Consider the following 72,089-nt stretch of genomic DNA (forward strand, 5'->3'; position numbering starts at 1 on the left):
CACGTCCAATCACGCTCACATTGGTTATGCAGAGTCGAGATGACCTATGGTCAAACTGAGACCACAATTTCGAGATTCTGCGATGATTAGTTGTCATTAGACTAGCAATATTACACTACTGGGGATGAAAGTCGGTCGGCGATGGCGCTCGTCGTATCCAATCACACTCACATTGGTTATGCAGAGTCGAGATGACCTATGGTCAAACTGAGACCGCAATTTTGAGATTCTGCGATGATTAGTTCTCATTAGACTAGCAATATTACACTACTGGCGATGAAAGTCGGTCGGCGATGGCGCTCGTCGCGTCCAATCACGCTCATTTTGGTTATAGATAGTCAAGATGACCTATGGTCAAACCGAGACCACAATTTTGAGATTCTGCGATGATTAGTTGTCATTAGACTAGCAATATTACACTACTGGCGATGAAAGTCGGTCGGCGATGGCGCTCGTCGCGTCCAATCACGCTCATTTTGGTTATGGATAGTCGAGATGACCTATGGTCAAACCGAGACCACAATTTTGAGATTCTGTGATGATTACTTGTCATTAGACTGGCAATATTACACTACTGGCGACGAAAGTCGGTCGGCGATCGCGCTCGTTGCGTCCAATCACACTCATTTTGGTTATACAGAGTCGAGATGACCGATTTGACAAACTGAGACCGCAATTTCGAGATTCTGCGATGATTACTTGTCATTAGACTAGCAATATTACACTACTGGCGATGAAAGTCGGTCGGCGATGGCGCTCGTCGCGACCAATCACGCTCACATTGGTTATGCAGAGTCGAGATGACCTATGGTCAAACTGAGACCGCAATTTCGAGATTCTGCGATGATGAGTTGTCATTAGACTAGCAATATTACACTACTGGCGATGAAAGTCGGTCGGCGATGGCGCTCGTCGTGTCCAATCACACTCACATTGGTTATGCAGAGTCGAGATGACCTATGGTCAAACCGAGACCAAAATTTTGAGATTCTGCGATGATTAGTTGTCATTAGACTAGCAATATTACACTAGTGGCGACGAAAGTCGGTCGGCGATCGCGCTCGTTGCGTCCAATCACACTCCTTTTGGTTATACAGAGTCGAGATGACCGATTTGACAAACTGGGACCGCAATATCGAGATTCTGCGATGATTACTTGTCATTAGACTAGCAAAATTACACTACTGGCGATGAAAGTCGGTCGGCGATGGCGTTCGTCGCGTCCAATCACGCTCACATTGGTTATGCAGAGTCGAAGTGACCTATGGTCAAACTGAGACCGCAATTTTGAGATTCTGCGATGATTAGTTGTCATTAGACTAGCAATATTAGACTACTGGCGATGAAAGTCGGTCGGCGATGGCGCTCGTCGCGTCCAATCACGCTCACATTGGTTATGCAGAGTCGTGATGACCTATGATCAAACTGAGACCACAATTTCGAGATTCTGCGATGATTACTTGTCATTAGACTAGCAATATTACACTACTGGCTATGAAAGTCGGTCGGCGATGGCGCTCGTCGCGTCCAATCACGCTCACATTGGTTATGCAGAGTCGAGATGACCTATGATCAAACTGGGACCACAATTTCGAGATTCTGCGATGATTACTTGTCATTAGACTAGCAATATTACACTACTGGCGACGAAAGTCGGTCGGCGTTCGCGCTCGTTGCGTCCAATCACACTCATTTTGGTTATACAGAGTCGAGATGACCGATTTGACAATCTGAGACCGCAATTTCGAGATTCTGCGATGATTACTTGTCATTAGACTAGCAATATTACACTACTGGCGATGAAAGTCGGTCGGCGATGGCGCTCATCACGTCCAATCACACTCACATTGGTTATGCAGAGTCGAGATGACCTATGGTCAAACTGAGACCACAATTTCGAGATTCTGCGATGATTAGTTGTCATTAGACTAGCAATATTACACTACTGGCGATGAAAGTCGGTCGGCGATGGCGCTCGTCGTGTCCAATCACACTCACATTGGTTATGCAGAGTCGAGATGACCTATGGTCAAACCGAGACCACAATTTTGAGATTCTGCGATGATTAGTTGTCATTAGACTAGCAATATTACACTACTGGCGATGAAAGTCGGTCGGCGATGGCGCTCGTCGCGTCCAATCACGCTCATTTTGGTTATAGATAGTCAAGATGACCTATGGTCAAACCGAGGCCACAATTTTGAGATTCTGCGATGATTAGTTGTCATTAGACTAGCAATATTACACTACTGGCGATGAAAGTCGGTCGGCGATGGCGCTCGTCGCGTCCAATCACGCTCATTTTGGTTATAGATAGTCGAGATGACCTATGGTCAAACCGAGACCACAATTTTGAGATTCTACGATGATTACTTGTCATTAGACTGGCAATATTACACTACTGGCGACGAAAGTCGGTCGGCGATCGCGCTCGTTGCGTCCAATCACACTCATTTTGGTTATACAGAGTCGAGATGACCGATTTGACAAACTGGGACCACAATATCGAGATTCTGCGATGATTACTTGTCATTAGACTAGCAATATTACACTACTGGCGATGAAAGTCGGTCGGCGATGGCGTTCGTCGCGTCCAATCACGCTCACATTGGTTATGCAGAGTCGAAATGACCTATGGTCAAACTGAGACCGCCATTTTGAGATTCTGCGATGATTAGTTGTCATTAGACTAGCAATATTACACTACTGGCGATGAAAGTCGGTCGGCGATGGCGCTCGTCGCGTCCAATCACGCTCACATTGGTTATGCAGAGTCGTGATGACCTATGATCAAACTGAGACCACAATTTCGAGATTCTGCGATGATTACTTGTCATTAGACTAGCAATATTACACTACTGGCTATGAAAGTCGGTCGGCGATGGCGCTCGTCGCGTCCAATCACGCTCACATTGGTTATGCAGAGTCGAGATGACCTATGATCAAACTGGGACCACAATTTCGAGATTCTGCGATGATTACTTGTCATTAGACTAGCAATATTACACTACTGGCGACGAAAGTCGGTCGGCGTTCGCGCTCGTTGCGTCCAATCACACTCATTTTGGTTATACAGAGTCGAGATGACAGATTTGACAAACTGAGACCGCAATTTCGAGATTCTGCGATGATTACTTGTCATTAGACTAGCAATATTACACTACTGGCGATGAAAGTCGGTCGGCGATGGCGCTCATCACGTCCAATCACGCTCACATTGGTTATGCAGAGTCGAGATGACCTATGGTCAAACTGAGACCACAATTTCGAGATTCTGCGATGATTAGTTGTCATTAGACTAGCAATATTACACTACTGCCGATGAAAGTCGGTCGGCGATGGCGCTCGTCGTATCCAATCACACTCACATTGGTTATGCAGAGTCGAGATGACCTATGGTCAAACCGAGACCACAATTTTGAGATTCTGCGATGATTAGTTGTCATTAGACTAGCAATATTACACTACTGGCGATGAAAGTCGGTCGGCGATGGCGCTCGTCGCGTCCAATCACGCTCATTTTGGTTATAGATAGTCAAGATGACCTATGGTCAAACCGAGACCACAATTTTGAGATTCTGCGATGATTAGTTGTCATTAGACTAGCAATATTACACTACTGGCGATGAAAGTCGGTCGGCGATGGCGCTCGTCGCGTCCAATCACGCTCATTTTGGTTATAGATAGTCGAGATGACCTATGGTCAAACCGAGACCACAATTTTGAGATTCTGTGATGATTACTTGTCATTAGACTGGCAATATTACACTACTGGCGACGAAAGTCGGTCGGCGATCGCGCTCGTTGCGTCCAATCACACTCATTTTGGTTATACAGAGTCGAGATGACCGATTTGACAAACTGAGACCGCAATTTCGAGATTCTGCGATGATTACTTGTCATTAGACTAGCAATATTACACTACTGGCGATGAAAGTCGGTCGGCGATGGCGCTCGTCACGTCCAATCACGCTCACATTGGTTATGCAGAGTCGAGATGACCTATGGTCAAACTGAGACCACAATTTCGAGATTCTGCGATGATTAGTTGTCATTAGACTAGCAATATTACACTACTGGCGATGAAAGTCGGTCGGCGATGGCGCTCGTCGTGTCCAATCACACTCACATTGGTTATGCAGAGTCGAGATGACCTATGGTCAAACCGAGACCAAAATTTTGAGATTCTGCGATGATTAGTTGTCATTAGACTAGCAATATTACACTAGTGGCGACGAAAGTCGGTCGGCGATCGCGCTCGTTGCGTCCAATCACACTCCTTTTGGTTATACAGAGTCGAGATGACCGATTTGACAAACTGGGACCGCAATATCGAGATTCTGCGATGATTACTTGTCATTAGACTAGCAAAATTACACTACTGGCGATGAAAGTCGGTCGGCGATGGCGCTCGTCGCGTCCAATCACGCTCACATTGGTTATGCAGAGTCGAAGTGACCTATGGTCAAACTGAGACCGCAATTTTGAGATTCTGCGATGATTAGTTGTCATTAGACTAGCAATATTACACTACTGGCGATGAAAGTCGGTCGGCGATGGCGCTCGTCGCGTCCAATCACGCTCACATTGGTTATGCAGAGTCGTGATGACCTATGATCAAACTGAGACCACAATTTCGAGATTCTGCGATGATTACTTGTCATTAGACTAGCAATATTACACTACTGGCTATGAAAGTCGGTCGGCGATGGCGCTCGTCGCGTCCAATCACGCTCACATTGGTTATGCAGAGTCGAGATGACCTATGATCAAACTGGGACCACAATTTCGAGATTCTGCGATGATTACTTGTCATTAGACTAGCAATATTACACTACTGGCGACGAAAGTCGGTCGGCGTTCGCGCTCGTTGCGTCCAATCACACTCATTTTGGTTATACAGAGTCGAGATGACCGATTTGACAAACTGAGACCGCAATTTCGAGATTCTGCGATGATTACTTGTCATTAGACTAGCAATATTACACTACTGGCGATGAAAGTCGGTCGGCGATGGCGCTCATCACGTCCAATCACACTCACATTGGTTATGCAGAGTCGAGATGACCTATGGTCAAACTGAGACCACAATTTCGAGATTCTGCGATGATTAGTTGTCATTAGACTAGCAATATTACACTACTGGCGATGAAAGTCGGTCGGCGATGGCGCTCGTCGTGTCCAATCACACTCACATTGGTTATGCAGAGTCGAGATGACCTATGGTCAAACCGAGACCACAATTTTGAGATTCTGCGATGATTAGTTGTCATTAGACTAGCAATATTACACTACTGGCGATGAAAGTCGGTCGGCGATGGCGCTCGTCGCGTCCAATCACGCTCATTTTGGTTATAGATAGTCAAGATGACCTATGGTCAAACCGAGGCCACAATTTTGAGATTCTGCGATGATTAGTTGTCATTAGACTAGCAATATTACACTACTGGCGATGAAAGTCGGTCGGCGATGGCGCTCGTCGCGTCCAATCACGCTCATTTTGGTTATAGATCAAGGAGGATACCGCGGTGACGTCACGGCTTTTCCAAGATGGCGCTGCATATTGTAAACAAACTCGATCCACGGCCAAGGGAAAATCAAGTCATCAAAAAAGTTAGATTTTTCGCATCAAATCAGAGTTATTAGTACTTTTCTGCTATGAAATAAATCTTCAGACAATAAGCTATCATTTGAATAATGAAAAGTGCTGTTTTGATGGGGAAAAATAGGGTTTTTTAAACCAAATAGCCGGCACCGATCTTCCAAAATTAGCGATGGTTTCAAAACAGTCTCCCAGATATGGGGCAATCTCTTCATTATCATCATGGGATTTGGAGGCATGTTTACAGATTTTACAAGTTCGAGACCTGTAATACCTAAAACTCGCATAGATCCCCATAGATCCCCTCTATTTGTCGAGTTAGCGCCCCTGTAAGATCATGCATTTTCGGACACTAGAACGAAATCTTCCTGCGGATATCGCGGTTTCGGTGATGATTTAAGGAGAAATTGACTGTTCTTAGAGTTGTATGGGACAGAAATGAGTTCATACTTCATGAATACATGAATATATTATGATATGGGCGGGCTTCTAAGTCAAAACAATAACAAACTCAACTGCATCTCTACCGTGTATCGCGTAGTGCATTGCCTAGTGTATTTCGTAGTGTATTTTAGCGGAGACATTATTTCCCATTATTTCCGCACTTTGGCCACGCCAAACGTCTTTTTATTCGTGGAAGTTAATCTGCTCTGTAAATTTTATTCTACACAGGAAGAATCCATACTAGGTATTGCAATATTTCATGTCTATTGGTGTTTTTGTGTACAGGAGCGCACCAGACAGTGAGACGTGGAGATGTGTTCAGTGCTGGTGCTGTCAGTAGACTGAATCTGATTGGCCATAGCGATCACTAATATGGGTCGGGATCACGTGATATGACGTCACCGCGGTATCCTCCTTGGTTATAGATAGTCGAGATGACCTATGGTCAAACCGAGACCACAATTTTGAGATTCTACGATGATTACTTGTCATTAGACTGGCAATATTACACTACTGGCGACGAAAGTCGGTCGGCGATCGCGCTCGTTGCGTCCAATCACACTCATTTTGGTTATACAGAGTCGAGATGACCGATTTGACAAACTGGGACCACAATATCGAGATTCTGCGATGATTACTTGTCATTAGACTAGCAATATTACACTACTGGCGATGAAAGTCGGTCGGCGATGGCGTTCGTCGCGTCCAATCACGCTCACATTGGTTATGCAGAGTCGAAATGACCTATGGTCAAACTGAGACCGCCATTTTGAGATTCTGCGATGATTAGTTGTCATTAGACTAGCAATATTACACTACTGGCGATGAAAGTCGGTCGGCGATGGCGTTCGTCGCGTCCAATCACGCTCACATTGGTTATGCAGAGTCGTGATGACCTATGATCAAACTGAGACCACAATTTCGAGATTCTGCGATGATTACTTGTCATTAGACTAGCAATATTACACTACTGGCTATGAAAGTCGGTCGGCGATGGCGCTCGTCGCGTCCAATCACGCTCACATTGGTTATGCAGAGTCGAGATGACCTATGATCAAACTGGGACCACAATTTCGAGATTCTGCGATGATTACTTGTCATTAGACTAGCAATATTACACTACTGGCGACGAAAGTCGGTCGGCGTTCGCGCTCGTTGCGTCCAATCACACTCATTTTGGTTATACAGAGTCGAGATGACAGATTTGACAAACTGAGACCGCAATTTCGAGATTCTGCGATGATTACTTGTCATTAGACTAGCAATATTACACTACTGGCGATGAAAGTCGGTCGGCGATGGCGCTCATCGCGTCCAATCACGCTCACATTGGTTATGCAGAGTCGAGATGACCTATGGTCAAACTGAGACCACAATTTCGAGATTCTGCGATGATTAGTTGTCATTAGACTAGCAATATTACACTACTGGCGATGAAAGTCGGTCGGCGATGGCGCTCGTCGTGTCCAATCACACTCACATTGGTTATGCAGAGTCGAGATGACCTATGGTCAAACCGAGACCACAATTTTGAGATTCTGCGATGATTAGTTGTCATTAGACTAGCAATATTACACTACTGGCGATGAAAGTCGGTCGGCGATGGCGCTCGTCGCGTCCAATCACGCTCATTTTGGTTATAGATAGTCGAGATGACCTATGGTCAAACCGAGACCACAATTTTGAGATTCTGCGATGATTAGTTGTCATTAGACTAGCAATATTACACTACTGGCGATGAAAGTCGGTCGGCGATGGCGCTCGTCGCGTCCAATCACGCTCATTTTGGTTATAGATAGTCGAGATGACCTATGGTCAAACCGAGACCACAATTTTGAGATTCTGCGATGATTACTTGTCATTAGACTGGCAATATTACACTACTGGCGACGAAAGTCGGTCGGCGATCGCGCTCGTTGCGTCCAATCACACTCATTTTGGTTATACAGAGTCGAGATGACCGATTTGACAAACTGAGACCGCAATTTCGAGATTCTGCGATGATTACTTGTCATTAGACTAGCAATATTACACTACTGGCGATGAAAGTCGGTCGGCGATGGCGTTCGTCACGTCCAATCACGCTCACATTGGTTATGCAGAGTCGAGATGACCTTGGTCAAACTGAGACCACAATTTCGAGATTCTGCGATGATTAGTTGTCATTAGACTAGCAATATTACACTACTGGCGATGAAAGTCGGTCGGCGATGGCGCTCGTCGTGTCCAATCACACTCACATTGGTTATGCAGAGTCGAGATGACCTATGGTCAAACCGAGACCAAAATTTTGAGATTCTGCGATGATTAGTTGTCATTAGACTAGCAATATTACACTAGTGGCGACGAAAGTCGGTCGGCGATCGCGCTCGTTGCGTCCAATCACACTCCTTTTGGTTATACAGAGTCGAGATGACCGATTTGACAAACTTGGACCGCAATATCGAGATTCTGCGATGATTACTTGTCATTAGACTAGCAATATTACACTACTGGCGATGAAAGTCGGTCGACGATGGCGTTCGTCGCGTCCAATCACGCTCACATTGGTTATGCAGAGTCGAAATGACCTATGGTCAAACTGAGACCGCAATTTTGAGATTCTGCGATGATTAGTTGTCATTAGACTAGCAATATTACACTACTGGCGATGAAAGTCGGTCGGCGATGGCGTTTGTCGCGTCCAATCACGCTCACATTGGTTATGCAGAGTCGTGATGACCTATGATCAAACTGAGACTACAATTTCGAGATTCTGCGATGATTACTTGTTATTAGACTAGCAATATTACACTACTGGCGATGAAAGTCGGTCGGCGATGGCGCTCGTCGCGTCCAATCACGCTCACATTGGTTATGCAGAGTCGAGATGACCTATGATCAAACTGAGACCACAATTTCGAGATTCTGCGATGATTAGTTGTCATTAGACTAGCAATATTACACTACTGGCGATGAAAGTCGGTCGGCGATGGCGCTCGTCGCGTCCAATCACGCTCACATTGGTTATGCAGAGTCGAGATGACCTATGATCAAACTGAGACCACAATTTCGAGATTCTGCGATGATTAGTTGTCATTAGACTAGCAATATTACATACACTACTGGCGATGAAAGTCGGTCGGCGATGGCGCTCGTCGAGTCCAATCACGCTCATTTTGGTTATACAGAGTCGAGATGACCTATGGTCAAACTGAGACCACAATTTCGAGATTCTGCGATGATTACTTGTCATTAGACTAGCAATATTACACTACTGGCGATGAAAGTCGGTCGGCGATGGCGCTCGTCGCGTCCAATCACACTCATTTTGGTTATACAGAGTCGAGATGACCGATTTGACAAACTGAGACCGCAATTTCGAGATTCTGCGATGATTACTTGTCATTAGACTAGGAATATTACACTATTGGCGATGAAAGTCGGTCGGCGATGGCGCTCGTCACGTCCAATCACGCTCACATTGGTTATGCAGAGTCGAGATGACCTATGGTCAAACTGAGACCACAATTTCGAGATTCTGCGATGATTAGTTGTCATTAGAATAGCAATATTACACTACTGGCGATGAAAGTCGGTCGGCGATGGCGCTCGTCGCGTCCAATCACGCTCATTTTGGTTATACAGAGTCGAGATGACCTATGGTCAAACTGAGACCGCAAATTCGAGATTCTGCGATGATTACTTGTCATTAAGACTAGCAATATTACACTACTGGCGACGAAAGTCGGTCGGCGATCGCGCTCGTCGCGTCCAATCACGCTCATTTTGGTTATAGATAGTCGAGATGCTCGATTGGACAAACTGAGACCGCAATTTTGAGATTTTGCGATGATTAGTTGTCATTAGACTAGCAATATTACACTAGTGGCGACGAAAGTCGGTCGGCGATCGCGCTCGTTGCGTCCAATCACACTCATTTTGGTTATACAGAGTCGAGATGACCGATTTGACAAACTGTGACCGCAATTTTGAGATTCTGCGATGATTACTTGTCATTAGACTAGCAATATTACACTACTGGCGATGAAAGTCGGTCGGCGATGGCGTTCGTCACGTCCAATCACGCTCACATTGGTTATGCAGAGTCGTGATGACCTATGATCAAACTGAGACCACAATTTCGAGATTCTGCGATGATTACTTGTCATTAGACTAGCAATATTACACTACTGGCGATGAAAGTCGGTCGGCAATGGCGCTCGTCGCGTCCAATCACGCTCACATTGGTTATGCAGAGTCGAGATGACCTATGGTCAAACTGAGACCACAATTTCGAGATTCTGCGATGATTAGTTGTCATTAGACTAGCAATATTACACTACTGGCGATGAAAGTCGGTCGGCGATGGCGCTCGTCGTGTCCAATCACACTCACATTGGTTATGCAGAGTCGAGATGACCTATGGTCAAACCGAGACCAAAATTTTGAGATTCTGCGATGATTAGTTGTCATTAGACTAGCAATATTACACTAGTGGCGACGAAAGTCGGTCGGCGATCGCGCTCGTTGCGTCCAATCACACTCATTTTGGTTATACAGAGTCGAGATGACCGATTTGACAAACTGAGACCGCAATTTCGAGATTCTGCGATGATTACTTGTCATTAGACTAGCAATATTACACTACTGGCGATGAAAGTCGGTCGGCGATGGCGCTCGTCACGTCCAATCACGCTCACATTGGTTATGCAGAGTTGAGATGACCTATGGTCAAACTGAGACCACAATTTCGAGATTCTGCGATGATTAGTTGTCATTAGACTAGCAATATTACACTACTGGCGACGAAAGTCGGTCGGCGATGGCGCTCGTCGTGTCCAATCACACTCACATTGGTTATGCAGAGTCGAGATGACCTATGGTCAAACCGAGACCACAATTTTGAGATTCTGCGATGATTAGTTGTCATTAGACTAGCAATATTACACTACTGGCGATGAAAGTCGGTCGGCGATGGCGCTCGTCGTGTCCAATCACACTCACATTGGTTATGCAGAGTCGAGATGACCTATGGTCAAACCGAGACCACAATTTTGAGATTCTGCGATGATTAGTTGTCATTAGACTAGCAATATTACACTACTGGCGATGAAAGTCGGTCGGCGATGGCGCTCGTCGCGTCCAATCACGCTCATTTTGGTTATACAGAGTCAAGATGACCTATGGTCAAACTGAGACCGCAATTTCGAGATTCTGCGATGATTACTTGTCATTAAGACTAGCAATATTACACTACTGGCGACGAAAGTCGGTCGGCGATCGCGCTCGTCGCGTCCAATCACGCTCATTTTGGTTATAGATAGTCGAGATGCTCGATTGGACAAACTGAGACCGCAATTTTGAGATTTTGCAATGATTAGTTGTCATTAGACTAGCAATATTACACTAGTGGCGACGAAATTCGGTCAGCGATCGCGCTCGTTGCGTCCAATCACACTCATTTTGGTTATACAGAGTCGAGATGACCGATTTGACAAACTGGGACCGCAATTTCGAGATTCTGTGATGATTACTTGTCATTAGACTAGCAATATTACACTACTGGCGATGAAAGTCGGTCGGCGATGGCGTTCGTCGCGTCCAATCACGCTCACATTGGTTATGCAGAGTCGTGATGACCTATGATCAAACTGAGACCACAATTTCGAGATTCTGCGATGATTACTTGTCATTAGACTAGCAATATTACACTACTGGCGATGAAAGTCGGTCAGCGATGGCGCTCGTCGCGACCGATCACGCCCACTTTGGTTATGCAGAGTCGAAATGACCTATGGTCAAACTGAGACCGCAATTTTGAGATTCTGCGATGATTAGTTGTCATTAGACTAGCAATATTACACTACTGGCGATGAAAGTCGGTCGGCGATGGCGTTCGTCGCGTCCAATCACGCTCACATTGGTTATGCAGAGTCGAGATGACCTATGGTCAAACTGAGACCACAATTTCGAGATTCTGCGATGATTAGTTGTCATTAGACTAGCACTATTACACTACTGGCGATGAAAGTCGGTCGGCGATGGCGCTCGTCGTGTCCAATCACACTCACATTGGTTATGCAGAGTCGAGATGACCTATGGTCAAACCGAGACCACAATTTTGAGATTCTGCGATGATTAGTTGTCATTAGACTAGCAATATTACACTACTGGCGATGAAAGTCGGTCGGCGATGGCGCTCGTCGCGTCCAATCACGCTCATTTTGGTTATACAGAGTCGAGATGACCTATGATCAAACTGAGACCACAAATTCGAGATTCTGCGATGATTACTTGTCATTAAGACTAGCAATATTACACTACTGGCGACGAAAGTCGGTCGGCGATCGCGCTCGTCGCGTCCAATCACGCTCATTTTGGTTATAGATAGTCGAGATGCTCGATTGGACAAACTGAGACCGCAATTTTGAGATTCTGCGATGATTAGTTGTCATTAGACTAGCAATATTACACTAGTGGCGACGAAAGTCGGTCGGCGATCGCGCTCGTTGCGTCCAATCACACTCATTTTGGTTATACAGAGTCGAGATGACCGATTTGACAAACTGTGACCGCAATTTTGAGATTCTGCGATGATTACTTGTCATTAGCCTAGCAATATTACACTACTGGCGATGAAAGTCGGTCGGCGATGGCGTTCGTCACGTCCAATCACGCTCACATTGGTTATGCAGAGTCGAGATGACCTATGGTCAAACTGAGACCACAATTTCGAGATTCTGCGATGATTAGTTGTCATTAGACTAGCACTATTACACTACTGGCGATGAAAGTCGGTCGGCGATGGCGCTCGTCGTGTCCAATCACACTCACATTGGTTATGCAGAGTCGAGATGACCTATGGTCAAACCGAGACCACAATTTTGAGATTCTGCGATGATTAGTTGTCATTAGAATAGCAATATTACACTACTGGCGATGAAAGTCGGTCGGCGATGGCGCTCGTCGCGTCCAATCACGCTCATTTTGGTTATACAGAGTCGAGATGACCTATGATCAAACTGAGACCCGCAAATTCGAGATTCTGCGATGATTACTTGTCATTAAGACTAGCAATATTACACTACTGGCGACGAAAGTCGGTCGGCGATCGCGCTCGTCGCGTCCAATCACGCTCATTTTGGTTATAGATAGTCGAGATGCTCGATTGGACAAACTGAGACCGCAATTTTGAGATTCTGCGATGATTAGTTGTCATTAGACTAGCAATATTACACTAGTGGCGACGAAAGTCGGTCGGCGATCGCGCTCGTTGCGTCCAATCACACTCATTTTGGTTATACAGAGTCGAGATGACCGATTTGACAAACTGTGACCGCAATTTTGAGATTCTGCGATGATTACTTGTCATTAGCCTAGCAATATTACACTACTGGCGATGAAAGTCGGTCGGCGATGGCGTTCGTCACGTCCAATCACGCTCACATTGGTTATGCAGAGTCGTGATGACCTATGATCAAACTGAGACCACAATTTCGAGATTCTGCGATGATTACTTGTCATTAGACTAGCAATATTACACTACTGGCGATGAAAGTCGGTCGGCGATGGCGCTCGTCGTGTCCAATCACACTCACATTGGTTATGCAGAGTCGAAATGACCTATGGTCAAACTGAGACCGCAATTTTTAGATTCTGCGATGATTAGTTGTCATTAGACTAGCAATATTACACTACTGGCGATGAAAGTCGGTCGGCGATGGCGTTCGTCGCGTCCAATCACGCTCACATTGGTTATGCAGAGTCGAGATGACCTATGGTCAAACTGAGACCACAATTTCGAGATTCTGCGATGATTAGTTGTCATTAGACTAGCACTATTACACTACTGGCGATGAAAGTCGGTCGGCGATGGCGCTCGTCGTGTCCAATCACACTCACATTGGTTATGCAGAGTCGAGATGACCTATGGTCAAACCGAGACCACAATTTTGAGATTCTGCGATGATTAGTTGTCATTAGAATAGCAATATTACACTACTGGCGATGAAAGTCGGTCGGCGATGGCGCTCGTCGCGTCCAATCATGCTCATTTTGGTTATACAGAGTCGAGATGACCTATGATCAAACTGAGACCGCAAATTCGAGATTCTGCGATGATTACTTGTCATTAAGACTAGCAATATTACACTACTGGCGACGAAAGTCGGTCGGCGATCGCGCTCGTCGCGTCCAATCACGCTCATTTTGGTTATAGATAGTCGAGATGCTCGATTGGACAAACTGAGACCGCAATTTTGAGATTCTGCGATGATTAGTTGTCATTAGACTAGCAATATTACACTAGTGGCGACGAAAGTCGGTCGGCGATCGCGTTCGTTGCGTCCAATCACACTCATTTTGGTTATACAGAGTCGAGATGACCGATTTGACAAACTGTGACCGCAATTTTGAGATTCTGCGATGATTACTTGTCATTAGCCTAGCAATATTACACTACTGGCGATGAAAGTCGGTCGGCGATGGCGTTCGTCACGTCCAATCACGCTCACATTGGTTATGCAGAGTCGTGATGACCTATGATCAAACTGAGACCACAATTTCGAGATTCTGCGATGATTACTTGTCATTAGACTAGCAATATTACACTACTGTGATGAAAGTCGGTCGGCGATGGCGCTCGTCGCGTCCAATCACGCTCACATTGGTTATACAGAGTCGAGATGACCCATTTGACAAACTGTGACCGCAATTTTGAGATTCTGCGATGATTACTTGTCATTAGACTAGCAATATTACACTACTGTGATGAAAGTCGGTCGGCGATGGCGCTTGTCGCGTCCAATCACGCTCACATTGGTAATGCAGAGTCGAGATGACCTATGATCAAACTGAGACCACAATTTCGAGATTCTGCGATGATTACTTGTCATTAGACTAGCAATATTACACTACTGGCGACGAAAGTCGGTCGGCGATCGCGCTCGTTGCGTCCAATCACACTCATTTTGGTCATACAGAGTCGAGATGACCGATTTGACAAACTGAGACCGCAATTTCGAGATTCTGCGATGATTACTTGTCATTAGACTAGCAATATTACACTACTGGCGATGAAAGTCGGTCGGCGATGGCGCTCGTCACGTCCAATCACGCTCACATTGGTTATGCAGAGTTGAGATGACCTATGGTCAAACTGAGACCACAATTTTGAGATTCTGCGATGATTAGTTGTCATTAGACTAGCAATATTACACTACTGGCGATGAAAGTCGGTCGGCGATGGCGCTCGTCGTGTCCAATCACACTCACATTGGTTATGCAGAGTCGAGATGACCTATGGTCAAACCGAGACCACAATTTTGAGATTCTGCGATGATTAGTTGTCATTAGACTAGCAATATTACACTACTGGCGATGAAAGTCGGTCGGCGATGGCGCTCGTCGTGTCCAATCACACTCACATTGGTTATGCAGAGTCGAGATGACCTATGGTAAACCGATACCACAATTTTGAGATTCTGCGATGATTAGTTGTCATTAGACTAGCAATATTACACTACTGGCGATGAAAGTCGGTCGGCGATGGCGCTCGTCGTGTCCAATCACACTCACATTGGTTATGCAGAGTCGAGATGACCTATGGTAAACCGATACCACAATTTTGAGATTCTGCGATGATTAGTTGTCATTAGACTAGCAATATTACACTACTGGCGATGAAAGTCGGTCGGCGATGGCGCTCGTCGCGTCCAATCACGCTCATTTTGGTTATACAGAGTCAAGATGACCTATGGTCAAACTGAGACCGCAATTTCGAGATTCTGCGATGATTACTTGTCATTAAGACTAGCAATATTACACTACTGGCGACGAAAGTCGGTCGGCGATCGCGCTCGTCGCGTCCAATCACGCTCATTTTGGTTATAGATAGTCGAGATGCTCGATTGGACAAACTGAGACCGCGATTTTGAGATTTTGCAATGATTAGTTGTCATTAGACTAGCAATATTACACTAGTGGCGACGAAATTCGGTCGGCGATCGCGCTCGTTGCGTCCAATCACACTCATTTTGGTTATACAGAGTCGAGATGACCGATTTGACAAACTGGGACCGCAATTTCGAGATTCTGCGATGATTACTTGTCATTAGACTAGCAATATTACACTACTGGCGATGAAAGTCCGTCGGCGATGGCGTTCGTCGCGTCCAATCACGCTCACATTGGATATGCAGAGTCGTGATGACCTATGATCAAACTGAGACCACAATTTCGAGATTCTGCGATGATTAGTTGTCATTAGACTAGCAATATTACACTACTGGCGATGAAAGTCGGTCAGCGATGGCGCTCGTCGCGACCGATCACGCCCACTTTGGTTATGCAGAGTCGAGATGACCTATGGTCAAACTGAGACCGCAATTTTGAGATTCTGCGATGATTAGTTGTCATTAGACTAGCAATATTACACTACTGGCGATGAAAGTCGGTCAGCGATGGCGTTCGTCGCGTCCAATCACGCTCACATTGGTTATGCAGAGTCGAGATGACCTATGGTCAAACTGAGACCACAATTTCGAGATTCTGCGATGATTAGTTGTCATTAGACTTGCACTATTACACTACTGGCGATGAAAGTCGGTCAGCGATGGCGCTCGTCGTGTCCAATCACACTCACATTGGTTATGCAGAGTCGAAATGACCTATGGTCAAACCGAGACCACAATTTTGAGATTCTGCGATGATTACTTGTCATTAGACTAGCAATATTACACTACTGGCGTTGAAAGTCGGTCGGCGATGGCGCTCGTCGCGACCGATCACGCTCACTTTGGTTATGCAGAGTCGAAATGACCTATGGTCAAACTGAGACCGCAATTTTGAGATTCTGCGATGATTAGTTGTCATTAGACTAGCAATATTACACTACTGGCGATGAAAGTCGGTCGGCGATGGCGTTCGTCGCGTCCAATCACGCTCACATTGGTTATGCAGAGTCGAGATGACCTATGATCAAACTGGGACCACAATTTCGAGATTCTGCGATGATTACTTGTCATTAGACTAGCAATATTACACTACTGGCGACGAAAGTCGGTCGGCGTTCGCGCTCGTTGCGTCCAATCAAACTCATTTTGGTTATACAGAGTCGAGATGACCGATTTGACAAACTGAGACCGCAATTTCGAGATTCTGCGATGATTACTTGTCATTAGACTAGCAATATTACACTACTGGCGATGAAAGTCGGTCGGCGATGGCGCTCATCACGTCCAATCACGCTCACATTGGTTATGCAGAGTCGAGATGACCGATTTGACAAACTGAGACCGCAATTTCGAGATTCTGCGATGATTACTTGTCATTAGACTAGCAATATTACACTACTGGCGATGAAAGTCGGTCGGCGATGGCGCTCGTCACGTCCAATCACGCTCACATTGGTTATGCAGAGTTGAGATGACCTATGGTCAAACTGAGACCACAATTTCGAGATTCTGCGATGATTAGTTGTCATTAGACTAGCAATATTACACTACTGGCGATGAAAGTCGGTCGGCGATGGCGCTCGTCGTGTCCAATCACACTCACATTGGTTATGCAGAGTCGAGATGACCTATGGTCAAACCGAGACCACAATTTTGAGATTCTGCGATGATTAGTTGTCATTAGACTAGCAATATTACACTACTGGTGATGAAAGTCGGTCAGCGATGGCGCTCGTCGTGTCCAATCACACTCACATTGGTTATGCAGAGTCGAGATGACCTATGGTCAAACCGAGACCACAATTTTGAGATTCTGCGATGATTAGTTGTCATTAGACTAGCAATATTACACTACTGGCGATGAAAGTCGGTCGGCGATGGCGCTCGTCGCGTCCAATCACGCTCATTTTGGTTATACAGAGTCAAGATGACCTATGGTCAAAGTGAGACCGCAATTTCGAGATTCTGCGATGATTACTTGTCATTAAGACTAGCAATATTACACTACTGGCGACGAAAGTCGGTCGGCGATCGCGCTCGTCGCGTCCAATCACGCTCATTTTGGTTATAGATAGTCGAGATGCTCGATTGGACAAACGGAGACCGCAATTTTGAGATTTTGCAATGATATGTTGTCATCAGACTAGCAATATTACACTAGTGGCGACGAAAGTCGGTCGGCGATCGCGCTCGTTGCGTCCAATCACACTCATTTTGGTTATACAGAGTCGAGATGACCGATTTGACAAACTGGGACCGCAATTTCGAGATTCTGCAATGATTACTTGTCATTAGACTAGCAATATTACACTACTGGCGATGAAAGTCGGTCGGCGATGGCGTTCGTCGCGTCCAATCACGCTCACATTGGTTATGCAGAGTCGTGATGACCTATGATCAAACTGAGACCACAATTTCGAGATTCTGCGATGATTACTTGTCATTAGACTAGCAATATTACACTACTGGCGATGAAAGTCGGTCAGCGATGGCGCTCGTCGCGACCGATCACGCCCACTTTGGTTATGCAGAGTCGAAATGACCTATGGTCAAACTGAGACCGCAATTTTGAGATTCTGCGATGATTAGTTGTCATTAGACTAGCAATATTACACTACTGGCGATGAAAGTCGGTCGGCGATGGCGTTCGTCGCGTCCAATCACGCTCACATTGGTTATGCAGAGTCGTGATGACCTATGATCAAACTGAGACCACATTTTCGAGATTCTGCGATGATTACTTGTCATTAGACTAGCAATATTACACTACTGGCGATGAAAGTCGGTCGGCGATGGCGCTCGTCGCGTCCAATCACGCTCACATTGGTTATGCAGAGTCGAGATGACCTATGATCAAACTGAGACCACAATTTCGAGATTCTGCGATGATTAGTTGTCATTAGACTAGCAATATTACACTACTGGCGATGAAAGTCGGTCGGCGATGGCGCTCGTCGCGTCCAATCACACTCATTTTGGTTACACAGAGTCGAGATGACCGATTTGACAAACTGAGACCGCAATTTCGAGATTCTGCGATGATTACTTGTCATTAGACTAGCAATATTACACTACTGGCGATGAAAGTCGGTCGGCGATGGGGCTCGTCGCGTCCAATCACGCTCACATTGGTTATGCAGTGTCGAGATGACCTATGGTCAAACTGAGACCGCAATTTCGAGATTCTGCAATGATAACTTGTCATTAGACTAGCAATATTACACTACTGGCGACGAAAGTCGGTCGGCGATCGTGCTCGTCGCGTCCAATCACGCTCACATTGGTTATGCAGTGTCGAGATGACCTATGGTCAAACTGAGACCGCAATTTCGAGATTCTGCAATGATAACTTGTCATTAGACTAGCAATATTACACTACTGGCGACGAAAGTCGGTCGGCGATGGCGTTCGTCGCGTCCAATCACGCTCACATTGGTTATGCAGTGTCGAGATGACCTATGGTCAAACTGAGACCGCAATTTCGAGATTCTGCAATGATAACTTGTCATTAGACTAGCAATATTACACTACTGGCGACGAAAGTCGGTCGGCAATCGCGCTCGTCGCGTCCAATCACACTCATTTTGGTAACACAGAGTCGAGATGACCGATTTGACAAACTGAGACCGCAATTTCGAGATTCTGCGATGATTACTTGTCATTAGACTAGCAATATTACACTACTGGCGATGAAAGTCGGTCGGCGATGGCGCTCGTCACGTCCAATCACGCTCACATTGGTTATGCAGAGTCGAGATGACCTATGGTCAAACTGAGACCGCAATTTCGAGATTCTGCGATGATTAGTTGTCATTCGATAGTGATATTACACTACTGGCGATGAAAGTCAGTCAGCGATGGCGCTCGTCGTGACTGATCATGCTCATTTTGGTTATACATAGTCGAGATGACCGATTGGACAAACTGAGACCACAATTTCGATATTCTGCGATGATAAGTTGTCTTTCGATAGCGATATTACATTACTGGCGATGAAAGTCGGTCGGCGATGCCGCTCGTTGCGTCCAATCACGATCATGTTTGTTATACAGAGTCAAGATGACCGATTGGAAAAATTGAGACCACAATTTCGATATTCTACGATGATAAGTTATCATTCGATAGCGATATTACACTACTGGCGATGAAAGTCAGTCAGCGATGGCGCTCGTCGCGACTGATCATGCTCATTTTGGTTATACAGAGTCGAGATGACCGATTGGACAAACTGAGACCACAATTTCGATATTCTGCGATGATAAGTTATCATTCGATAGCGATATTACACTACTGGCGATGCAAGTCGGTCGGCGATGGCGCTCGTCGCGTCAAATCACGCTCATTTTGGTTATACAGAGTCGAGATGACCGATTGGACAAATTGAGACCACAATTTCGATATTCTGCGATGATAAGTTGTCATTTGATAGCATTATTACACTACTGGCGATGAAAGTCAGTCGGCGATGGCGCTCATCGCGACCAATCACGCTCACTTTTGTTATGCAGAGTCGAGATGACCTATGGTCAAACTGAGACCGCAATTTCGAGATTCTGCGATGATTGGTTGTCATTCGATAGCGATATTACACTACTGGCGATGAAAGTCACTCAGCGATGGCGCTCGTCGTGACTGATCACGCTCATTTTGGTTATACAGAGTCGAGATGACCGATTGGACAAACTGAGACCACAATTTCGATATTCTGCGATGATAAGTTGTCTTTCGATAGCGATATTACACTACTGGCGATGAGACCACAATTTCGATATTCTTCGATGATAAGTTGTCATTCAATAGCGATATTACCAATTTATATAAATATGTAAATTAGATATAAGTTGGGGGGGGGGGGGGATTTGATAATTTTTTTAATGGGTTTATTGCTCTTGAACAATGGAAAGAAGAACAGTCAATCTTATTACATGTAGATACATGCCAAAGTCACAATGTTTCCTTACCGATTTTACACTAATAGTACCAGCATGACTGTGCTTCCAGCTATTAAATAGATAGGTAGTCTTGCTCTAACCACACTTCCCAATCAGTCCAATGCGGATTCAAGCATTGTCCGAGACTGGCATCACTGCCACGTTTCGATATTCTTTAACTTTCTTGATGGATTATACACCAAAGATATATGGGATTGAGGTAGGAATATGTTGTTTTGTTTTGTCATGAGTATTTTATTCAATACCCCTCGGTTTTGCTCAGTGTTGAAGTGTTTCTTTCTACATTTGTAATTCTCTGCCTGGTTATGTCCTTGTCCAGCGGAGGCGCTGGGGTATATTAAATATCACTTCCTATAAAAAAATTCCACTTTTATCATAAATAAATATTATCCGGATGCAATTTTTAGAAAAGTAAATGCATTAGAGGTATGAAAGTACTCATTGAAATACAGCATTTTTGAAAAGAATTAATTCTGATGTTGAATTATGAAGTTGTTGATGAATGATTTCTGATTGCTGAGTGAAGTAGGTCAACCCATGAAAGTTATGGGGGCAAATTTTGCACCATATATAAAGCAGTTACGACCCCATTACTGTTGCTTTCGCTGCCGAATTCCGTTGTGACAACTGATCATTGTCGTTTCCGATACGGTGGTGCCTTGTGCCCGCTTGCGGGTGCTTGAGTGCCCAGGATTGATTGATTGATTGTGCCCCCAATTTTTCTGCCCGGGCTTCTATGGCCATGGTCAATAAATGAATAATTTGGTTCGTTTTACACTTTTTTAAGACATATTCTTTTTTTTCAATCAGACAATACATCCATCCATCCATCAGCCAAGACAACAGAATGTCCACAGCCAAAGAGTTGCGAAGACCTAATATGGGAAGAAAGTCAGGCCTCTCAATTGCATGTTCCCCACGCCGGTAAACGTCGTATTGAAAGAGCAAAACGTCCAAATTAGACCCTTTAAAAATCCGCCCAAAATAGGCCCCTGCGCCCAAAATACGCTCTGCTGAACAGACACTGAACTGTACATATACAATAAAGTGTTATAAAATGAAAAAATCATGCCAAAAGTCGAAAATAAAGCAGGATTTTTTATCATTCCCAACTTGATCGGCCGACGAACTTAAGTTGAAAGGGTGGATGTTGTCCTGGGTGCCGACAAATGGTACCCAGGTTCGAGATCGATTGGACAATAAGCACCCTGGGTGCCATTGCACTAGACAAACAGCACCCAGCTTCTTTTTGCCTGGCTTACGGATCTTAGGGACGAGGACCTTTCTTTCAATCTCGTTTTATCTCGCGCCGTGGTACATATCACATGGGGCTAGGGAGCGTATGTCAACTTCCTCCAGGAACCAATGAAAATCCGTTATCATAATGAGGTAAACAATGACACGTGCTAGTCTTGTAGTTTGCCCAATCTTGACACTAGAGGCGCTGATTTCGTTCCTTACAACGCCTCTAGAACTGGTGAATTGCCACCATCTTGAAAAGCAGTACCGCGGATGTGGAAATGTAAAGAATCTTTACAATTGCAAAGAGGCTATCGCATCACCACTACGCCCGAGAACACGATGGCTGCACTACGCTGCATTGATAGTTTGCAATAAATTCACGTAAAAACACACCAGAACATCTCGGGTTTTATTTACAAAGATCATATTTTGTTATTTATTTATAAAACAAGCCATTTTATGAAAGAAGGTGGCACTTACTAGGCCTGGATAAGACTTTGGAGTTTGAAGTGGTGGTGACGCAGTGTTGAAAACACCTGAATCTCAGGATGCCGATATCCAAGATGGCGGAATTTTACCAATTCCAGTGTCTGAAATTGAATTTTAATTTCGGCACTGTGGGAGTTTGGTAGTTTGCCATCTTCAGGCAGCGATGACTGTGACGTCATACATCAGGTGGGCGTGGGCACGAAATTCTTCACCTGCGAGTGACTGCATGCTGTGTCTTGTACAACCGTTATTAAACAATATACAATGGAGTTCGGCTTAGGCCAAAAAGGTGAATAATCAAGTTATCACATCGTGCTAAATGCTACATTTTAGTCTATTCGATGTTGATAACAAGGTCTAGGCTAGTAGGCCTAAATCGGCTGCTAGCGCTATTTAGGCCCCTCAAGGGCCTAGATGCCAGCAACAGCACTAGGCCTACCATCATCCCGACACGCATCATGTATCATGTCCATCCATATGTGTGTCAAACTGCACTCGGTGCTCTGTGTGTAGGCACTACTAATCGATGTTGTGTTCGGATTTGGAACAATGGGGGGGGGGGGGCTGAGCAAAAAAAACAACATAAAAAGCAAGTTTAGCTGGTCCTCCAAACAACATAGTGTCCTCCAATTGCCCTGTTCCCTTGATAGTCCAGCCCTGCCGGCTGTATAGTGTATATCAACATTGACTGTTGGGCAAAATGGTTGTCACCCCTGCGATGGCAGATATGATTTCATATCAATTTTAATTTATTTTGATATGGTAAACATTAATGTGTGGAAACTTTGCAGTTTTACACACATGGTATTAGCGGGTGTTTTTGGACCATAAACTTGCACATGTTTGCCATCAATCGTTTATTAATTGACATTTTATCTACAGAGGCTCATCAGGGACCTAAACTATGGAAAACATCTTTGTCATTGTTTCACTCTGTTCTCTCCATCTGACCAGATTTGATTGTCCAAATTGATAGGAATTGCACAATTGGGTTATTTCTTACTGCTTGCATACCTAATATCGCGTATTGCCCCCACGGGCTGCAATGAGCGCTGCAATTCGTCGGGACATGCTTGTAACGAGGCTTTGTATCCTTCGTTGGGGGATTTCGCCCCAAATACGGACAATTGCATCACCAAGGTCGGCAAGGTTCTGAGGCCGAGGGTCCAAATTTTTGAGTTCTCTGCCGATATGGTCCCACAGGTGCTCTATGGGGTTCATATCCGGGCTGTAAGGAGGCCAGTCCAGACGGTTGACGTCTTGTTCGTGCAAGAAATTGTCCACTATTGCTGCTCTGTGGGGTCTGGCGTTGTCGTCTGCTAGTGTCCAGGTGTTGCCGAAGTGGGCCCTTGCTTCTGGTAGCACGTGATCTCGGAGGATCTCCAAGTAGAGGAGACAATTTACATTTTGCTCTAGGACGCGGACTGCAGTTTTTCCATGATAATGAATGGCGCCCCAGATATGGACTGAACCACCTCCAAATGGAACCCACAGCCCTACACAGTCTTCCCGAAGCTGCTCGCCTGGTAATCGACGAACTCTGACCCTGCCATCAACACGGAACAGCAAGAAACGGGGCTCGCCACCAAAGACGATGTGGCGCCACATTTCGTCCGGCACGTCAGCATGCGCTCTCGCCCACAGAAGCTGTCGACGTTTTGCCGCATCTGTCAATTTTGGACAGACCACCTGCCTTCTTGCATGATACCCGGCAGCAATCAGCCTACGTTTTACCGTTGTCCGACTAGCGTCAACATTATCCAGGTTTGCCAGTCATTGCGCAGCTGTGTTGTCGTTTTCTTACGATCTGCACGGCAACGACGCAAGAGATGACGGTCGTCTCTTTCATTAGAGATGCGAGGACGACCAGTAGGTCTCCCAACGTTAACATTACCGTCCTGTCGCCACTTCGAAACCCACCTTTGTACCGTCCTTTTCGAAAGTTCCATCACTTCGGCGATGGCGCCAGGACCTTGCCCGCTGCGCCACCTTCCAATGGCCTCACCTCGCTGAATTTGGCTGTATGGGCCGGGCATGACAAGTTCTGCATTGGCTAGTCAAGAAAATCCAATAGGATTGCGTTGGTTAACCAGGAGAATGCACGAACACCTAGTCGGCTGTGGACTAGGCATAGGACCGAAAGGACATGGTGTAGTGTGTTCCCTTCCACACCATTCCAAACCAACGAACACGAGGACGAGTCTCTGCTTTATTCGTTTATTGATACTCAGTATATATTGTGAACTTGACACGCCGATAACAATAATAACAACAACAAAAGAAAAACATGGCTCCGCGCTTGCACAGCTAGCACCTTAAACAAGAAAAACACAAGAGCAAATAAATCGACCACTACATCTCCTCCCCCCAGACATAGAGAATCCCAAAGCAAAATGACCAACTACCAGTACAAACCATGTACTATATCAACAGTCCAAAGACCTGAGCAAGGCTCAATCTATAACAAAACAATATATTACTCTACCATCAGTGGAAATAACATCACAAAGCTCCCTGCGGTAAATCCTATAGTACTTCTAGTACACGAAATTATACATAAACAGAAATATGCAGGTTCAGTCAAAATCCACAGACCACAAATTAGAATCTAACCACGGCTACACTAGAATCTAATCATACCACAACTTAAGTTGAGACACATGTTTGGTCTCTAGTCTATTCTTGTCTTTCTTAACTCTAAATGTTACAGGCGAAACCTGTTCAACAATCTCAAATGGCCCTTTCCATCTAGGAGCCAACTTCTTCGAGAAGTTCTTCTCAGCAGAAGACAAATAGTGAGTCATTAACCAAACAACATCACCAACTTTGAAAGTAACAGGAGATTTAGATTTATCATATGCTATCTTGTTCTCACTTTGAACTTTCTCCATCTGACACAAAGCAGCATCTGCTCTCTCCCTATCCAGAGTTTCCTTCTTCACCATGAATGAATGAAAATCACTGCTCTTACCCTCATCTTGAGATGTTTGTGGACTCAGAACATTTACTATTGGTGATTGGATTGCTCTAGAGAGAGAAAGTTCAGCTGGACTGAATCCAGTGGCCCGATTCACAGCAGTATTCATAGCAAATCTAATCTCACTCAGATGAATATCCCAAGTTCTGTGATCACCACCAGCCTGAAACACCTCAGATTGCAACATAGCTCTGATTCACAGTAGTATTCATAGCAAATCTAATCTCACTCAGATGAATATCCCAAGTTCTGTGATCACCACCAGCCTGAAACACCTCAGATTGCAACATAGCTCTGAGATCTCTATTGACTCTTTCCACCCAATTTGCTCGAGGGTGGTATGGAGAGCAATAAATCTGTTTAACGCCCCACTTTGTGCACACCGCCTTTAGAGTTCTACTAACAAATTGAGGACCATTATCTGAGACCAGGTACTTACAGGGACCAAATCTAGTGAAAACCTCTCTAACAAGTACAAGAGCGACATCCTTGCCTCTAGCCTTCTTTAGTGGGAATAATTCAACCCATTTAGAGAAATGATCTCTGACCACTAACACATTTTTATGTGAAGAGTAAGACGCGGGTAACGGACCAACTAGATCCACAGCAAGTAATTCCCAGGGCCCACTACTCTTGATTGGTTCCATGGGACCAGCAGGTTTCCTGTAGATTGGCTGATGGTGTGTTCACACTGGATGCGAATTGAAACCGAATTCCGTAGAGCGCTCTCCGGAATACGAATTGATTAATCCAGTTTCAGAACGGTCGCGTCACACTGGCCCGAATACCCATTCAAATTGGTTTAAAACGCGCCACACTCAATGCATACTAACGACGCACCATCTATTATTATTATTATTATTATTTATTAACCTCCCATATGGGAGAATAAAATTTACGAGTACAAAACATATAAGTATATAATATCACAGTATCACACAGTCATTATTAACAAGTTAAAATCGCGTAAGGTGCTTGACCATTTCCATCTCCCGGCCATGCCTATTGCCAAAGTTCGGGTCAAAGAGGAGTGTCCTCAGCGAGTCAACACCACCGTTGCTATTAGCGGAGAATCCCGGCCTCGCCCTCGAAAACGAGGCCAAAACCGGGGAAAACCCCGCCGCGACGATGTTGCTGACCAGCGTACCTTTGACCAACGAACCGGCGGCAACATACCTTGCCAGGAAATGGAAATGCAAGTCACGTGCAAGGGAGTTGATTTTTCCCTATTCTATGGCATAACGAAAAACGATTTGAGTTAATGAGATCATTTAAATACATCAGTTAACTAGTTCGGAGCACTAGTTCCCGCGGTCAAAGGTCACTTTCCATGCGCCGGGCGCATGCGCAGTGCGATCGAAAACCTTAATTCGTATCAAGCGCGTCACACTTGAAATCTCAATACGGTTTCGTTGATTCGGATTAGCTGATTCGCATTCAATTCGGTTTAAGAACCGTGTTGGTTAAAGCGGATTGAGATCGGTATGAACCGAATTGAGTGTGACGCCCCAATACGTATCAACGTTTTAATTCGAATTCAATTCGTGTTAAAACCCCAGTGTGACCACGGCATTAGTGACCTGACACACTTTACACGTCTTCACAAAGTTTCGAACATCTTTACCTACACCTGGCCAAACAAAGTTTTGCAAAACTCTCTTCAAAGTATTAGACCTTCCTCTATGACCAGCAGTCGGCTCAGAATGTAAGCTATACATGACATGAGATCTGAGAACCTTAGGAACAACAATCTGTGTTCCTTTGACTAACATACCAGACTCGATCGAACATTCTTTGTACAAACTGGTTCTTGGTTTCACCGCTTTACCTTCAGATGTAATATACTCAAAGATAGGTCTCAGCTCTGGATCCTGCAATTGTATGAGTATCAACTCAGATGGTTTAAGAAGCAACTGACTAGGAACATCCGACCCATAGCCATGCGATCCTATGCCACCATGACCCGGGATTGCCAGTGGAGGATCGGGAACCACCTCCCGACAAGCAGAACAAAGAAAATCTATTTCTCTTGCTTCGTCCACAGACACGCCCACACAATGGTCATGATACCAGCGATCACACTTGTCGCATTGGATCGAATCCTCATAGTCTGCAGTATCACTAGGTGTACACTCAGGATCAGAACAACGCTCTATCTGAACTTCATTCACTACAAACACACCAATGGTATAAACAGCTTCAAATCTGGAATCCCTACTCAAAGCATCTGGTACAATGTTCTGCTTCCCAGGTCTATACTTGACCTCAAAATCAAAGTTTTGTACTCTCAACACCAATCTATAGAGTAAAGGTGGCAAATTGGATCTCCTGAAAATCCATGTCAAAGCTTGGTGGTCACTATACACCACCGTGTGTCTCCCTTCCAAGAGTGATCTAAATTTCTCCAAACCCCATACAACTGCTAGAATTTCTCTGTTAGTTGTACTGTAGTTTCTCTCATGCACGTTCAACGTCCTACTTGCATAAGCCAAGACTTTTAGGATTCCATCTTGCCACTGGTACAAGGCTGCACCAAGCCCAACTCCTGAAGCATCAGTATGTAGCTCAAACTCACCAGAGGCCTCAGAGTGTGCCAAAATTGGAGCTTCACACAATTTCTTTTTCAGTGCTTCAAACGAATTTTGACATTCTACTGACCATGACCAAGGAACTTTGTCCCGTCTCAGATGAAATAGAGGCTCTGCAGTGCTCGAAAGATTTGGAATGAACTTACCAAACCAAGTTACCATACCCAAAAATCTGTCCAACTCTTTACGGTTGACAGGAGGAGCATAATTAATGATGGCCTCAACTTTACCTGGGTCAGTTGAAAAACCTTCTGAAGACACTCCTAACCCAAGGTACTTTGCAGACTGCAGAAGGAACCAACTTTTAGGAAGAGAAGCTGTCAGACCTGCCTCTTTCAGACACTGTAAAACCTTTCTCAGATGAATCAAGTGTCCCTGGATCGTTAAGCTGTAGACCAGGATGTCATCAATATTGACCTTTACACATTCTCCTAATAGGCCTGCTTTGGTCAAAATCTTCTCCATCAACCTCTGAAAGGTGGCAATTCCATTTTTGCAATTTTCCCTGGCAGAGAAAGCAGTGAGTTCACGATCTTCTGCCCTAAGCCCCACCTGATAGTAGCCACTTTTCAAATCTATCACAGAGAAAACCTTTGCCCCATTCAAGTTGCTCATGACATGATCAAGTTTTTTTATATGATATGCATCGAACTTAGTTACCGAATTCAACTTCCTCAGATCAACACACATCCTATACGATTTATCAGGTTTGGGAATCATAATAATCGGCGACCTCCAAGGACCTTTAGCTTCCTCAATCACACCCTTAGCAAGCATGTCATCAAGTTGTGGCTTGAGTGACTCTTCCTTACCTGGAGTCAAATTGTAAGGCTTCTGCCTAATCGGTGCAACATCTTCAATCAGCTCGATTTTGTGCTCAATTACAGTTGTATGACCTAGTGTTTCACTAAATACTTCAGGAAACTCCTGCTTCAGTTTCTGAATCTCAGATTCTCTTTGTTCAGGACTAATCAGTGAAGTGGGTACTTCACACGATGTATCACCAGAAACGTCGTCTTTGTGGTTTGCAAGAGACTCACTCAAACTGGATATGGTCTCAACAGTGCAAGAAGTATGATCGAGCAATGGCCACTTAACTATGGGTTTGTGTGGAGTCCAATATGACCCTTCCCCAAAATCAAGAGTTAACCCAGACTTGTATATGAAGTCCCTACCAACCAGTACTGGAGAATCTAGCTTGCAAACCACTACACACTCTACTGCCAAAGGTACACCAGCACATTCAAGATCAAGCATGGGTACACCAAGAGTGTCAACTTGACTACCCTCAAACCAAGAAAGAGACAACTTTTTGTCTGAGACAATTTCAACACCAACTTCTTCACACAGGTCTCTGGTTACCATGGTGACTGCACTTCCACTATCAACCAAGCCTTTCACAGACTTACCAGCAACTGATAATTGAACATGAGGTTCAACCATTCTCAAATCAGTTTTTACAAATTTGTTCGGCTTTACATCAACCTTCTTATGGGAATCGGCTTCAGACTTGCTACTACCGGAAGTATCAAGCTTCCGATTTGGACACTGGTACCTTTTGTGACCAAGTTCACCACAACTGTAGCAAGCATCATTGTATTTACCACCTGGTTTCTTTACAAAATCTGGTTTCTTCACAAAATCTGTTTTCTTACTAAGAAAAGAGTCCAACTTAGGGGTAGAATCTAACTTTTTTCTTATTGTCTAGCATGAGATGCTTTTCTAAGACATAGCTGTCCGAAAACTGAGCCAACTGAAACAGACAGTCCCCTTCCCTCTCAAATAATTTCAAATGTAACTGTTCATCTCTAACTGTTGAAATAAACTGGTCAACCACAATTTTTCTGAAAATGTCAGAAGCTTCATCATCCTCTAACAACCTTTTCGACGGGGTTGTCCAATGTCTGAAGTACGCCTCCAATCGCGATGCGTAATCCAAGAACGTCTCGGATCTTTCTTTGGTGTCAGTACGGAACTTGGAGCGACAGGCAGACGGAGTTAAGCGATAGCGTGACAAAATCGCTTTTTTTACAGTATCGAAGTTACCACGATCCGCTAGCGGGACTGCAAGTAAGCTGATTGCGCATTATCTGAGAGAAACGGCTCTAGGGCTGCACACCATTCATCTCTGTCGATCTTGTACCGAGTTGCCAGATTCTCGAACGTTTGCAGCCAAAGCACCACATCGTCAGTTTTTGCAATCTTCGAAAACTCCTTGATGGGTATGAATCGGTGTTCCCTCTTGGGCATCTTGTCAACGATCGACTCAATGGATTCACGCATGATCCGATTGTTCTCATCTCTCTCTTCCCTGAATGTTTCCAACATTCTCATGAACACTGCCGGATCAGTATTAGTAGGTGGTGGCGGGGATACTGACGAAGTTGCCACCATTGCAGTAAGAAAAGGATCTTTTAGGTCTTTCAACTCGGATAACGCTATAACTCTCTCAGCTTTATCTTTATACTCGGCAGAGTTCAGCCCGTTTTCCGTACACAGAACATTAATATAATCACTTGTATATCGCCTGAGCGATTCAGCAATTGCTTCAGTCGGTTACCTCATTATAATAACGGATTTTCATTGGATCCTGGAGGAGGTTGACATACGCTCCCTAGCCCCATGCCCATGTCATGTGTACATATCGACAGATTGTCAAGAAAAACTCCTTTTATTAGGGAGCTCTTAGCGAGCTTAATGGTTAGAGAGTATGTGTATACCGTCAACGAAAAAAACTTGACCCGGAACCAGAAAACCTCCACACCCAGGTGACATTTTTGCACGCGAATCGTATACGCTAATGCACAGCAATTTACCTGGGGAGAGATTTTCTTTTTCCAAACAAGTCAGCGGGACGCTACGATGTTTACGCAGAGAAGCCGCTGTTCGGTTGAAGATTTCGTCAAAACAGGGCCGAATCAAAGTGTGACGATACCCTTGGGCGAATCGAAATGCATTAAACAACAATCTGCATCGATGCCAGAGATTATTTTTCTTTCCGCGAAGAAATCGTGCTTTGAACTGGCAAAATTCCGCAAAAGATTTTCAGTCTGCTAACTTTTCCGTAGTTTCAAGCGCACCAACACGATCGGTCCGGGGCTGCCCGTTTCGACGACGATTTCGTCAATATCATGGGGTGTGACAATATGTCAACGGTCTGGTTCCATTTATAATGCAATAATCTTGAAAGTACCTTGGTCTCAATGTCTATTTCCCCGTTTCCATGTCAAAATCCTACCGTGAAACCTGAAACCACTCGCCCACAACATTTCAATTTTCCGCAGAAAGCGCATGCGCACTAACTCAAACGCACACACTACCCTCAAACTATTCACGCTTATTTTACTTTTCTGGCTTCAAAATGAGCTGGATTAGATTACTTTACATACCGATAACATGCATTGGCGTTTAAAGTCCAACACTTTTTAAAAAATTTACGTTTTGCAAATACATTTAATCAAAATGTCTAAAATGAGATGGGGCGAATACCAGGCTATGGTCTTTCGAGGACAACGTCGTCTGCTACACTGGCACTGGTCACTGGTGTCTTCAATCATGTCATCTGTGGTGAGTATCCCAGAAAATGCATGTCCTAGTGAGAAATAACAGAGTGGACATATTCTAAATAAAGAGAGATCGTCACCAAGAGACCAAGGTAGAGAAACAACATTGACAGATGTGAAACTTTGATGTACCGAGACAGAAAATCTGCTGGTAGGCACATCTCCACGTCTTCATCACCTCGCACATCAGCCACACACACAGACAGTCTTTTGTTTTAATTAAAAGGCCAGGGTATGTAAAAAGATCAAGATAAAAGTTGTTGAATGACACAGTAGTACCAGTATGACGATCATTTTTATTGCCTTGTAACAATCACTGCAAAAATAACATGCAATGCAACATTATTTCTTGTCCTTGAATTGAAAATTGTCCTCCCCATGCCATGCCAGACCTTGCATCATCAACAGAACCAACTCTCGTCCTTCAGCAGAACCAAATTAAGCACATACCGCTCAATATCTCCCAAAATAATTTGTTTTCCCCACTGTCAAAGGATGCAATATGCGTCTCTGGATGTGACGTCACATCCCTGAAGACAGGGAATATTCAACTGTGGGTGAATGAAGTACACCTAGAAAATATTTGAGGAAGGTGTTGTGAGCGATTGCCTACCTTATACTGCAACACTTGACATTTTGCTTGCAGTTGCATACATTTCTCAAAACTGCAGGAGCAGCTGTAGGCTAATGTGTGCAACGTGTGATTATCACTAAGTGAAATTTTGTTGCTTATAATTATAATATTGATTCATTTTGCAAATTGATTAAGTTGAACCCAAAAAATGTTCAGTTCACAATAAAACATGTAATATCCTTGGTAAGAAGATTTTCCTCACCGATGGCCATCACAAGGAATCGTTAAAAAATAAATATGAGACCTCTCCCCCTACAAAACCAGAAGACAGCCATATCTACAGCAGTTTTAAAGATATCTGCTGTCACCACTCAGAGCTACCAAATATGGTCGTCTCTTGATGTGACGTTACAATTTCGAAGGTAGTCTGCAATCACCACTGATGGTTGTCTCAGGATGTGACACTGTAATCCTGAAGACAGTATCCCATGTCTCCATTGATGTGACCCAAATTTCATCATGCAAGTTACCACTGGCACTGCACACAAACAGTCACCCATGGATGCGTCCACCTTATCTGGGAAATCCTGTTGAATGTGCTGTGATATCTTACATCCTATAGTCACATCCTTGAAAATAAGGAATCCTTGGGACCCATCTTGAATAATGTGTTTGATGGTGAAAGCTTGTGGTTGGCACATTCGGGTTATTCCTGCGCCTTTTCGTTTCGTTTCCTTTCGCACGAATGAGACCTTCTGTCCAAATCCTGTCTCCATGGATGTAACTTCATGATTGCAGTCCGATCATCTCAGCCATAGTTTTTCTGCATTAGTAAGTATGGTTCACCTGCAAACATAAAAAGGAACACTGGAATGAATAATAGACAGTACATGTAAAACCCTCCAAGAATGCATAACTCAAGTCCAAAATGGAAGAGATTTGCCCAACAATTTGCCATTAGTCACATCCTTCTTATTCTAAAAGCACTAACTCATTCTCATTCCCAGGTTTCGTTTACTTGTTTGACAGTAGCACTTTCTGCTCAAGACAGTGTTTCTGCCCAAGGCCAAGGGATTTGACCCTTTCTTGATGCGAAAATGCTCAATTCTGCTTGCAAATGACTACACTAGTAAAGATGTATAAGAGTATCAAAACATTTCATTTATTTCATAAGTGCTGTCAGGCTGGCAATCTGATCTCGTGGGCAGCATTGCATACTATTTCTAACCAATCTTTCTGTAAACTAGACCCACCCTAGACTTTGATTTCAGGTTTGGGTTGAATCAGAGTCAAGACACTGAAAATGATTTGGGACCACTGTTACAATATACCTCCACAGCGGAGCGATGGTGAGATGAGAAGGAAGGAGCCTCAGACCCAGCCAAACCAGGAAGAACAAAGCCATCGAACCAGTGAAATTGCCAATGCTATAAAGGAATACCAAATCGTTAATGTTCCCGGCGATGGAAATTGCTTTTTTCACTGCCTGAATGATGTTATAGTACATGGACAAAGGAACCCCTCTGGCCATAAGTAGTACAGAACACTGATATGTGGGTATATTCTAAGCACATGGGAAGAGCACAAAGCCATGGTTGAAGTATGCCATGGAATAAAAAGTCAAGAGCAGTATCAGGAGACGATGCTTAAAAGGGGTGGATATGCAACATCATGTGAAGTCCAAGCTGCAGCAAATCTGCAGCAAATCTGCTGAAATGTTCCTTCAACATCTTATTGGAAGGAAGGAAGTTGCATAATGATGGTACCAGAAAGACCACTTATTACAACGAAACTATTGAGACTGATGACGCACTGATGCACATTACTCTCTTACTACGAGAACAACACTACAGCATTCTGATGCCGCCAGAGCAAACAGCTCTTCCACCTGTACCAACCAAGATCACTTCCACTAAGGTAAACAAGAACTCTTCACCAGAAGTTAGAAGGCAGTCAAAGCGATTGGGAATTGTTCCCCTGGAGCCATCTGAGACAGAGAGCGCAAGTGCAAAGAAAAAAAGACGGCAGAACAACAGCCGGCGCCTAAAGGTAAAACGCGAATCCTTGCATCTAGAAAAAGACAATGAAGAGGAGTTGAAAGACACCACAGAAAACTTGCCTGACAAGACGCTTCAAAATGCTATGGCAGGTATTAGGGCATTTGAGGTTGAGCAAATGTCATACAAGTTTACTTTATGCTCAGTATGCCAGGAGAGAAGACTGCAAATGAAGACGAACTCACAAAATGTATGCAGAAGATGTGCTACTGAAAAAAGTGATGTGAAAATGTTTTCAGCAGATAACAACATGGATCCGGGAGAAATGCCACCCGAGTTATCAAAACTAACAACGGTGGAACAGCAGCTTATCTCCAGGATTTCCCCATCCATAAATGTACATCTGATGAAACATGGTGGTCTAGCATCAAGTGGGCACTGTGTGGCGTTCCCTCAAGCTATCGATGAAGTTGGCAAAATTCTACCTAAACTTCCAAGTGAAATCAATATCATAAGAGTACGACGTCAGGGGAAAAATGACTCAAGTAAAGCTTTCAGAGTATCTAGAAGCAGAGTAGAGGCAGCTCTAAAATGGCTCAAGGCCAATAATCCTGCCTATGATGACATAATCATAAGTGAGGAGCGCCTCAATCTTCTACCAGCAGATGGTGAATTGCAAAATTTGCAGACCATTGAATTTTCTTCAAAGGCAAAACACAGAAGAGATGAAGGGCCTGCTCCAGATCAAACCTGTCCCGAAGGTTTTGCTGATGATGATGGTCAAACTGTGTCAGGCATTTTGCTTCCGGACCCACCCACTGATATACGGAAGAAGGTGGAAGATGTTGTGAAAGAAGCAGTGGGAAGAGAAGATGTGGAAGTTTCTGAGACACAGAGAGGAACAATCACCATCCCATGGCCAACGAGAGATGACAAACCAGTCTCTGAATTTACCACAAGAAATTTCTTCACATTGGCTTTTCCCTATCTCTTCCCTTCCCTTTCATAGCAACCGGCCTAACACATGCACTTCCCTGAGTGACTGGGCAGAACACCTGTTATGGTTTAAGGACGGCCGATTTTCTGGACACCACCATTTTAAATTTGTAGTCCACAATATGATTGCTAGAAAGAGAGTCCTAGATAGTTCAACTTACATTGTCCGTCAACATTTAGGAGACGACCACCTGACAGTGGCAGATCTCAAGGACAAAATAAATGAAATGGTCCAGGGACCATGTGCTCACCTGTGTCGAAGGGGAGGCTATGGAGTCAGTGATTCTGACATTGGTAAAGCTGTATATATCATTTTATGGTCAGACCAGCAATTGTCAATGATCCCTGTATGGTGTACATGATGTGCATTTGTAAATACAAGGTCTAATTTGGTGTGGTAATCAGTTGTTGACCTTTGGCCCCCTATTGGCCAAACCGTAAATCGTATGACGCCACGATTCAGTCTCTGAGTAAAGGTCACCCAAGGGTATATATGTACCAAGTTTGAGTTCAATAGCCTCAGCGATTACAAAACGTGCCACCATTGACTAACAGCGGTGCCGTCGGCGAACTTTGACCTATCTTAGCTTGAAAATTAGGTCAAATCAAAAACCCGGAGGATATGTGATGTCCCATTAGTAGAAGTACCTACCATATTTTTTTCAAATTTTTCGGACCAGTTATAAGGGAGAAAACGCATTTCTTCATTTTTTACCTTTGGCCCCCTGGTGGCCAAACCGTGAAACATATGCGACCGCGTTTTGGTCTCTGAGTAGTGGTCACCAAGGGGTACATGTGTACTAAGTTTCAGTTCAGTGGCTTTACATGTAACAAAACGTGCCACCCATGTCTAACGACGACGGACGACGACGGACGCTGCGTGATGGTAAAGGCTCACAGGTGAGCCAAAAATGGCGACACTGCCATTGGTGAAAAAGTGCTTTACTTCAGTGCTGGACTTAGGGGAACCTCTCAGTACTGGGCCCAACGGTTTAAGGAATTGGAATCTCTCGTCCAGTACCAGATCACCCAGGGCAAGGGCCTTCCCACGTTTTTTGGCACCGGCAGTTGTGCCGAATTTTATTTCAAACCCTTGAGGAAACTTTTACATGACTATATCCTGGAGGCCAAAGGCGAAGTTCAGGATTTAGATGACAAATCCCAACTTTTTGCTGCGCTGCAAGAAAACAGCCACATAGTTGGAAAGTACTTCGACCTCCGTACTCAGTCATATTTCAAGCATGAAATGAAAAAAGTTTTTGGGGTGGAGGCATATTGGTATCGCCAAGAATTTGCCAAGAGCAGAGGCATGATTCATTGGCATGGTCTCTGTTGGCGGAATGACCAGCAACCGCATAGACTGCTCTTCGATGCCGTCCAAAATGAGCTTAGTGAGGAAGATATGGCAAAGGAACTATCAGACTGGGCTGAACGCATATTTGGCATGACAGCCATGCATCCAGCAGGCAAGGACGAGCAGGGTAATCCACGCAAGGACCTCTGGCCCCCACCCGAGGGCACAGCACCTTCGCCTCCAGAGGACACAAACCCCCTGTTCAAATTGCTATGTGACATCAGCCAAAACCAGGATAGTCTATTGGAGGATCATCTCCTCCTCAGTAACAGGGTCAACCTGCACAGATGCTCAGACTATTGTCTGAGGCTGTTGAAGGGGAAGAAGGAGAGAGAGTGTCGGATGGGATTTGGTTCTATCTCCGAGCCAGGTAAGTTATTGCGGGTACAGCCTGCAATAACACGTGACCGACACAATATCCTGAGACTTGAGATGGAGCGGGATCACCCTGTCCTTGTCCAACACTCACGAATCCATACTCAAGCATGGCGGGCAAATGGAGACATTTCAATTATTCTCTCGCACAGTGACCCAGAACATCCATCTGTTGATGAGATTGTTGGCGTTCGACGCTATATTTGTAGCTACGCCTGCAAAAGCAATGAGCCAACTGGAGCAGCATCTGCTCTTTTTAACGACCTGGTTAATTGCACGGACAACGAGAGCACATCGAAGACCATCCGCATGAAACTTCTAATGAATAGTGTCACAAGGGATGTTTCAGCCATGGAAGCAACATACGAGTTGTCCAGGTTGCCTCTATACAGATCCAGCCATCAGTTCCTGTCAGTGAGCACAACTGGATCGAGGTTACTTGAAAAAAAAGGTGAAACACTAACAAAAAGTACACCCTTGGACAAGTACCTCGCCAGAAAGAACGAAGACAACTGTTCATTCTACAATTTCATCTCAAGGAAAGGACGTGTTCCTGTGATGGCTGGCAGCATGAAGGCAACATGGCCACTTTCTGAAGATTACGGTCGCAATATGCTGTTGCTCCACTGGCCGAACTGGAGAAAAATTCCTGACATCAAGGATGAAAATTTATCATGGCAGGAGAGAATGCTGGAGTTTCTCAACATGGATTCCTGCCCAACCTTTGTCAAGGCTGATGTAGAGGGAGCAGGACAATACGAGCACAGAAAAGCATCAGAGTTGGAAAAAGTTGTTTGTGAGGACGAAGCTGAACAGCCTGATTGGATGGATCTTCTTCGACCACAAGTCGATTTTGATGTGGTAACTGACTTCAAGTACGATGATGGAGGACCGGAACATGACTGGGGAGTCACCTCCATGGAGTACCCATCAAACCTTGGGATTACTTGGCTGGAGAATATCTCGTTTGAAGAAGGGAAGGAAAGAGCAAATGAAAATATAGTGCTTCCTGATGTAGATTTGGATATGATGAATGAGGATCAGAAATTTGCATACAACTTAGTTATGAGCACTCTTTACCACTACAAAGCTGATCCTCAGGAATTCACCTCATACCTAAGGTTAGTTGTTGCAGGTACAGCAGGTTCAGGGAAATCATTTTTGATTAAATGTTTGGTGAAAGGGATTCGCACTCTTTTCCAGGAAAACAGGGTTGTGCAGGTTCTTGGGCCAACAGGAAACAGTGCAAATCTCATTTCAGGCACCACAATCCACAGCTTTCTGAAGGTTCCCACAGGATCAAGTTCGACGAAGGACATGACGCCACCACATGGAAAGACTGGATATACCCTTCAAGAACATTGCGAAGGATTACATGTCCTTCTCATTGATGAACGATCACTAGTTGGATGCAAAACCCTCGGATGGATGGAATACCTCTGTTCCTGTGGAGTTCAAAATGGACTGAACTCTGGCAAACCGTGGGGTGGTATTCCGGTAGTTGTCTTTTTTGGTGATGATGTCCAGCTACCCCCTGTCTGTGATCATCCAGTATACAAACCACGAGGTGAGGTCAATGCATGCCTTCATGGTGCACTTGCCTGGCAGGAGTTTGACAAGGCTGTGATTCTAAAAACTATAATAAGACAAAACGATGGGGACAGCCAACTAAAAGACACTTTAAATGCTCTGAGGAACTACACCGTCACCAGAGAACAGGCAAAATGGCTGCAAGCTTTCCAGTGGGACACACTGAGGAAAACACATGGACAAGATTTGTTGGAGAGAATGAGTGACAAGGGGTTGTTTGTGTTTCCAACCCATGCCAATGAATGGGAGCACAATAAGATGAAGCTTCTTGAAGCCAACTGTTGCGCCCCAATAGCAAGAATTAAAGCACTGAACACAGGAGTCCATAAGAACACCCCAAGCGAGAAGGCAGGAGGGCTCCTACCTGAACTGTTTTTGTGTCAAGAAGCAAGAGTGATGTTAACAGGAAATCTTGCTGTAAATTATGGGTTATTCAACGGTTCTACTGGCATTGTCAGAGATATTGTCTACACAGATGGCAAAGACCCCAAAATGGGATTACCCGATGTTGTAATGGTAGAATTCGACAGGTACAGTGGACCACCCTCCATTTCTGGTACAAAAATAGTCCCAATTGTACCTGTCACGCGTCTAATGGAATGCCCGTGCCATTCATGTAGGCGCAAACAAATTCCCCTGAGACTTGGCTGGGGAACCACCATTCATCGATGCCAAGGCATGACAATTGGTGATAATGAAGCATACCGTTACATTGTCATTCATCCCGGGACAAGAGCTTTCGAGTCTAGAAATCCTGGCGCTCTGTTCGTTGCTCTGTCGCGGGCCAAGACAGCAGGAGATTCTGGAGGTGATCCGGACTTTGCCTTTCACCCTCATGTGATGGTAAATGAAGACCGGCTCTGTCATATTGTCAGAACTGAGACCACTACTGCAAGAGGGAAGGAGATTGAAAGGATCAAGAAAGTTGCAGAGCAAACATCTGTTACATATGGATATCTCAAGGAAATTCAAATCATTACATAATTATCATACATACATTACATTTAAGAAACCTAGTGCCTTTTTCTACTTGTTTACATTGCAATGCATTGTTGATACATTTGGCAAAGGCATTCCATTATCCATTTGGCATTTGTAATTGTATGATTTTTTAAGTATTCTTGATGAAGCACAATAATTCTTCATCATGCAATATTCTAACATTCATTGTCTCTTACAAGCTAAAACTCTTTAATCATTCGGTGGGGGACATGGCCGTCTCTAACCAAATTCTGATCCTCATTCATGGAATTCCATGTCTTCTATAGGACAGGAAGCACTATAGACCTTCATGTTATATTCTTACATTCATTGCCCCCTGCAAGCTGAAGTTCCTTAATGAACTTTAATCATTCGGTGGGGGACAAGGCTGTCTATAACAGACTTTTCTTTACCTCATTAATTTTTATGTTAGGAAGCACTAGATCTTCAAATCATATTCATCCAACTTCAAGTTTTCTTAGCTTAATTCAATGTACGAAATGTTTACTTGACTAGAGTAATTCTTTCCCTGATGACCAGATATCGTTTATCTTACCTTAGTTCAGTGCTTCTCTAACTGACTTATTAAATGTTCCTCAGTAGCTGAATTTACATCTTCTTAGCTTCATTCATTGTCAGAAATGTTTGCTTGAGTCATTCTCCCTCCAGACGACAGCAATAACCAGGATGATATCATTGCTTTCAATCTTACCTTCATTGCTTCTTCCAAACAAAAACTGTTCTTCTCAATCATTGTATTCCAATCGTTCGGTGGGGGACATGACCGTCTCTAACCGACTTCCTCAGTCACTGAATTTAGGTCTCCTAAATCTAAGCTTCATTCATATCATTGTCAGAAATGTTTACTTGAGTCATTCTTCTCCAGACGACAGCAATGACCACACAGGATGATATTGCTTTAAATCTTACCTTCATTGTTTCTTCCAAACAAAAACTCTTCTTATCAATGATTGTTGTATTCCAAGCATTCAGTAGGGGACATGGCCGTCTCTAAGCGACTTCTTCAGTCACTGAATTTTGGTCTTCTTAGCTTTATTCATATCATTGTCAGAAATGTTTACTTGAGTCATTCTTCTCCAGACGACAGCAATGATGACACAGGATGATATTGCTTTCAATCTTACCTTCATTGCTTCTTCCAAACAAAAACTCTTCTTCTCAAACACTGTTGTATTCCAAGCGTTCGGTGGGGGACATGGCCGTCTCTAACCGACTTCCTCAGTCACTGAATTTAGATTTTCTTAGCTTTATTCATTTTTTAGAAATGATTACTGGAGTCATTCTTCCCCCGACGACAGCAATAACCAGAATGATATTGCTTTAAATCTTACCCTCATTGCTTCTTCCAAGCAAACTCTTCTTCTCAATCATTGTATTCCAAGCGTTCGGTGGGGGACATGACCGTCTCTAACCAACTTCCTGTTCCTCAGTCACTTAATTTAGGTCTTCTTGGCTTTATTAATTTTCAGAAATGTTTATTTGAGTCACTCTTCCCCTGATGACAGCAATGACCAGGATATCGTTTATCTTACCTTCATTGTTTCTTCCATTCCAAATCAAAACTCTTCTTCTCAATCATTTTTGTATGTCAATAGTTCGGTGGGGGACATGATCGTCTCTAACCGACTTCCTGTTCCTCAGTCATTGACGTTGTACTTCAATCATTCGGTGCGGTACATGGCCCTGTCTCTCATCAACCTTCTGATTCAAGTTAGCAAGGGAGCGCACTTCAGCAAGAAACCCAATTCCTACAAAGTGGAACAAAAATGCATACCATTTGCATTAAATGTAAGTGATAACCAAGCAGTCAAGGTGGTTGGGGAGAACAGAAAATAATGCAATTTAAGGTTAAGCACCGATGGCGATATGCATGTGTTTCTTCCCATTTTCCCTTTGAATTCAGAAGAATTGACTAGGGAACAAAATTGACACTGTCAAGTGAAAGTACATGTACCGTGTACAGAAAAAACTCTGTTGCTTTTAATTATTCTTACCTTGTGATTAATTCCTTTAAAATTAATTAGATTACATTCTATTGCAGAAAATGAATCGGATTTTTGTGATGGACTCCCGGGGATTGAAGTTGCGGCATCAACGGCCAATATATGCAAATGAACAATGGATTGTCAAGCCGGGAGGGACCATCCAAGCACTGCAATCGAAAGCAGAGGATGCAGTAGAAAAGCTTCAACAACTTGGAGTGGCTGATTCCCAAATTCAAATCATCCTTGGGGCAGGAATTTGCAACCTGACAGAGAAAAAGAGGAGCAATTCAGGAGTTGAAGTCAATTACAATGCCAATGGCAATGCACACAAAACAATAGAAGCAATTAATCACTTTAAGGATCAATTTGAACTCCTTGGAGTTCTGGTGATCCCTATACCACCTGTCTCAATAATCAAGTACAATGATTATCTAATAAAACATGGAAAGTTACATATTCCTGAAATTTCACAGGCAGCGCTGACATTACAGCAACGTGGACTTGAAAATGATATAGAAATCAATAGTCATATCTGGAGCGTCAACTGGTTAGCAGGATTAAAGACTCCAAGATGGGAGAGGGACCTCCTGAAATTTCAGGTAGGGAGCCTAAACATCTAAAATGAAGCACTCAAGGCTGTGGAGCAGACCAGCAAATAACACTCCACTATCCTTCTTTCTAATGTTCATTGTACAATTTCAACGTAAACTAGTCTAAAAGTCATCAACCTACCATGAGCTAAACAGAGCATTTATATTGCTTTTTTAAGATTTTTTTTCAGTTACCTTTTGATGGTCACTTCCATAAGCCACTGTAATCAGTAGAATTCTTGAAGTGAAATGCTCGAGTAATAAAAGGCTTGATATCTGGTGGCAATTACAACATGCTTTACTAGCGTAACTGCTGTAACTGCTCCCCATGCCTTGAGAATTTCTCGTAATTTTTTTTTTTTACTCCATATTTCAGGTAAAAAGAGGAAAGCGGTGCAAGAAACATACCTACCATGACTTGTACGATGGCGTACACCCGACGAACGCCCTAGCCGGAAAATGGCTCAAATACCTGATTAGAGCCGTCGAAGATCAAGGAATTGCCAATGTAAAGTCATCGGACCGGTTCTTAAAATTAGCATGGCTGTTGGGTTTTCAGAGGGAATGAAAAGATTGATGGAAAGTCATGAAAAACCATCATTCTTAATCTTAGCTCAATAGCTATATGAAATTTTTATGAAAATTGTATTACTCAATCCAAAGATACTCATACAAGGCTGCTCACTTTGGAGGTCCACTATATGTCTGTACTGTGTAGTGACTTTGCCAATTCACAAAAACTTAACGAACCTAACGAATTGCTTCAACTGCTCGCTACCCCAGGATTTTTTTTTTCTGATTTTTTTTATTTTAACCTCTGAATAGGCTTTATTTTTAGTGATTCTGCTTGTCTACTTACTTTCTAGCACCACTCAAATTCTTCTCCAGTCCACGGTCCAGATTGGTTGATGTCAGTCACACTTTCCATTTGCAGGCCCCAATCAACGTTCAGGAGGAAGATGATGATGATGATAATGATGATGTTGGTCTAATTGACTGTGGGCCAGTCAACTGCTTCTCAATAGTAGAAGACCATATTCCTACCGGTACAACTGAAGATGCAAATGAACAGGAGATGGGATTCCTGCTCGACCTCGATCCTGGAACGGAGAATGTCGACAGTGAATGTGAGGAAGAAAATCACTGGGATTTCAAGCAGAAGAAGGCAAGTCACTTAGCATAGGTCTTAATTTACTTATATTCATAGGTTGCGGTAGGCTAGGCCATTTAGTATTTACGTCATGACGCTAGACCCCTGTAAAAAGTGGCGATACAATATCGTACGACGTTACAGATTGAGAAGTAGTCCGAGGCCTACATTTTTCATACGACTTACGAGTAGGCCCACATTGTATTTAAGGCCTATTTGTAATAGGCTACTTTTATGAAACGGAGGCGTTACATTTAGTGACTCAGGCCTCCCCTATTGCACAAATCACACTCACAGGCCACGGAATCATGTTCCCCCAGCCAAGGCACTGACAAACCCCACCAAAGGGAAAGGCAAAAGTAAAAACCGAGATAGTCATGATGACCACTCAGTCAATGAGTCATGAAGTCCAACTTCGACCAAGGCACTAATCTGACACAGCCTCCTTGTCATGCTTGTCATTCTTGATCAATCCTCCCTACCAGCTCCAGTCCCTACATTTCTCCATCGTAGTGTCTTGACCCCCATCCCCATGTCATGATGTGGGCCATGGCCTTGGCCAACCACACATGCACACAGCCGACAGCATGACTGACAGTCCATGTCGCGCGCCATGCATTGCGTGCAATACACATCTGACATATGCCCCACATCGCACATGTGCATGAATGAACGTCGAACGTCTTGCAAGCTCTGAAGAAGCGGACGACGAAAAATGAAAAGGTGTATAAAATTTTAAAGACTAATCATTAATACTTATCATAATCATGGATTGGCACAATAAGATGACATGGTCTATAATCTTCTGGTGTGTGCTGTGAGGAACGAGGACGGCATCTTAAAGCTCATGCTGCCATCCGATGCCGCGTGCGGACGCTGGGACGCAAGGTCACCGGCTCCTTTCCTTAACCAATCAAAATAGCTTCTAGATTTTAAATTCGACCTTATAAATCTCGACCATGTCCGAACATACATTAGGACACGCGAAGACTGCCGAATTTACGAAAATGACATCATCAAACGACACCAGCGCCTCTAGTATCAAGATTGTTATAGGGACCGTCTCAAAACTAAACCAATACACGATTTTAGGGACCGTCTCAAAACTAAACCAATGCACGATTTTAGGGACCGTCTCAAAACTAAACCAATGCACAAATTTTTTCTTTTATTTTCAGGGAAACGACAGTGCCACTGGTAATCAGCGTGTGGTGCTTCAGAAAAAAGTGTTGTAACTTTTTCATGTAAATTCTGTTAATACACTGGAAAATGATTTTAATCATTTTCCAGTGTAAAAAACTATAAAGTATAAATTCATTGGTAAGTTGCCTGGTTATCAGGTACATGGAGTAATACACTCCAAGTCAGGTATAACATCGTAATCCTTTGAAAATTTCATAGCGATAGTAGCCTAATAGTCGTCAACCATCTCCCTAAATCTAAAGAATAGATGATCTGAGATTCTATTCTCAACAATCACAGACAATAGGCTACTAAAATCATTATCGTGGGCTCATCATGGCCTCGGGGAAAGGGGCTTCTTCTACTAACCGGCTGATTTATTTATGTTTACCCAGTTCTTTTTCTCATTTCAGATAGACCATGGACGTTGATTGATTTTAGAAATTCATCTCTTCACTGTTTGGCAAAGTTCTGTTATTATTTTAGATTGGACTGTAAATATGTAACCCGAAACAGGAGTTGTATATATTTGATGGCCGTGATTAATCTTGGTACACTACCTCTTCACTGCCGGTCGACTGGATTTCTTACGAATTCATTCTTGTAAATAACTGCTGATGGCTATTGATGGATCTGGTAAAATGTAACTTGAGTTGTAAATAGTTGATGGCCGTTGACATGGGCTAGCTGCTGATTAATCTTGAACATTTAACCTCTTTACTGCCGATCGACTGGATTTAAATAAAACATCATTAATTCATACTTGTAAATAACTGCTTGTTGATGATGGATCTGGATAGTTTCACCTCTTCACTCGCACTAATGGACAAGCTGAGCTTAGAGTAAGAGCAGAGAGACAGACTACAGAGCATGCAGGTAAATAATATCTCAGGAAAGGGGTCGGCTAAGATCTTTTTGAATTCAAATCCTACACTTGGGTCTTGGGATCATCATGCTTATCTCCGGGCACAAGTATCTATCCTCCTGTTGTGTTAAGTTTCCATCCCACATTCTCCCCACCTATTTTCTATACTGCGTCAGCGTCTATTGGGTCGACTGCCATGATGGCATCATCCTAACTATATCCCCCCTCTCCCACCCACCAACTACTCGCCATCAATCACTGACATTGTGTGCTAGCCAACTGCTTCTTCGGTCAACTGCCATGATGGCATCATCCTAACTATATACCCCCCCCCCCCCACCGAGTCTTCTCGCTCACCAGCCCTATTAACGAAATGCTCCCTATCAAGTACAACATCTTCAGAAAGGACCGAAATGCCAAAAACCTAGGAGGTGGTGTGATGATTGCAGTGAAAAGCGAAATCGCGAGCAGCATCATGCCAAACCTGGACACAGATTGTGAAATCCTCTGGGTCCAGATCAGCCTGAAGGTGGATAAGAACATAGTCATTGGAGGTTTCTACCATCCCCACACAGCCAACTCAACCAGCTGTGATGCCTTCGAAACCGCTCTGCAGCACCTACCTCCGTCCGCCACCACCAACTTATGGATAGCCGGAGACTTCAACCTCCCAGATATCGACTGGAGATCCAACTCAATGAAGAAGGATGCCAGCAACGTAGGGATACAGCGTCGTTTCCAAGATATCTTTGATGATGCAGGACTGACCCAAATGATCACCGAACCAACCAGAGCCAACAACACCCTAGATCTCTTTCTCACCAACAACGAGACACTAATATCCAACTGGAAAGTAGTTGAAGGCATATCGGACCACGACAAAGCGGTTCTCATCGACGGTCTTCTCCCCCCGCACAGGCTCAAGCAGACACCAAGACAAATCCCTCTGTATAAAAAGGCGGATTGGTCTAAAATGGAACACGCCATGGACAACGTCTACAATGAGCTGAGGGCCAAAGCAGGAAGCACTGTCGAAATGATGTGGACATCCCTTAAGAACGCACTATCGGATGCCATCAGCGCCAACATACCACACAAGACCGCCAGGCGCAAAGATCAAAAGCCGTGGATAACGAATCCCATACGCAAGCTGATGAAGAAGAGCACAGCACTAAGCAAAAGAAAGCACAAGAACAACTACTCACATCAGGACAGTCAAAAACATCGTGAACTGAGGCAGGGCCAAGATACAAAAGAAGATCAGACAGTCCTACTGGATTTACATCGAAGACATCCTCACCCCAAACACCAATAGCATGGAGGACAGGACAAAAGCAAACAAGAGGTTTTGGACCCTAATCAAACACACCAAGAGGGACAGCATAGGAATACCGCAGATGAAGAGCCCTAACGGCGATACGGTGGTAGACAGTCAAGGGAAGGCAGAGCTTCTAAATAACCAGTTCCTGTCTGTATTCAGCAGAGGGTTTACTGTCGTTTCGCTACATTGCCAGTTCGCTACCTGTCGTTTCGCTACATGTGGCGGTCGTTTCGCTACATGGTAGGTCGTTTCGCTACATGGGTGGAGTCGTTTCGCTACATGATGGGTACGGTCGTTTCGCTACATGGAGGACGTTTCGCTACATGGGTGGAGTTGTTTCGCTACATGGATGTAGGTAATTTCGCTACATCGTAGGTCGTTTCGCTACATGGGTGGAGTCATTATTTTTTCAAGTTTGTGCTAAACTCCGGGCTAAATATTTGTTGTGAATTTAGGGAAAAAATGCTCGAGTATACTACAATCAAGATGTACAGACCGGGGGAGCTGGCGGTACGTACCCATAAGTCTTTGCGGTAGTCTCGCGCGTACCGGATATAACCCATCAAGCTTTTCTCCTTCAGAGAAATACTGCGTTGCGCTCAAGTGCCTTATAAGGCTCGGCGGAAAGCCCCCCACATGGCACTTTCAAAGTCAATAACGATGTTATCGACGCGAACCTCTCCGACAATCTCCTTCAAACTTTGCAAGATTGCTTTATAAACGCGCTTTTTTCGGCCGGACATCAATGCAAACGCGAGGGGCAACTGTTTTAAAGCTGACATTAATGAGTCACACCACCATCGGCCTCACTCAGACAGCTGTGCAAAAACATTGCTGAGAAAAACAGGGCCGAATCAAAGTGTAACGATACCCTGGGGCGAATCGAAATGCATTAAACAACAAGCTGCATCGCTGCCAGAGATTATTTTTCTCTTTCTGCGAAGAAATCGTGCTTTGAACTGGCAAAAATTCCGCAAAAGATTTTCCGTCTGCTAACTTTTCCGTAGTTTCAAGCGCACCAACATGATCGGTCTGGGGCTGCCCGTTTCGACGACGATTCCGTCAATATCATGGGATGTGACAATATGTCGACGGTCTGGTTCCATTAATAATGCAATAATCTTGAAAGTACATTGGTCTCAATGTCTATTTCTCCGTTTTCATGACAAAATCCTACCTTGAAACCTGAAACCACTCGTCCACAACACAAGCCATTTCTATTTTCAGAAAGCGCATGCGCACTAACTCAAACGCACGCGCTGACCTCAGGTCTCACTAGCCGGTGCGGAGGCCAGGCCTACCTGCCTCCAAAAATGACGCGACGTCATTTCATGCATACCCCTGTTCCAGCGGCTGTAGACTTGGCAGTACCTTACTCTCACACAAACCTATACATTTCTGAATAGCTTGTCTCTTGTAGAATACATCTGACCGAGTTTCAACGTCGTCTAGACTTACAGTCATGCATAGACTGATGTAGCACAATGCATGAGACACCCTGTATATATAACGCAAATTTGAAAAATTTCACCTCTATGCCTTATAACTTCAAGATTAACACCTGATCACCACTGGCTAGTGAGACCTCAAACTATTCAGGACGGGGGGGGGGGGGGTCGGCTAAGGTGTTTTTGAATTAGAATATAAATCTTAATTACACTTGGGTCTTGTGATCATTATGCTTATCTCCGGGCAAAAATACCTATCCTTCTCCTGTTGTGTTTAGTTTCCCACATTCTCCCCACTTATTTTCTATACTGCGACAGCGTCTATTGGGTCAACTGCCATGATGGCATCATCCTAACTATATCCCCCCTCTCCCACCCACCAACTACTCGCCATCAATCATTGACATTGTGTGCTAGCCAACTGCTTCTTCTGTCAACTGCCATGATGGCATCATCCTAACTATATACCCCCCCCCCCCACCGAGTCTTCTCGCTCACCAGCCCTATTAACGAAGAGCTCCCTATATCAAGGCCTGAGCCTTCCTCATATTAGTGTCTTATTACATCACACGACTGCCATACCCTGTGACGAAATTGAATTAGGTCACTCATGTCAATTTCAATCTAAGAATGAAAGAAACCTGACCATGATTGTGGAGAAATATGGATATAAACCTGAAACTCACAATTTTCTATAGGGGTGACAACCATTTTGCCCAACAGTGTAGTATACAAGACTAGCACGTGTCATTGTTTACCTCATTATAATAACGGATTTTCATTGGTTCCTGGAGGAGGTTGACATACCCTCCCCATCCCCATGCCCATGTCTGCATGTGTACATATCGACAGATTGTGAAGAAAAATACGCAGCAAATCCATTCATTTTGTCATCACACAATTTTTCATTCTCTGAATATATCACTCCTACAATCCGAAATGTGCTTTCAAAGACCTATAGGCCTAAACGCGTTTTTTCTGTTTATCTGTTCTTTTTATTTCGCGCACTGCTAATGCCGCAAGTACCACGGCGCGAGATAAAAGGAAGAGACTAGAGAAGCAGGTCCAGGACAGATTGCCGCGAAAATTTATAAATAGTTCGGGAAACTTATAACATCCTCTTGCAGCATCCTCTTGCAAACAGGGCCTACTCCTTACGCATCTTTCTGATTGAGGGAGTAAACATATCGAGGCCACATATCGAGTGATCGATGGCCGGATTTGTCAGGATGTCAAGCCAGCTTCCCAAACTATTTATAAATTTTCGCGGCAATCTGTCCTGGACCTGCTTCTCTAGCCTCTTCCGAGAAAAAACGAGATTGCAAGAAAGGTCCTCGTCCCTAAGATCCGTAAGGTGGAGTTTGCAAACCTAGTTTTTGAATAATCATCACCAGAAAACGATCTTAGTATGCCAACCTGATGCCAGATCCCGATTCCGCTTTTTAGCTCAGCTGACAAAGTCAGCGAAGCTGGTAATATTACTTAGGGAATGGTGTCCGTCCTTCCATCCTTCCATGTCAATTTTGGGCATTTTGTAACCGTAAGACCTAGGCACTTTGTTGACGCTGCTAAATTAGGAGTAGCCCAAGGGGAACTCAGAAACCAAAAATCAGCGCGATCCGACCTACATTCGGTGAATGAGGTCATCGGGAAGTTTAAACTTCTTTCCTTTATACCTCGGGCCACAGAGGAAATATTGTTTTCAAATCTGACCGAATATTTTTTAATAATTTTTCATTTTGACTTGTAATGGAATTAGTTTAGTTTTCACCGCCAGTTGGCGCTACAGGCACATTTGACAGATTTTTTGACGATTCAAAAGCCCGGGTTATGGCGTATAGTTTTGTATTCTGCGCATTGAATTGGCCAGGGAACCAGGCTATATTTCAGCATACCCACTGTGACCAGTGTAAAGATAGAAGATTGATTTTGCAACAAGTAACCAATTTTCTGCTAAAAAGTAGTCAAGTAGGCGATATTATCACTAGTTCCTTTCAGTGGGTAGTCATAAGGTCTTAAGGGAATACTTTCAGAAATTTTGTTCTTGAAAATTTGACAAATATTGTGAAAACGATATTGGAAGTGCACGCTCTGTTCGCGATGTATTTTGAAGTGGAGAATTCCCACAGTATGTGCAGTGAATCGGCATGATTCTGTTTGCATATTAGTTTTTAGTACTACGATTCTTACATGAGTAAAAAGTAGACGTTTTAAGCAACACAATAATGTTACTCCCATAAAAATTGATTGCAAATTGTCGGAGCTACGGCATTCTGTTCGGCAATTGTCTGATAAAAAACATTGGATGCTAATGCATGCCAAATGGCACACTTTAAAAAGCGTTCATTGGACAACGTAGGGAATCACCAGAAATGACGTCATCGCTGGTCTAAATCTTCTATATAATAATATTGGAAGGGGGACGAATAAAGTCACACTTAGAGGCGTTGGATCGCCTTGAAATTTTGCATGAATGGTGGTGACACCTTACCCTGATGCAACGTCTTGGTTTTATTCAAAAATTTACTTCAGCGGAGCAGAAATGAGGTATTTTTAATCGGACACTGTCAATTCTCCTTACCACTCACAGAAGCCAAGTATGCAGGGGCTTAATCAATTACCTGCACTCCCTGTGGGGTGAATAATATTACCTTTGAACAGCTGGCTGTAGGGGGATGATTTTTTGCGGTTTTCACGGCCCATAGTTTACAATGGTTCCTGGAAGAGATTTCCTGGAAAACACATCTTTGCGCAAGTCAAACATCATTCCATCACAGTTAGTCATGAATCTAAGAAGCCTGATATGCGTAAGACTAGCATGCCGACCTCGTCTCTAGTTTAAATGTTATGTGCATATGTACATCTTTGGCTCCCTATATTAGTAATTTGGGGACGCAGTTTTTTAAGCTAATTTGTCGTCTGCTACAACTGTGAGTACATGGCACAACTCTGCAGGATAGAACTTATAAGGCCATGATGATCCATATTCTTCTCAGTCTAAAAGTTAGATATTATAAATAAAAGTTCCTTCTGAGAGTTTTAAAGTTTTTCTTTACATAACAGAATCAGCAAGTTCTTGAGAGGGATATCATAACATTATATTACATTCCTTGCATTTTTTTACAAGTGATTGTGCTCCAGTCCATCCATTCCATACAGAAGAGGCTATTATACTTATAGCACGGTATAAAAAGCGCCCAAAATAGGGTGAAAAATGCAGGGTGTATTGATCTCCATGCAATTGAAAGGCCTGGCAGTCTCCTTGAAGACAGTCAATCAGTCTTTCTGAAGGCACCTGTGTTGGGACATGGGCTTCTGTGGAAGAAGATAGTTTGCCCACCTTTGTTGTCAGACAAGGGCTTGTGAGGGTAGTTCTTGATAATTTATAAATATGTAGAATAGCTTGTTCATTCGGGGTCTATTCATGTCATCCTCCAATAGATTTCTTGCCCGCCCATTATATGTTAATCATACAACATGTCGGAGAGAATGCGAGTTTGGATATCGTTTTTTAAATTGAATATCTCGTTGGACCCAAGCTCAGTAGGGATCAGGGTCTGTTCGTGGCTCATGCATACAACCGGATTATTCAATCAGACAATTAGTTTTCCTGCACATTTTTTACTCATTACACCAGGAGACGCCTTTGAGAACGCAAGGCAAAATGTTGTGTGGACTGCAAAAGGCACTTGGACTGGAGTTAAATCCACAAAACTTTTGAACTTGCCACGTCTTCACCAGAACTAAAGGTTCTTAATTTGAAGACCAAATAGCTTGTCCATTTGGGGGTCTAATTATGTCATCCAGGCTGCCATGAAAGGACGGTTCATAGTCGAGTTTACAGTACAGATTAAGAGAATTTTCGTAGGTGTAAACATATCTTAATTCCTTGTTCTTTCAGATGAATACGATTATTGCTGTTCCATCCTCTCCCTGACATCAGCCAATGTCCAAAGCCGGCAGTGAATGTCAAGTCTCCTCCTTGTGGATATGCGCACAACGACAGTGGATCGGTATTTCAGTGTTTCAGTGTATCATCCATCGGTCAGTGTCTCCCGTATTTCAGTGTTTCTCAATTGTTACTCTATTCGCAGATAAGCCAGTGTTGATCAGGTCGGCAGAAAAACTAGTTCTTCAATCTCGAGTGATTACCATGGATACAGAATTCGTATGAATAAATTATGACGCATGTGCCAAATATGGGAAACAAAATGGCGTTCCTCAGTGGAAAAGGAAGATCATGTGGTATTGTTCGGTCACGTGAATGTTGCGAGATTTTATTCAAAATGTTGCCATGTTTTTTTCAAGGGTTGCCACATATATTTGAAAACAGGTTGACCTACATTTTCAGGAAATTTTGCATCATATTTTCAAATTTTCTTGATACATATTTTAATAAGTTTTTGAAATATTGGCATGTTTTGTCGGCTTACTGGACTTTGCGCAATATTTCGCCAAAAAAGTATTCTACGCAACGGTCCCTTGGTGACTTTTCCTATTCATAATACACGGCCTGTCCATCCTAGATCGTGGTTACATGGGGAGTAATCGTTGTAAAATTAGGCCAAACGCAAAGACAGTTAACCCGGGTACAACTATGTTTACGATGCGAACAAGCCGTGTAAGTCATTATCAGCTTTTTTTTATTGAACATTTGCGGGTACAGCGTCACAGGGAGCAGCATTGAACGGTAAACAGGTTCACATCATATTCAGACAACGGCTTGTAACGGCCATACAGGAAACGATTCGTATCAAAAACCGACGATCACAACTATTCCCTTGCTGAGAGTATACATTACGCGCATACATTACATTCAGACATTTGAGCTTCCAAGCTTTGAGAAATAACAGGTCATGACTTGTGCGAATTTGGCATGTAATTTTGGTAATTTACGTGAGTATATTTTCAACCCCGAAAAGTGTGAAGTGAAGTTATGCTTTTATTAAGTAAAAATCGGTAGGCATATGTCCAACAAGACATGTGTCTCAGCTGCCTGGGTGGGTGTGGGTCAACGGCTTGTAACGGCCATTAAGGAAACGATTGGTATCAGGAAACGATTCGTATCAAAAACCGACGATCACAACTATTCGCTTGCTGAGAGTATACATTACGCGCATACATTACATTCAGACATTTGAGCTTCCAAGCTTTGAGAAATAACAGGTCATGACTTGTGCGAATTCGGCATGTAATTTTGGTAATTTACGTGAGTACATTTTCAACCCCGAAAAGTGTGAAGTGAAGTTATGCTTTTATTTAGTAAAATTCGGTAGGCATGTCCAACAAGACATGTGTCTCAGCTGCCTGGGTGGGTGTGGGTCATCAATCAAAAGTCGTTCTCTGCAATGCATGCAAGCACTGCGTGTGTGTTTGATTTGTGTATACAATGTACGTTACCCTCTCTACTTCAAATGAATTAACCTCGTAAGGGTTTGATTAATTAATTAAAAACAGGTATTCATAATGGAACACACATCCATACTGCTGACTGACACCATGTATCGAACTTGACGTACCGGGGTAAAACATAATGGTCGCTCCCCCATTTCGCTCGTTTCGTTTCGTTGCGCAAATTCCAGTAAGCCTGTTTTTTCAAGTGTTGCCTGTATATTTCAAAATGTTGTATTATAATTTTCAAGTCTTGCATTTATTCCACTTTGGCGTGCCATAATTAATGTTCGGCGCATACTTCAGCGACTGATGGGCTTATTACATTTTTCACGATTAGACAGTTGCTCCCTATCAGGAAAACTAGACAAGTGGGTGTTCAAAAGTCTTCTTTCTTTTTGGCTCACCATTAGGGGAGTCTATACAATAGCCCTGTGTCCGTCGCCATCGTCGTCGTCGTCGTCGTCGTTGTCGTCGTCGTCGTCGTCCGTATCCTGTGTGGCACGTTTCTTAACCGCTTGTGCTATGAACTTGAAACTTTGTACACATGACCCCCTAGGTCAGAGGTACGGTGACACTGAATTCCGGTCCGGTCTGGTTCATGACTTGGCCACCAGGGGGCTAAAACTTAAGACATAAAAAGTGTGATATGTCTCTTATTAATGATCCATTTTCAATAAAAATTTTATGGTAGGTACTCCTAGCAAGGATACATCACATATCATACGGGTTTTTGATTTGACCTACTTTTCAAGGTCACAGAGGTCAAATGGTGTAGATTGACCGTTAGGATGTAATGATGGCACGTTTCTAAACTGCAATGACTATTGATTTAAAAATTAAATGAGACTTACTTGTTTGTAAGTTGAAATTTGATGTTAATTCTACCTACAGGTGACGAAGTGGAGAGATTACATGAGATGCGTGCGCAGCTCCAACCAGAATGCAAGATTTAAAGTCCAGTTCAGTGATGCAAGTAGAGAAGTGGAGAGATATAACAGGGAGGGCCCAAAAAAGGGAGGGCATGTAATCTCTCCACTTCGTCAGCTGTAGGTAGAATTAACATCAAATTTCAACTTACAAGTAAGTCTCATTTAATTTTTAAATTCTACCTAACAGCTGACTACATTGCGAGATTACATGAGATGTTCAAAGTTGCATCAATGAACAAAAAGCCAATTTTAGACCTCTCAGAGAATTGGCATCAAGAAAACCAAGAACAAACACAATCAGAACAATCCTTAACATTTTTGGCTCACCGTAAGGGGAGTCTATAGCGCTGTGTCCGTCGTCGTCGTCGTCGTTGTCGTCGTCGTCGTCGTCGTCGTATCCTAACAGTGGCACGTTTCTTAACTGCTAGGGCTATGAACTTGAAACTTTGTACACAGAATGCCCTAGGTCAGCTGACCTCTGACACTGATTTTCGGTCCGATCTGATTCTCTGTTTGGCCACCAGGGGGCCAAATGTCGATATCTAAAAAGTGTGATATCTCGCTTATTAGTGACTTGTTTTCGATAAAACTTTTGTTGTAGGTACTCATAGCAAATAGACATTTTATATTATACGGGTTTTTAATTTGACCTTGTTTTCAAGGTCGCAGAGGTCATATGGCGTAAATTGGCCATTAGAGTGTAAACTATGGCACGTTTCTTAAAAACTAAAGCTATGAACTTGAAACTTGGTACATATAACCCCCTATATCACATAGCCTCTGGTGCTGAATTTTGGTTCGATCTGATTCCTAACTTTGCCACCAGGGGGCCAAAGGTGGAAATCTAAAAAGTGTGATATCTCGCTTATAAGTGACTTGTTTTCAATAAAATTCTTATGGTAGGTACTGTTAGGAAGAATACATCACATGTTTTACGGGTTTTCAATTTGACCTACTTTTCAAGGTCACAGAAGTCATATGGCGTAAATTGGCTGTTAGAGTGTAAACTATGGCACGTTTCTTAACCAGTAAAGCTATGAACTTGAAAGTTGGTGCATATAACCCCCTACATCAGATAACGTCTGATGTCGAATTTTGGCCTGATCTGATTCTTTATTCGGCCACCAGGGGGCCATAACGGAAAAAGGAAGAAGTGCAATATCTTGCTTATTTGAGTGAATTGTTTTCGATAAAATTTTATGGCAGGGACTCCTAGCAAGGATACATCGCATTTCCTATGATTTTTGGATTTGACCTCCTTTTCTAGGTCACAGAGGTCAAATGGCGTAAATTGACCGTTCGAGTGTAACTATGGCACGTTTCTTAACTGCTAAAGCTATGAACTTGAAAGTTGGTACATGTAACCCCCTGCATCAGATAATCTCTGACACCGAATTTTGGCCTGATATGATTCTTGATTTGGCCACTAGGGGGTCAAAACTGAAAAAGTAGGACGTGCAATGTCTCGCTTATTAATGACTTTTTTTCGATGAATTTTTTATTGCAGGGACTCTTGGCAATCACACGATATTGATCTTATTGATGTCATAGACAATTATTGGTTGGATCATAAACTTATATATACTGCCCTGTCTTATTACTTGACATCAATACACATCTAAAAAAAGTCTTCATGCCTGATTGTGTTCACCATATTCACCTCTAAACTAAGCATGATCCTGCCTACTAAATGATGTATACGGTGAGCACAATGGCCCCTGGCCGTTTCATTCCTCAAAAAATAACGTAATTACAAAGCTGAATTACAAACAGTGCCCAATAAGAAAAGCACTGTAGGATAATAATTAACTGCAAAATTTTTTGTTCTTAAAACAAATGTCCATAGTAACGTAAAAAATGTCCAGATAAAGAGTCCTAAATGGCAAAACAAATTTTGCCCAATTATAATGATTTTTCAATATTGCCTCACCAAAATCACCGCTCTTATCAATTTTCTTATCATAATAAAGGGTAAAGGTATCCTTTCTGCTCCATCCAGCTGTGCGTAGTATCGTCCTAAGGGGAACAGCCGCTGCCTTGGCTGCTGAGGTAGCAGCCGATCTTACACTATGAGGCCGAAAAACCTTAGTGTCTATCCCCGCCAATTTAAGCACAGTCTTAATCCAGCGCGAGACAGTATCCCTAGCCACTGGTAAATGTGGCTTGGTAAAGCTAATGAACAGAGCAGTATTATTACCCCGCAAATCCTTAGTTCTTGCAAGATATTCTTTTAAAACCAAACAAATACATAATCTCCTATCTGGAGCGAAAGCTCTAATCACCAACTGAGTTTGGTGGGACCCCGGCCTTGATGTCTTCAAAAGGTCACCGAATCCCACCTTTACTCTATTATCATTTAAATCAATGTTTCGTGTGTCCATAAGGTGCAAGGCCTGGCCCCTCTGCCCTGCCAACAAACCAAACAACATTACGAGTTTAAATGATAGCAATTTCAACGACAACTTTTTTACAGGGGACCAGGTCTTAAGGAGAGCAAGTACTTGACTAGTGTCCCAAATTACGTTTGTCATGGGAAGCGGAGGACGCAAGTTGAAGATTCCCTTCAGGAATCTGCATATAAGAGGGTGCTCCCCCGCAGGTTTCCCTGCCAAGGTGAGAAATGTGGACAGAGTGCTCCGAGCCGTGTTAATAGCGGAGTACTGCAGACCCCTCTTAAACATATCTGTTAGAAACTCTAATACGAGCTCCACAGATTCCTGAAAGGGATCTCTATTCCTTGCGTTGCAAAAGGTGCACCACTGTCTGTAGTAACAGGCATATTGTTCACGTGTTCCTGCTCTCCAAGAAGCCTCAATGATTTTTTGAGTCTCTTGGGGAAGTTGTCTTGTAGTCTCTGTTTTCCAGAAACACGAGCTGCAGCCATTCGCATCTTCGTGAGGTGTTCCGTGGAGCTTAGGCGCGGATGATGAAGCACTGGTAGCTTCTTGATCTTGTGGGCAAGAGAAAAAGGAAAATCAATCAATAATGAGGCAATAACCGAGTACCAGTGCTGGGTAGGCCACAAGGGGAAAATAATTATTGCCTCTACCTTTTCCATTTTTATCTTTTGGAGAGTTTTGCCCAGCATACAAAATGGGGGGAAAGCATAAACCATTCTCTGGTTCCAAGCAATTGAGAAAGCATCCACTGCTAAGCAGTCCGGGTCAGGCTTCCAGGAGCAATAATTTTTCACCTTGTGGTTAACCCTTGACGCAAATAAATCAATGTCAGGCAACCCCCAAACATCAAAAAGGGCCTGGGTCAAAACCTCATGTAGTTCCCATTCACCATTGTCATGGTATATCCTGCTCTGAAAATCAGCTTCAATGTTCAGGGCACCTGGTAAATAGGACGCAGTGACAAAAAACTTCCTATGCATGCACCACTGCCAAACATCTCTAGCAATAATATTGCACTTGTCCTTCCGACCACCCATCTGGTTTATGTAGACAACACAAGTGGTGTTATCCACTTTAATGAGAATGTGTACATCAGTCATATCAGAGCAAAATGTTTTAATTGTGAAAAGGGCAGCCAGCATTTCCAGTTCATTGATATGTCTATCCTGCTCCTCCTTAGTCCAATTTCCCCCTGTAGCACTGTCCCTGAAGGTGCCACCCCAACCTAACTTGGAGGCATCAGAGGTCAATGTAACGGAGGGTGGCAATCTTCTAATGGGTGCCGAGGTAGATCTGATATTATCTTTCCACCAACTCAAATCAACCATGCAGCTGAAGGGAAGATTCACTTTAGCATTGTAGTTACCAAGTTTTTGGCGAAGTGCCAAAGTTTTGAAATTATCACATCGCCTGTAGAAAAGTTTTCCAAATTCCACCCCAGGAAAACTGGCAACCATCAGTCCAATGGCTTCAGCTAACTGGCAAATAGAAATGAAACCCCCTAATTCCAGAATATTTGTAAAGGCTAGAAACATTTTTTCCGCTCTATCTATTGTAAGTGTTACACTTACAGTCATAAGTATAGAATTAATGACAAAAAAGGTGCGTCCTGACCTGGGCAGGCCGGAACATAGATTTTATGGGGTGAACCACCCAGCCAGCCATTTTAGAATACGATAAATTGGTCATCACATTGGATTCACATACCATATCATCCCCCACAAGAATGGCGTCATCAATAAATGATGAGCAAAGATATCCCTTTTTCCTTAAAACAGCAAAAAACACTTTTGTGATTTTAGTGAAAATGCAGGGAGCCGAGGAGAGACCATTTGGCAGGCAAGTAAATTGCAGAAGTTGATCTTTCCAATAAAATCTCAGGAACTTTCTGTCCTGTTGTCTGACTGGAACAGAAAAGTATGCATCCTTCCAGTCAATTGTAGCCATAAAACAGTTTGGTGTAATCATATCAAGAGCAGTTTTGAGAGTATCCATCTTAAAATGGTGGTATTGGATGCATTTATTCAACTCCGTGAGATCCAAAATGATTCTGATCCCACCATCTTTCTTGTCCCGTGTGAAAATATTAGAGATAAATTCATCAGTAGAATGATCAGAAACTTCAATAATGCCTTTTTCTAGCATAATACTAATTTGCTTATCAATACGTAGCATTTTAGCCTTGTCAAATTTGTATGGCTTTGGTACAACCGTTTGCACTGGAAATTGAGAAAACTCCAGTGAAACCCCCATAATACTCTCAAGGATATGCGAGTCAGAAGTAACCGACTTCCAAAATTCCAGATGTTCAGACAAACAGCCTGCTCTAGAATTTTGCACTGCCAACGTGGCCTCGGCCACGGCATCCCCAAGGAAACATTCAAACTTACTAACAGCAACTACTTTTTCTGCTGGCCCTTGTTTGTTGGCCCTTGCTTCGGCTTGTAAGCAAAGCTTTTTCTGTATTGGCCCTGCTGGTTGTAACGGGGTCGTGCCTGCTGGGCACGAGCTGTGTGCGAGCCCCATCTTCCTTCCCCCTGGAACCTGTTCTGGGTAGGCTGCCTAGTAAAACCACGGCCACGAGTCTGATTGAAACTCGGGAAGTTTGACCTCGTGTTCCACATAGGTCCCTGATTTAGCTGCTTCTTTTTCATGATGCCTAAACCAAGTTTTTCCTGTTCGGAGACATCTTTTAAGTTCTTTTGTAAATCTTCCCCGAACAAAAGAGGCGACTCAAGTTTAATCTTGTTAACGACTTTTTGGGCTTTAGGGTCCATGAGTTTCTTAATTTTATTACGCCGTAGTATGTTTAGCTCATGCATTCCACTGCCCAAAACTGCAAGTGCATCCATGCACCCACGAATAGCGAGGAGACGTCAGGGGGGCTTTTAGTCACTCGATTACGATAAAGTTTGTCGATCACCTGCACCAAAGGAATAGCCTTTTGATCATTTTCTTCCCAATTTTTGACAGAGTCAAATCCTCTCCCATTGCCTCTCCAGGGGGCTCTTCCCAAATATCAGGGTTTACACGAGAACACAACAGGTTTGGGCAATTGTCAGGTCTGAGCAAAGCGTCGGCCATGTCTTTATATTTCTCATCCGTGAGCGGCGAAGTGAACAGCCCATTGATGAGCTGTGCAAATTTTTCCTGGATTGGAGGGCCGACCTCCTCTTCAGGAGCAGCATAGGCCTTCTGTAATTCTGCGAGGAGATCATCCTCTGCTTCGGGCTGAGCGTCCGGGGGCTCTAACAGTTTCTCAAGCTCAAAGTCAAAATCATTCTCAGCCTCAGCTTCGAATTCACAATCAGCCGCCTCATAATTGTCATTATTGTCCATACGAACCCGCTTAGCACTCATAGATTTAGGAGAATCATCATCTTCCGCAGCCTCGCAGTACAACTGCTGTGCATCGTCAAGTGCTCGCTTAGAGCCGGCTGCTGCAGACGGCATGGACGGTGGCGTTTTTTCTGGCCTACGATCATCATGACGATCACGATCTTTCGTTTCCGTCGGCTTTTTTGACGATTTGGACGACCCAGCCGCAGCTGAGGCCTTACGATTTTTCGTTTTTTCTAAAAGTTCCTTTTAGAGTTTCTCCTATATCCTGACAGTTCATACCCTTCTAAAGTTCCCAAGTAGCTCTTTTGTATAGGCATTGTTGACGGGACAATAACCTGCCTTTCACTTGGCATGAGTGCACAAACCTAGGTGGGCTGTTCAGCTTGCCATGAAAAGGATCATCGGCCTGTTGTCAGTAACCTCATGGTGTGTACATTTCCTGAATATTTCTTGGGTCATCTCCCTCTAAGTATTATCTAATGGGTGGAACTGTTCAATGAACTTTTTGGCACTTTTGAATGCTTGAATACAATGGACTGGGTGGATAGTTCTTGGTGTACTATCCTTACTCACTCCAAGGGCACAGTTCCTCTGAACAGTTCGGAAATGGCAGCAAGAAGAAACAGACGAGACGCCGTCACCGATGCCGAGATTGCGGCCTACCAAGAGGCAAATCATCGTTTCGGAAATGATAATGTGCGGATAGCTGCCCACATGGCGCAACGGGAGGTGTTGACGGAACACGCCCGCAACATATATGCGGGTCCTGTACGGGGCGTGGCCAACCGCCTGCGAGTTGTCCGCCAGCACATACAGCGAAGGCAATTGGTGAATGGGCATTTGCCGGAGGACCCAAATCGGCGGGACGACCGTTTTGCTTTCAATCTAGAAGGCCTGGTTGATCCGAGGGAACTGCAGGTAAGTAGCCAACAACGACCTGATCACCGATACGCGTCAGGGTTTTAAAAATAGCCCGAAATCTTTAAATTATTACCTAAAGTGAAATCCTTTGACAGGTGTCAAAATACTTCCAGGCATGATGAGAACTAGGGCAATTCTATTTAATCAAGGACGCATTTTAGACCTTGCTGAGCTTTACCAGTGCAGTTTAAACAATTAATTTTTAACACCCTGTATAATCCCAGGTGAACCCCCATTGGAATACTAAAAGTTGTTTTCCATTTGCAGGATAACATGAACAATGCGGCTGAGAGAGAGGCGGGGGACCCCCTGGCAAATGAGGGTGAGGCAAACAATCCGGAAGATGGTGGAGTTGCCCAAAACAACCAAGCAGAAGGTGGTGATGGAGCCGGATTTGAAGACAATGTCAATGAGTTGAACCAACTTCCAAGGTAAGCCAGCATCTATGGTTGCCAACATTTCAAAATATTAAATTGATCATTGGCACTAGCAATGTTGCCATCAATTTTTCAGAGGCTGGTGCTACTGAAAGTGTTAACTCGTCCAGAGACTCCTCATGATCCTTTACTTGAGACAACTCTTCTGCGTAATCGTCAATCCTTCCGCATTAACACCAGGACCTTTCCTTTCTTCACAGGGGTGGACTCAGACAACTGCAGGTGCAAAACCAGGTGCTTTTGCAGAGGATCCTGACGAGACTAGAGGCCAGGCAAGATCAACAGGATCACCTCACCAGGTTGCTCATCAACCGCCTGGAACCAGCCGACCCCAACAATGGGGCCAATTAATTGTATTTGTCTAATAAATATGGTAAAAAATGGTAATCCAAAAGTATAGTTTTAATGATTAGGTTCTCAGCAAAATTGTTATTTGCACCATAATCTCTGTTCCATCAGTGAGGTTTCGATCTCCGAGGTTAACATAAACGCCAACGGTAATGATGTCAAACTCTATTGAAATCCATTGGAACATGGCCTGTTGGCATTTACGCTAACGTCAGAGATCTAAACCTCACTATTTGAACACCTTGGTTGAAAGACAGATGACAGTACCCTGTCTACACACAATTTATTATCCTCAAACATGTTCTTTCGCATCACAATGTCCCTTCGAGTCAGATGTGAATGTTACTGACCACCAGCTTATCCAAGAAGAACATTTGCTCTTCTAAATGAACCACGTCGCATATTTCGAAGACCAGCGGCGCATGAAAAAATCGGCGGCACAGTTTTCCTGCGGTGTCGTGATCTTGCACATGACCTGAAAATTTTGACATCGTGCAAGCAATGTTCTACCCTAACTCGGGCTGCACGAAATTCCCTTCCTCGGCCACCAGCAACTAGTAAAGGATGCTCATCAGGATATCCCTGGTCGGCTAGTATGGAATGACCATGAGGGACATCAAGTTCGGGTATCATCCTGTCAATGGAATGGAAATTAAATTATGGACTGCGTGCAAGAACAGGGTGTCACAGAAAACCTTCTGTAGTTGTTCGTTGGCTCAAAAGGGTTAATCCGTTGTCACACAGCATAGCACAACAAATCAACATTGATTCATACGGGTTTAACAGAAGGGCGTCTTCCAGGCAAGAGGGAGACTTTTTGAGAACCCTGTATGCTTCTTTTACCACAGTACTGGTGACTACTGATAAGTGCAGTGATTTTGTGACTCGAGGGATTTTTGGTTTTGTTTCTCGCATCTTTCCCTTTCATTTCTGTACAGGAGTACCATGCAGATTTTGCCAATAGTGGCGGCGTTGCACGTCGTTCTAAAAGTGCTTGTCTTAAAGGGACATATGCAAAAGTTATTTCACGCCGAAAACTACAGTACTGCCATCTAACGGCAGTGGCAGCAGGCGTTTTCCCCCTAAGATAGAATGCTTCTAAAATCACCGCATGTCATAAATGCGTAATGAAACAGTCTACAAATAGATCATAGTCGCTATACACACACTGTACACATGTGTAGTTGTTGATTTTGGACCCAATTCTGTGGAAATTTACTGGGGAAAACACGTGCTGCCACCTGCCGGGAGACGGTGTCTGGCGTACAAAAACTTTTCGCATGAGTCCCTTTAAGTCAGACTGGTGTTCTTACCGATATGCCAGGGCATCTGTGGTTGAACCTTGAAATCCTGGGCGACACATGATGACGTAGTTTTCTGCGTCGACAACCATTTGGGAATTCATGACATGACAATGCCTGTGTCCAGAGAAGAACAGTCTTTGCAAGTTTCCCCTGAGTGGCCGTTGGATGGGTGTGGGGTGCCATCAATTATACCGACACAGTTACCAGGAAGTCGTCTCATCATGGCCCATTCCTGGCGGTTCGGCCACCTGACGTATCGCCGGTAGGTTGAGAAGGCTATGACTGGTAATAGCTTGGTAATGGTTCCGGAAATGTATTTCTCGCTTACTCCAAAAATTACTGAAAGAATGGCATAGGATGGGTATTGCCTTGCCCAAACGAGAAAGAGAAGTAATTTGTTTTCAGGGGAGAGAGGTCCGGGACGTCGAGTGGGAACCAGGTGATCACGAAAAGTATTGAACATATCATTGAAGTCGTTTCTGGTAATCCCTGATAGGGTAAAGAAAAGTCGTGGCCGGCCCTCCAGATAAGCAAGGACGTCGACACTAATGTGATCTTGGTAGTATCTGCCAAACAGAGCGTTATAGATGTCACCGATATTGGCTTCTGCTGTAACAACTGCAGCCACAGCCAGAGTAAAATCCTCCAGTTGTTGTTCATTTATCACATAGGCCAAAATCAACATGTTCTCATTATCAAAATCCATGTTCAGTACGGAACGGCGAGTCAAATTCTATGGCTGACCAAGGTAGAGGTGGAACTGGTTTCGTAATTCCCAGGTTAAGTTTCCCAGGAGAGGGACAGGCCCAACAGCATGCGCGTAATTTATACTGGGATGAGGTCAGACAAAAAGGGCATGACAGCACTATTCAATAACCCTCATTAATAGCTTGGACAATATGGTCTCCACAAAATGAATGCCTATTTCATGATCTATAAATTGGCATTGTCCCGTAGCAAGGCCTGATACAAAGGAACTTTCGAGGGCTGTGAACTGTCGGGATTTAGGAGAAACTCTTTTCGGAGCCGAAAATGGCATTTGACAAATTCCATTCCTTATTCATTTTTGTTGAAAAACGAGCAATTCAGATAACTGACAGATCGAGAACTGACAGAAGGAACCAAAATGGCTACCAGCAATGAAACCGAGGCTGCAATTTTTTAATTCCCGCGCACGGAAACAAACCTCGAATACGAGTAAATAAACCCCCAGATCGGGGAAAGGGCCGGTCGAAATCTGCCCTAAAATAAACTCTTCGAGTTCAGTGCGTCCTTCGCCGCAGAAAAGGACATGAACTACCGAAACCTAACTAACTTACCTAGCGCAAAAAACAGTATAGCATTCTAGTCCGCCATGTTGCGACGCGAATTGCATTCTGGTTGGAGCTGCGCACGCATCTCATGTAATCTCGCAATGTAGTCAGCTGTTAGGTAGAATCCCAAATTTGGTACACATTTACCCCTTAGTCAGGTGATCTCAGGGACCGAAGTTTGGTCCAATATGATTCACCAATTGACCACCAGGGGGCAAAATCCAAAAACCTTAAAAATGTGATTATTCCTTAACTTCTTGCCCGCTTGCCACCAATTTGATATCATGGGTACATCTAACCACCATACAGTATATGTCACACAGGTTTTTAATTTGACCTTCTTGTCAAGGTCACAGAGGTCAAATGGCGTAAATTGGCCGTCAGGCCGTAACTATGGCACGTTTCTTAACTGCAATGACTATTGATCACAAATTAAGTACACATGTACCCCTTGGTCAGGTGATCTCAGGTACCGAAGTTTGGTGCGATCTGATTTGCCGTTTGGCCTCCAGGGAGAGAGCCAAATCCTAAATTCTTCAAAATGCCATTATTCCTAGTAATTACTTGCCCGATTGGCACCAATTTTATATCATAGGTACATCTAATTCTAACAACCATTCAATGTGTCACCCGGGTCTTCTTTGATTTGACCTACATTTCAAGGTCACAGAGGTCGAATGTACTGTAAATTGGCCATTTTGGGGAAATTGTAATTGCTTGGACCTACATCAAACCTAACACTACATGACACAATACCATGCTCTTTATCCATCTTTCCTCCACATGAGGTGAGCACAATGGCCCTGGCCATTTCATTTTTATTTAATTCAACGTATGTCATTACATGGAACTTTTGCTAGGAACATGCTGGCAAATTACACCACCATGCTCCTTTACAATTAATTGACCTATAATATTAATACATCACATACAGTTGATTTTTTTTGGTATTGAAACAAGACAACCCCCCAGACTAAATTTTACAGTAAGTATTGAATTGGTTCCCATTTCTCATTGAATGAATCTACTTTGTTATTTTTACATGCTATTGTGAATTCTATATGTTTAAGATATTTAAGGTAAGCTCTCAAGGCAGATACTTTTGGTTGAGAATTTTCTAATCTTCTGTTGTGAATATACATCTTGGCCGAAAAAATGACTGTGCACAATAGTTCGTGTAATTTGGTTTGATAATGGCTGAAGTCAGCCCTTAATATTTCCCCAAAACTCCTGAATACCCCGACAGTCCCAAAAACAATGTATGATGTTATCTACCTCCATTTGACATCAAGTGCTGAGCACAGGTTACTGTCTTTTATTTTCCATTTGTGCAGCCAATAATTATTAACTATTATTAGCTCAGCTGACTAAGTCAGCCGAGCTTGTCAAATAAGTTGTTCAGTGGCGTCCGTCTGTCCATCCATCCATCCATCCATCCATCCATCCATCCGTCCGTTAAACCCATGGTGCACATTTTGTAACCGTAAGACCTAGAGACTTCAATTTTGCATTTCTGGATACTTCTGGTCAAACTCTACTTTCAAAACAAAATTTGTCGCCATTCGACCTACTTCCTGCGAGCGAGAGTGCATGAAGGAAACTGGCCTATATCGGCCTAGGAGCAGCAGAATTAGTCGAAATATGCTCTAATATTAAGATAAAATTCTTGAAAATCTATTTTATTGAGAAAAAGTTCAAAATTTTAACAGGAGAGGGCGCTACCTGCCTTTTAATTATTTCTGCCGATTCAAATTCCCGCCCGATGACGTCAGCCATCAATGAAGTCTCCTATTTGCCAGTTCTCAAAACATGGCAGCTACACAACAAAAGCAGTAGCTCCAGGAATAAATCACTGTTCACTTCAGCTTCGTAATCGATTGTACCCCCACTTTATTGTGTTTTGTGTGGTGTTCCTATTCAATCAACGATGTAAGGCCTTATTATGTTGGTTTTAATTGAGAAGGTGCATTATAAGCGGCGTACGAAATACCGAAGGGGAGACAAAATGGCGGCATGTTGTTTACGCTATGTGCAATAATCTTGGAGCTCAATGACACTCAAGTACCCAATTTTCTGCTTAAAAAGTAGTCTGGTAGGCGATATTATCACTAGTTCGTTTCAGTGGTAGTCATAAGGTCTTTAGGGACTAAATTCAGAAATTAGTTCTTGAATATTTGCCGACATTTCTGTGAAAACAATATCGGAAGTGCATGCTCTGTTCGCGATGACATCACCGATGTATTTTGAAGTGGAGAATTCCCACAGTATGTGCAGTGAATCGGCATGATTCTGTTCGCCTATTATGTTTTAGTTCTACGATTCTTTCATGAGTAAAAAGTAGACATTCTAAGCAATACAATAATGTCACTCCCATAAAAATTGATTGGAAATTGAGGGAGCTACGGCATTCTCTTCGGCAACTGGCGCTGGCAGCGCTGAAAATACATTGCATACTGTACAATACCAAATGGCACATTTTAAAAAGCGCTCATTTGACAACGTAGGGAATCACCAGAAATGACGTCATCGCTGGTCTAAATAGAAAACTATGGTGGCGCAGTAGAGCACAAGAAAAGGTTTAGCATTAACTTCGTCATGCAAGCTTCAGCAACAAAACGATTTCTCATGAATGATTTATTTGATCATCATCAGCTTGTTTCCCCTGATAGATAAAAAAATGATTTACAATTTCCATCAAAGTTTTCTATTTTGTGTATAGCCACATGTTATTTAACTGGCAAGGAGCCAAGCAGTTTTGAATATTCGCGGGAAAATACTTCGTACTTGTAAACGAGGCTATGACAATGAGTATCCTCATTCATGGCATAAACTTCATGTTTCGGTAAATATTTTCATACGATGATTTCACCCGAATTATGGTCAGGATTGAGGAATGAACAGTGGCATAATTATGTCAACCAAAAACATTGGTACCGTAGTGAACGCAAAAGGATATCAAATACCATGGAGCATGCCATTTTCATGCATAATGAACTAAACACCGGGAAGATATTAATGATATTAACTCAGCTGAGCGCCAGGCCCTTGGGCCTCTTGTTAACATGTAGAAACTTGAATTGAAAAACACTCAGCCTCACATCAGTGGTCATCTTATGACATACACTAAATAAATTTTCTGCATCATCTTTAACATCTTTAACATCAAATATTTCAAAATTCTCGGGTAACATTCATCTTTCTTGTCAATAACCTCTCTCAAAAAAATATTATATAGAAACTTGGACTTTACTTTCCGTAATTCAACATCCTGTACCATGAATACATTATTGTTATCAGTGTCAAAATTATGAACCCAAATCTTATTTATAATCACATCAATAAACCCTCTCCATTTGAACCATTCGGTTGCTTTTAGTCCCACTGATTCAAAAGGTATCACTGTTTTGTCTGGTCTTAGTAAATCTGAAATATAATTTATCTCTACTTCCTTCCAATGTTTATAAAAGATCATTCTTTGATTAATTTTGATTAATTTATTGTACCATAAATTTCCTTCCAATGTTTATAAAAGATCATTCTTTGATTAATTTTGATTAATTTATTGTACCATAAATATGTTTTTCCCGAGCCACGTGCTTGCAGGCGCCGCCTCCTTTGCCTAGTGAGCCAATCATATAACATTTCATATTGTAGCATGTGATGTATGTTTTACCAGACTATTATGTGGAAGTATTGTCCTTTGCTGGATATGGGGTACGGTTCACTTCAATAAGACAAATGTGAACAATGCAAGTTTGATAAAAGAATCAATTATTCTGTTAACCCGTTGACATGAAGGTGGCAGCACCATACTGTAGTGACTCTTAAAGGACCAATAGGGATTACACTACATCTCCCTTTCTATGTTATTTCTGAACTTAGAACTGAACATTCGTGCACTTTGATGTGGCTTGAAACACGTTGAAAAGAAAAGTCTGACTTATCTTAGACATCCAAACATGATACATGAAAGTCCATACTTTTAGTTTAAACCAGAAATACAAAATTTAGGACATAACCTGGACATGCGTCATAGAGGTTACATAACACTGCGGAACCTGAAATTTGGTTGACGGAAATATAGCGTCTAAGGCTTTAAGATGCCTTCGCAGTTTATAAATCCAAGCGATCTACTGGTTTCACTAGTCCGGTTGATCTCCTAATGTCGCTATCGGTCACCTGTAGCTGATTACAGGTAGGCATCAGTCACTTGAGGCTGATTTATACCATTGGGCATGATTGTCTCTTAGACTTCTACAGTCTGCATAGATCTAACATTATTGTTATCAGTGTGAAAATTATATCCCCAAATCTTATTTAATATGTAAAGAGCAAGCTCTAGTGAACTCACACAACTGTTTGACATGGGGGAGCCCCCCCAAACCCCCGTCCTTCTGACATATTTAGCCAGTACATTGGGGGATGAGTCCCCCAAACCGCCTCCCCCATTCTCTGAAAGTGACAGGTTTTAGTCAGTGCATTGGGGGAAGGCCCCCCCCCCAACCCCCCCCCCATTGGACTCTAAAAATAGAACTCCTTGGAGACGCTGAACAATAAGGCCCCATAAAGAGATAGTCCCCGCACCGGTAGCTGTCTCATATCTGCGGACAGAAGCAGCTCTTTGTGGTGAAATAATAATTGAATTTTCCACCAGCTAGCCTAGATATTTGTGTATGTTTCTTCAACAGTACGTCAATAACCAATTTTTGTAGCTGATATATTCTTAATTCTTTGAACGCGTTTTTCTGGATTCGTTTGGCGCCAAAATCAAGAATGGTAAATTAACGATCTTAACACTTGAGGCGCTGATGTCGTTCCGGAACGGTAGATGCTAAATCGGATAGCCAGGCGGTACAGGAACTCCTGCACTCTGACCACGTGACCTACATCATTACTTCACAGTTCCGGCACTGGGTCCAGTTTGGAAGTTACTAGAAATCACGTGACTGGATCTGGATTTAGTAGTGTTAAAACTGACTTTTTTGAAGTAAAGTACGTAAATCGAGAAGAAGAGGACGTTTGCTTTGTCTGGAATGAAATGTCACGACGTTGTCCTGTATGTCCTAGCAGACGATTTTTAAATACATGATGTCCCACACCCGCACTTCAGTGGCGCCGGTGTGAATAAATCTACTTGTGTGAATGGTCAATGGCTCATGACGTCATGAAATAATTGCGTCACGAGAAAGGAAACAATGGGAATCACGTCCGACGTGGTAACTGTGGGTGCGGTGCGTTGTGAATGCAGGATCGGCCAACGCGCGGCCCGTATGGAATGCGACAAACTGTACCGGAACCAGAATTGTCATGGGTCTACACAAATTTTTTCAGATTCGATGGACATGATGGATATATGAATTTTGTTTACACTTTATACATACGTAACCATTACACTCACTACGTTGTGTGAGTTATAATAACATCCATTAACCCTCTCCATTTGAACCATTCGGTTCCTTATAGTCCCAGTGATTCAAAAGGTATCACTGTTTTGTCTGGTCTCAGTAAATCTGAAATATAATTTATCCCTACTTCCTTCCAATGTTTATAAAAGATCATTCTTTGATTAATTTTGATTGATTTATTGTACCATAAATTTCCTTCCAATGTTTATAAAAGATCATTCTTTGATTAATTTTGATTAATTTATTGTACCATAAATATGTTTTTCCCGAGCCACGTGCTTGCAGGCGCCGCCTCCTTTGCCTTAGTGAGCCAATCATATAACATCTTATATTGTAGCATGTGATGTATATTTTACCAGACTATTATGTGGAAGTATTGTCCTTTGCTGTGTTAGGAGTACGGTTCACTTGAATAAGACAGATATAAACAATACAAGTTTGATAAAAGAAGCAATTACACTGTTAACCAGTTGACATGAAGGTGGCAGCACCATACTGTAGTGACTCTTAAAGGGGCAATAGGGATTACACTACATCTCCCTTTCTAAATTGTCTATGTTAATTCTGAACTTAGAACTGAACGTTCGTGCACTTTGATGTGGCTTGAAACACGTTGAAAAGAAAAGTCTGACTTATATTATACATCCGAACATGATACATGAAAGTCCATACTTTTATTTTAAACCAGAAATACCAAAGGGGCTGTTCTGTTAAGGAACATTCCTGTGATATGTGATCTGTGGGAAAACGGTTATACTCACAATCCTGAAACTTGCAGGGATGATACCTTGGTTTGAAAGATTAATGATGGCATAAAAAAAGATTTTTTTTCGAACTAATTAGTTAAAACAATGGAACTTTAAACCCTCAGAAAATGCAGAAATAATTGGAATTAAAAACATGTAGCCTGGTATTTTTATTGGCAAGACAGTTAAGTTCAAGATAGAAAAGAACAAAATCCAAAATATTGATTAGAAAGTATTTAAAAAGCAGTTACAGAAAGTAAAGATATACAGAAAACATGTCGACTTTTGGCAGAAATCAGTCTTGTGTGACTCAGTGTATTTATAAGGCAGTTATGTCACTCTGAGGTTTGGACTGTTCCATTTATCTGCTGGGGCTGGCAGCCCACAGGCCAGGAAATACTCAAACTTCACCTCGATAACACCATGTGCATGGAAGTTCCAAAACTGAACCTCTGAAGCTGCATATGAGTTGGTCTGTTCAGGTTGGATATCTTTTAAAGAGTTCACATCAGAATCAACAAGAACAAATCAAAGGCTTTTACATACAAGTAACTGCATTGTATGGGAAATGTATAACAATAGGTGTTATAGAGGTGAAAGAAGAGTATTTGCACTATGGTTCAAGTTGACTCAATTATGTGAATGAAAGGTTGGGGTAGGATTACAATTTACATAAACATGTCTTGTTTGGTGAGGGAAAGGTTCATTAGAGAAGCAGATCATGGGCCATGAAAAGAAACTGACATAACTTGGCTTAGTGGTTTGTAATGGACAACGCAATTTGAGTTTAGTAGGATAGAAAAGAATGACAAGAAAGTTCCCCACCCAGATCCTATTATGATCTACATGAACATGTAGGCCTGCCTATATCTACCATGTATATTCTTCACATTGCAATTTTGACTGTCAAACTTGCAAGATGGTTTTGCACTTGTGTGAGGATTGTGGGCAAAATATCTTTGACAGATATGGCATCAGTAACTTCCGGCGCCATAAGCGACATTATTTTGGGAGGAATACTCCACCTGGTCAATTTTGCCACCATTGCGGTCACATGTTTTGCAGCAAAGAGACATTTGCCCATCATCTGTGCCCTTTTACATGTACCCCATCTTTATTTGAGCCATACAAAAGACTTCGAAAGCCTAAGGATGCCGCTCTTTTGACTGCAGCACTTGCAAAGAATAGTTTTGAAGAACAGGTGCTGATTTGTAAGTCTGCAGCATGGGCACTCCCAGGAATATGGCCATTAACATTTGTGTCAACGCGCATTTATTGCACTGCAATGGATACGCTGAAACGGATCTCTTACGTGAATGGATATAAACAA

At 43.3% G+C, this 72,089-nt stretch overlaps 1 long non-coding RNA gene across 4 annotated transcripts; it reads right to left on the bottom strand.

Annotated features, from left to right (window-relative positions):
- Positions 1–32,068: 32,068 nt before the first annotated feature.
- Positions 32,069–48,181, bottom strand: LOC135496893 (uncharacterized). 4 transcript variants are annotated; one of them, XR_010448735.1, is made up of 6 exons: positions 47,951–48,181; positions 43,115–43,355; positions 41,675–41,832; positions 41,213–41,428; positions 39,384–39,567; positions 32,069–33,212 (listed from the first exon to the last, which is right to left on the bottom strand). It is a non-coding gene; the product is annotated as an uncharacterized LOC135496893 (long non-coding RNA). The 4 variants fall into 4 exon arrangements; XR_010448737.1 differs by lacking the exon at positions 47,951–48,181 and adding an exon at positions 40,805–40,905 and having other exon boundaries at positions 43,115–45,668; XR_010448736.1 differs by lacking the exon at positions 47,951–48,181 and having other exon boundaries at positions 41,675–41,928; positions 43,115–45,665.
- Positions 48,182–72,089: the final 23,908 nt, after the last annotated feature.

The sequence above is a fragment of the Lineus longissimus genome, chromosome 12 (genome assembly GCF_910592395.1).
Source record: "Lineus longissimus chromosome 12, tnLinLong1.2, whole genome shotgun sequence".
Lineage (NCBI taxonomy): Eukaryota > Metazoa > Nemertea > Pilidiophora > Heteronemertea > Lineidae > Lineus > Lineus longissimus.